Source organism: Melospiza melodia, chromosome 1 (genome assembly GCF_035770615.1).
Source record: "Melospiza melodia melodia isolate bMelMel2 chromosome 1, bMelMel2.pri, whole genome shotgun sequence".
Taxonomy (NCBI): Eukaryota; Metazoa; Chordata; class Aves; order Passeriformes; family Passerellidae; genus Melospiza; species Melospiza melodia.
The window spans coordinates 69,772,458-69,844,219 of NC_086194.1; positions in this window are offsets into that span (position 1 = coordinate 69,772,458).

Sequence of the window (71,762 nt, forward strand, 5' to 3'; positions counted from 1 at the left end):
ATCTTAGCAAAACGCTTTTCCACTATGTCTGGCTAGTAAAAACTGTGCCAGCACAGAAAACATCTCCCATCGTGTTCTAGAAGTTGCACGGATGTCTGCCAAGTGTTTGGCAGGAAGAAAAGAAAAGTTGTCCAAAACAGCTTCCAATCGAATGTTCCTGTGATTGGAAAAGTCAGGAGAGTGCAAAGGTACTGTTTTCTATCAGTTGGCAAGGTGCGCACACAATCCCAGTGTTGTACAGCTTGCTTCTTCACCTTCCCGAAGCTGCCGCTCTCGCCGGCTGCCGGAGCCCAAGAAGCGGCTTCTTCGCGCAAAGACGATTGTGCCGCTCACAGTGCTCTCCTTAGCGCGGCTTCTGCCGAAAGACGCCCGGCAGCGGCTCTTACCTCCGGAGAGCATCCTACCTTCGTCTTTCGCGTCTTTTGTAGTCTACATCTTAGCAAAACGCTTTTCCACTATGTCTGGCTAGGAAAAACTGTGCCAGCACAGAAAACATCTCCCATCGTGTTCTAGAAGTTGCACGGATGTCTGCCAAGTGTTTGGCAGGAAGAAAAGAAAAGTTGTCCAAAACAGCTTCCAATCGAATGTTCCTGTGATTGGAAAAGTCAGGAGAGTGCAAAGGTACTGTTTTCTATCAGTTGGCAAGGTGCGCACACAATCCCAGTGTTGTACAGCTTGCTTCTTCACCTTCCCGAAGCTGCCGCTCTCGCCGGCTGCCGGAGCCCAAGAAGCGGCTTCTTCGCGCAAAGACGATTGTGCCGCTCACAGTGCTCTCCTTAGCGCGGCTTCTGCCGAAAGACGCCCGGCAGCGGCTCTTACCTCCGGAGAGCATCCTACCTTCGTCTTTCGCGTCTTTTGTAGTCTACATCTTAGCAAAACGCTTTTCCACTATGTCTGGCTAGGAAAACCCGTGCCAGCACAGAAAACATCTCCCATCGTTTTCTAGAAGTTGCACGGATGTCTGCCAAGTGTTTGGCAGGAAGAAAAGAAAAGTTGTCCAAAACAGCTTCCAATCGAATGTTCCTGTGATTGGAAAAGTCAGGAGAGTGCAAAGGTACTGTTTTCTATCAGTTGGCAAGGTGCGCACACAATCCCAGTGTTGTACAGCTTGCTTCTTCACCTTCCCGAAGCTGCCACTCTCAGGAGGTAAGAGCCGCTGCCGGGCGTCTTTCGGCAGAAGCTGCGCTAAGGAGAGCACTGTGAGCGGCACAATCGTCTTTGCGCGAAGAAGCCGCTTCTTGGGCTCCGGCAGCCGGCGAGAGCGGCAGCTTCGGGAAGGTGAAGAAGCAAGCTGTACAACACTGGGATTGTGTGCGCACCTTGCCAATTGATAGAAAACAGTACCTTTGCACTCTCCTGACTTTTCCAATCACAGGAACATTCGATTGGAAGCTGTTTTGGACAACTTTTCTTTTCTTCCTGCCAAACACTTGGCAGACATCCGTGCAACTTCTAGAACACGATGGGAGATGTTTTCTGTGCTGGCACAGTTTTTCCTAGCCAGACATAGTGGAAAAGCGTTTTGCTAAGATGTAGACTACAAAAGACGCGAAAGACGAAGGTAGGATGCTCTCCGGAGGTAAGAGCCGCTGCCGGGCGTCTTTCGGCAGAAGCCGCGCTAAGGAGAGCCCTGTGAGCGGCACAATTGTCTTTGCGCGAAGAAGCCGCTTCTTGGGCTCCGGCAGCCGGCGAGAGCGGCAGCTTCGGGAAGGTGAAGAAGCAAGCTGTACAACACTGGGATTGTGTGCGCACCTTGCCAACTGATAGAAAACAGTACCTTTGCACTCTCCTGACTTTTCCAATCACAGGAACATTCGATTGGAAGCTGTTTTGGACAACTTTTCTTTTCTTCCTGCCAAACACTTGGCAGACATCCGTGCAACTTCTAGAACACGATGGGAGATGTTTTCTGTGCTGGCACAGTTTTTCCTAGCCAGACATAGTGGAAAAGCGTTTTGCTAAGATGTAGACTACAAAAGACGCGAAAGACGAAGGTAGGATGCTCTCCGGAGGTAAGAGCCGCTGCCGGGCGTCTTTCGGCAGAAGCCGCGCTAAGGAGAGCACTGTGAGCGGCACAATCGTCTTTGCGCGAAGAAGCCGCTTCTTGGGCTCCGGCAGCCGGCGAGAGCGGCAGCTTCGGGAAGGTGAAGAAGCAAGCTGTACAACACTGGGATTGTGTGCGCACCTTGCCAACTGATAGAAAACAGTACCTTTGCACTCTCCTGACTTTTCCAATCACAGGAACATTCGATTGGAAGCTGTTTTGGACAACTTTTCTTTTCTTCCTGCCAAACACTTGGCAGACATCCGTGCAACTTCTAGAACACGATGGGAGATGTTTTCTGTGCTGGCACAGTTTTTCCTAGCCAGACATAGTGGAAAAGCGTTTTGCTAAGATGTAGACTACAAAAGACGAGAAAGACGAAGGTAGGATGCTCTCCGGAGGTAAGAGCCGCTGCCGGGCGTCTTTCGGCAGAAGCCGCGCTAAGGAGAGCACTGTGAGCGGCACAATCGTCTTTGCGCGAAGAAGCCGCTTCTTGGGCTCCGGCAGCCGGCGAGAGCGGCAGCTTCGGGAAGGTGAAGAAGCAAGCTGTACAACACTGGGATTGTGTGCGCACCTTGCCAACTGATAGAAAATAGTACCTTTGCACTCTCCTGACTTTTCCAATCACAGGAACATTCGATTGGAAGCTGTTTTGGACAACTTTTCTTTTCTTCCTGCCAAACACTTGGCAGACATCCGTGCAACTTCTAGAACACGATGGGAGATGTTTTCTGTGCTGGCACAGTTTTTCCTAGCCAGACATAGTGGAAAAGCGTTTTGCTAAGATGTAGACTACAAAAGACGCGAAAGACGAAGGTAGGATGCTCTCCGGAGGTAAGAGCCGCTGCCGGGCGTCTTTCGGCAGAAGCCGCGCTAAGGAGAGCCCTGTGAGCGGCACAATCGTCTTTGCGCGAAGAAGCCGCTTCTTGGGCTCCGGCAGCCGGCGAGAGCGGCAGCTTCGGGAAGGTGAAGAAGCAAGCTGTACAACACTGGGATTGTGTGCGCACCTTGCCAACTGATAGAAAACAGTACCTTTGCACTCTCCTGACTTTTCCAATCACAGGAACATTCGATTGGAAGCTGTTTTGGACAACTTTTCTTTTCTTCCTGCCAAACACTTGGCAGACATCCGTGCAACTTCTAGAACACGATGGGAGATGTTTTCTGTGCTGGCACAGTTTTTCCTAGCCAGACATAGTGGAAAAGCGTTTTGCTAAGATGTAGACTACAAAAGACGCGAAAGACGAAGGTAGGATGCTCTCCGGAGGTAAGAGCCGCTGCCGGGCGTCTTTCGGCAGAAGCCGCGCTAAGGAGAGCCCTGTGAGCGGCACAATCGTCTTTGCGCGAAGAAGCCGCTTCTTGGGCTCCGGCAGCCGGCGAGAGCGGCAGCTTCGGGAAGGTGAAGAAGCAAGCTGTACAACACTGGGATTGTGTGCGCACCTTGCCAACTGATAGAAAACAGTATCTTTGCACTCTCCTGACTTTTCCAATCACAGGAACATTCGATTGGAAGCTGTTTTGGACAACTTTTCTTTTCTTCCTGCCAAACACTTGGCAGACATCCGTGCAACTTCTAGAACACGATGGGAGATGTTTTCTGTGCTGGCACAGTTTTTCCTAGCCAGACATAGTGGAAAAGCGTTTTGCTAAGATGTAGACTACAAAAGACGCGAAAGACGAAGGTAGGATGCTCTCCGGAGGTAAGAGCCGCTGCCGGGCGTCTTTCGGCAGAAGCCGCGCTAAGGTGAGCACTGTGAGCGGCACAATCGTCTTTGCGCGAAGAAGCCGCTTCTTGGGCTCCGGCAGCCGGCGAGAGCGGCAGCTTCGGGAAGGTGAAGAAGCAAGCTGTACAACACTGGGATTGTGTGCGCACCTTGCCAACTGATAGAAAACAGTACCTTTGCACTCTCCTGACTTTTCCAATCACAGGAACATTCGATTGGAAGCTGTTTTGGACAACTTTTCTTTTCTTCCTGCCAAACACTTGGCAGACATCCGTGCAACTTCTAGAACACGATGGGAGATGTTTTCTGTGCTGGCACAGTTTTTCCTAGCCAGACATAGTGGAAAAGCTTTTTGCCGAGGTGTAGATGAGAAGAGGAGCTAAAGACGAAGGTAGGATGCTCTCCGGAGGTAAGAGCCGCTGCCGGGCGTCTTTCGGCAGAAGCCGCGCTAAGGAGAGCACTGTGAGCGGCACAATCGTCTTTGCGCGAAGAAGCCGCTTCTTGGGCTCCGGCAGCCGGCGAGAGCGGCAGCTTCGGGAAGGTGAAGAAGCAAGCTGTACAACACTGGGATTGTGTGCGCACCTTGCCAACTGATAGAAAACAGTACCTTTGCACTCTCCTGACTTTTCCAATCACAGGAACATTCGATTGGAAGCTGTTTTGGACAACTTTTCTTTTCTTCCTGCCAAACACTTGGCAGACATCCGTGCAACTTCTAGAACACGATGGGAGATGTTTTCTGTGCTGGCACAGTTTTTCCTAGCCAGACATAGTGGAAAAGCGTTTTGCTAAGATGTAGACGACAAGAGAGGCTAAAGAGTGGATGTTAGCAAATGACACCCATCTTCAAAAAAGGCAATTAAGAGGACTCGCCATAGTACAAACCAGCCAGCCTCTTTTTTATCCCCAGGAAGTTGATGAAGCAGCTCTTCCTGGAAATCCTTGCCAGGCACATGACAGATGACCAAATAATGTAGTTAGCATGATTTTTCAGGGGAATTTCATGCTGAACATCACTTTAAACTCCTCTGATGAATCAACTTGACTGGTAGATGAAGGGAATATTATCTGCCTGGGCTTCAGGGAGGTTTTTGACATACCTCTACATGGCATCACACATACATATGGAAGCAATAGTGCAAAGGGGAGGGAATCAGTGTCTTTTCAGTGATGCTGAGGGAAAAGACAAGAGGCAGTGGGCACACACTGAAATACAGGAGATTGCCTTTGAACATCAGTAAATGTTTCTTTACTGTCAGGGTGACTGAACCACGGCACAGACTGCCCAGAAAGATTGTGGAGCCTGGATCTTTGAAGACATTAAAAGTACACCCAGATAGAATCCTGGGCAAGAGGCTCTAGGTATCCTGGTTTAGGCAGGGGGGTTGGGCCTGGTTAGCCCCACCAACCCCTTCCACTCTCTTTCATTCTGTGCTAGTGAATTCTCTTCAAGATGCATTTCAAAGCACTGGCATGACAAAGTTCTGTGCAGACAGAGATCCAAATGGACATGGCATCTAAGTTCCTTAAGCAGTGTTCAAGAAGAATGTAAAACTCTGGCACAAGTGTCTCTTCCCTAACTGAATCCCTTTCATGGGAAAATTCCCAGCTCTAGAAAGATCTTCTGATACGCATGCTTAAGACTGACACTGGCTGAGCAAATTTCTCCCTATGTATATCTAAGACCAGTTAGGATCTTCACCCAAAGTGCTGTCAACATAGTCACAGAATGCCTATTGTTAAGAAGTGACAGCTTCCATCAGAATGGCAGCTATTGGTCCACAAAATGGATTAATGGATGGGAATTATCTACGTGGGTTAAAAACAAAAATAAAGAGTTGGTCTTTATTTATCAATTTCATGGCAATATTGATAAGGGAAGAAAAAGATCTAAGTCCTTGACTTTCTGGACTCGAGGAAAGATTTTAAAAATTCCTTGTAAAAATGTATGATCACAATCAGACTATTGAAACCATTTTAGTTGGGAACAAAGTTCCAAAATTGTCTAGATAGTGGCAAAGAAGCCAAGAAAATAGGAAAGAAACAAAAAGAGAGCAAAAGAGTCAGCTTCAGTGTACAAGCTCGTTCTAGAAGTAGTCTGCTGGGAAAAGGAACCCCCAGCTAAATTTCCAATGTATTCCTGCGCTTGATTCAGTAACTGGTCAATGTAAAAACCAATCCTTTTGTACAACTTCTTCCAGCAACAAAAACTCCAACAGGTTGACACTACCATCATGCCTGTTCCAGACATATTTAAAAGAGAAATGATGATTTTCTTGAAAACCTACTTACATAAAAGTTGCAAGATGGTGGAGGGATTCCCACATCCTCCTTCCTCCATCTGGCTTGAAAGTATATTTGATAAAATATGCAACAAAGCACATGATTTATAAGGGAGAGTCAAATGGATGATTTGGGAATCGATCTCTTGTTGATAGTAAACTTCATATCCACTCGGTGTGACCTTTTTAAAACAAAATGTGGAGCTGAGGCATGAATCTGCCACAACAATTGTAAAGCAAACATACACACTCCCCTTCATATGCCCCCCCCTCCACACACACCTAGGCACACACAGAGATCAGCATAGCAGATCATGAACACCTTGGAAAAGACTGAAATGCTAAATGCCTCTCTTGATGGGCAAAAGAGCTGGTGCAGTAATTCAAATGCCTGGTACAAAAATTCTGTTTAATATTTAGCTCCTATTTAAAACACAGCTTTTCATTTCATTCTATTTACAGAATATTTTCATTTCATTTGTTTCTTTAAAATTACTTAGTTCTCACCTGTTGTATGTCTAGGAATATTTTCTTCCAAAAATAGAAAAAAATAGATGATATCTTTTCAGCAGAAAACATTGGTTGATACAATTTTAAACCATCATGATATGGAAGAATTCTTCTGTCCCTCTCGAAGGTGGAAGAAGCATTTGGATCACAGATCATCTACAATGAAATACTTGACATGTTTAAGATGCTTTCAATCAATTTTGATTGTCAATTGCTTATTTGTTGTAAACAGTAATTTTTCAGTGAAGGGAAAGTGTGTGTGGTATATCTACATGATATGTTCAAAGGCAGTTCCTACTAATGGCCAGGCTGAATTCCAGTAAATAATGTCCCGAATGATATTTTGCCGCCTTCTTTGGCACTTCATGAAATCTTACCCCGATGAAGTGCTGAAACACAGAGATTTTCTCTTAGAGAGTGTCTCATGTTGTAACCTATCCCATGGATTTTATGCTGTAATTCTTATCTCTTTTAAAATTTACTATCTTCTGTACAGTTTTCATGAAACTTTCTGTTACAGTAGTGAATAGCACAGATAAATGTCATTTTGTACAACTTTGAATTTACCCCAAGAGCTGAGAGAAAACTTGATCCTATACTTCAATCCGAGTTTCTTCTATAGTCCAACTTTGTTTCTCTACCATCAAGCTTCTCCTTTGTTGCTGCTCCAAGCCCCGTCCAGGGTGACCTTGAATACTTTCAGGGATGGGACACCCACAACTTCTCTGGGCAACCTGTTCCAGTGTTCCAGCACTCCCACAGTAAAAAAGGCCTTCCTTTCATCTAATATGTGTAGGAAATCATAAATCTAGGCATAGAAGCTTGGAGTGCAAATTTGAAATTCTTTGGATTTGAAGCACATTTTATATGAATACTGACTTACAGATGACTAAAAGATGTTGATGGGCATTTGAGCTGACAAGTTTTGAAAAAGTGCACGGAAATTAAAATTGAAACCACTAAAATTAAAAACTCCTTGCCATTTTCTTTTTCCTCTCCTATTCAAAATTGCATATGTCAGATATCAGTGCTTCATGCAAACCTCTCAGATGCTCTCAGAGAAAAAGCTTTTCTTTCAGACTAAGTTGCGGTTGACGTAGAACACTAGCAGGAGTGAAAGATTTTCTGGGCATCGGGGCAGCCCGTTCTCCTTGGATTTGTGTGCAGAATGCATTTTATCCAAACTGGAAAATAGATCCCAGCTCTGTTCTATTCATCATCCTTACTTCATCAGGCCAGAAGATTCTGTGAAAAGTAGCCTGTGGACCTTGAAGACAGCGCATGTGAACCAGATGAGAGGTGATAGAGAAATTGAGGGAGAGAAGAAAGAGCATGAGGCTGAAACCAGAAAGTATTTCTCCACGTGATCATGGAAGATTGCAGGAGCCACTTGGTACTATCAAACCAGCCCAACTTGGCACTTGTGCCACCTTGGGTCTGGGAGCCATGTTGCATATCGTGCATTTTAAGGAGCCAGCTGGCCACACCCAGCCATATGCCCCCAAACACAAACCAAGGCCCTTTTCTCTGCAAACAAAACTCAGCTGCCCTGCTTCTGGATGGCAGATTGCAGGAACCACTTGGTACTATCAAACCAGCCCAACTTGGCACTGGTGCCACCATGGGTCTGGTCACCATCCTGCCTATTGTAGCTTTTCAGGAGCCAGCCGGTCACTCTCAGCCATAGGCCCCCAAACACAAACCTCGGCCCGTTTCCCTGGCAAACAAAAGTAAGCTGCCCCGCTTCTGGATGGCAGATTGCAGGAGCTACTTAGTACTATCAAATCAGCCCGACTTGGCACAGGTGCCACCTTGGATCTGGGAACCATCCTGTGTATCGTGGATTTTCAGGGGCCAGCCGGCCACTCTCAGCCATATGCCCCCAAAAACAAACCACGGACCTTTCCTCTGGCAAACAAAAATCAGCTGCCCCGCTTCTGGATGGCAGATTGCAGGAGCCACTTGGGACTATCACACCAGCACAACATGGCACTGCTGCCACCTTGGATCTGGGAACAATCCTGCGTATCGTACATATTCAGGAACCAGCCGAACACTCCCAGCCACAGGCCCCCAAACACAAACAACGGCCCTTTTCTCTGGCAAACAAAACTCAACTGCCCCTCTTCTGGATGGCAAATTGCAGGACGCACTTGGTACTACAAAAAGAGCCCGACTTGGCAGTGGTGCCACCTTGGCTCTGGGAACCATCCTGCGTATCGAGCATTTTAAGGAGCCAGCCGGCAATTCCCAGCCGTATGCCCCAAAAAGAAACCATGGACCTTTTCTCTGGCAAAAAAAACTCAGCTGTCCCGCTTCTGGATGGCAGATTGCAGGAGTTACTTTGAACCATACAACCAGCCTTACTTGGCACAGGTGCCACCTTGGATCTGGGAACCATCCTGCCTATCGTTGATTTTCAGGGGCCAGCCGGCCACTCTCAGCCATAGGCCCCCAAACACAAACCACAGCCCTTTTCTCTAGCAAACAAAATTCAACTGCCCCGCTTCTGGATGGCAAATTGCAGGAGCCACTGGGTAGTACAAAAACAGCCTGACTTGGCACTGGTGCCACCTTGCGCCTGGTTACCATGCGGCGTATCGTGCATTTTAAGGAGCCAGGTGGCCACTCCCAGCCATATGCCCCCAAACACAACCCACGGCCCTTTTCTCTGGCAAACAAAACTCAGCTGCCCCGCTTCTGGATGGCAGATTGCAGGAGACACTTGGTACTATCAAACCAGCCCGACTTGGCACTGGTGCCACCTTGGGTCTGGGAACCATCCTGCGTATTGTGGATTGTCAGGAGACAGCCGACCACTCTCGGCCACAGAGCCCAATCAAAAACAAAGGTCCGTTTCCCTGGCAAAAAAAACTCAGCTGCCCCGCTTCTGGATGGGAGATTGCAGGAGGCACTTGACACTGTCAAACGAGCCCCACTTGGCACTGGTGCCACCTTGGGTCTGGGAACCATGCTGCGTATCGTGGATTTTCAGGAGCCAGCCGGCCACTGCCAGCCACAGGCCCCCAAACACAAACCACAGCCTTTTTCTCTGGCAAACAAAACTCAGCTGCCCCGCTTCTGGATGGCAGATTGCAGGAGCCACTTGGTACTATCAAACCAGCCCGACTTGGCACTGGTGCCACCTTGGGTCTGGGAACCATCCTGCCTATCGTGGATTTTAAGGAGCCAGCCGGCTACTCCCAGCCACAGGCCCCCAACAAAAACCACGGCCCTTTTTTCTCGCAAACAAAACTTAGCTGCCTCACTTCTGGATGGCAGATTGCAGGAGCCACTTGGTGTAATCAAACCAGCCCGACTTGGCACTGGTGCCACCTTGGGTCTGGGAACCATCCTGCGTATCGTGGATTCTAAGGAGCCACCCGGCCACTCCTAGCCACAGGCCCCCAAACAAAATCAACGGCGCTGTTCCCTGGAAAACAAAACACGCCTGCCAACTTTTTGATGGAGTTTGCAGGAGCCACTTGGTACTATCAAACCAGCCCGACTTGGCACTGGTGCCACCTTGGGTCTGGGAAACATCCTGCGTATCGTGGATTCTTAGGAGCCAGCCGGCCACTCCTAGCCACAGGCCCCCAAACAAAAACCTAGGCCTATTTCTCTGGCAAACAAAAGTAAGCTGCCCTGCTTCTGGATGGCAGATTGCAGGAGACACTTGGTACTATCAAACCAGCCCAACTTGGCACTGGTGCCACCTTGGGTCTGGGAACCATCCTGCGTATCGTGGATTCTAAGGAGCCAGCTGGCCACTCCCAGCCACAGGCCCCCAAACACAAACAACGGCGCTTTTCCCTGGAAAACAAAACTCGCCTGCCAACTTTTTGATGGCAGATTGCAGGAGCCACTTGGTACTATCAAATCAGCCCAACTTGGCACTGGTGCCACCATGGGTCTGGTCACCATCCTGCCTATCGTAGCTTTTCAGGAGCCAGCCGGTCACTCCCAGCCATAGGCCCCCAGACAAAAACCTCGGCCCGTTTCCCTGGCAAACAAAAGTAAGCTGCCCCGCTTCTGGATGGCAGATTGCAGTACGCACTTGGTACTATCAAACCAGCCCAACTTGGAAATGGTGCCACCTTGGGTCTGGGAACCATCCTGCGTATCGTGGATTCTAAGGAGCCAGCGGGCCACTCCCAGCCACAGGCCCCCAAATACAAACAACGGCGCTTTTCCCTGGAAAACAAAACTCGCCTGCCAAATTTTTGATGGCAGATTGCAGGAGCCACTTGGTACTATCAAATCAGCCCAACTTGGCACTGGTGCCACCATGGATCTGGTCATCATCCTGCCTATCGTAGCTTTTCAGGTGCCAGCCGGTCACTCCCAGCCATAGGAACCCAGACACAAACCTCGGCCCGTTTCCCTGGCAAACAAAAGTAAGCTGCCCCGCTTCTGGATGGCAGATTGCAGGAGCCACTTTGCACCATCAAACTGGCCCGACTTGTCACTGGTGCCACCTCAGGTCTGGGAACCCTCCTGCGTATCGTGGATTCCAATTAGCAAGACGGCCACTCCCAGCCACAGGCCCCCAAACACAAACAACGGCGTTTTTCCCTGGAAAACAAAACTCGCCTGCCAACTTTTTGATGGCAGATTGCAGGAGCCACTTGGTACTATCAAACCAGCCCAACTTGGCACTGGTGCCACCATGGGTCTGGTCACCATCCTGCCTATCGTAGCTTTTCAGGAGCCAGCCGGTCACTCCCAGCCATAGGCCCCCAGACACAAAGCTCGGCCCGTTTCCCTGGCAAACAAAAGTAAGCTGCCCCGCTTCTGGATGGCAGATTTCAGGATCCACTTGTTATTATCAAACCAGCCCGACTTGGTACTGGTGCCACCTCTGGTCTGGGAACCATCCTGCGTATCTTGGATTCTAAGGAGCCAGCCGGCCACTCCCAGCCACAGGCCCCCAAAAAAAAACATCGGCGCTTTTCCCTGGAAAACAAAACTCGCCTGCCAACATTTTGATTGCAGATTGCAGGAACCACTTGGTACTATCAAACCAGCCCAACTTGGCACTGGTGCCAACTTGGGTCTGGGAACCATCCGGCGTATCGTGTGTTTAAAGGAGCCAGCCGGCCACTCCAGCCACAGGCCCGCAGACACAAACAACGGCGCTTTTCCCTGGAAAACAAAACTCGCCTGCCAACTTTTGATGGCAGATTGCAGGAGCCACTTGGTACTATCAAACCAGCCCAACTTGGCACTGGTGCCACCATGGGTCTGGTCACCATCCTGCCTATCGTAGCTTTTCACGAGCCAGCCGGTCACTCCCAGCCATAGGCCCCCAGACACAAACCTCGGCCCGTTTCCGTGGCAAACAAAACTAAGCGGCGCCGCTTGTGGATGGCAGATTGCAGGACGCACTTGGCACTATCAAACCAGCTCGACTTGGCACTGGTGCTACCTCAGGTCTGGGAACCATCCTGCGTATCGTGGATTCTAAGGAGCCAGCCGGCCACTCCCAGCCACAGGCCCCCAAACACAAACATCGGCGCTTTTCCCTGGAAAACAAAACTCGCCTGCCAACTTTTTGATGGCAGATTGCCGGAGCCACTTGGTACTATCAAACCAGCCCAACTTGGCACTGGTGCCACCATGGGTCTGGTCACCATCCTGCCTATCGTAGCTTTTCAGGAGCCAGCCGGTCACTCCCAGCCATAGACCCCAGACACAAACCTCGGCCCGTTTCCCTGGCAAAAAAAAGTAAGCTGCCCCGCTTCTGGATGGCAGATTGCAGGAGCCACTTTGCACCATCAAACTAGCCCGACTTGGCACTGGTGCCACCTCAGGTCTGGGAACCATCCTGCGTATCGTGGATTCTAAGGAGCCAGCCGGACACTCCCAGCCACAGGCCCTCAAACACAAACAGCGGCGCTTTTCCCTGGAAAACAAAACTCGCCTGCCAAATTTTGATGGCAGATTGCCGGAGCAACTTGGTACTATCAAACCAGCCCAACTTGGCACTGGTGCCACCATGGGTCTGGTCACCATCCTGCCTATCGTAGATTTTCAGGACCTAGCCGGTCACTCCCAGCCATAGGCCCCCAGACACAAACCTCGGCCCGTTTCCGTGGCAAACAAAACTAAGCGGCGCCGCTTGTGGATGGCAGATTGCAGGACGCACTTGGTACTATCAAACCAGCCCGACTTGGCACTGGTGCCACCTCTGGTCTGGGAACCATCCTGCGTATCGTGGATTCCAATTAGCAAGCTGGCCACTCCCAGCCACAGGCCCCCAAACACAAACAACGGCGCTTTTCCCTGGAAAACAAAACTCGCCTGCCAACATTTTGATGGCAGATTGCAGGAGCCACTTGGTACTATCAAATCAGCCCAACATGGCACTGGTGCCACCATGGGTCTTGGAACCATCCTGCCTATCGTAGCTGTTCAGGCGCCAGCCGGTCACTCCCAGCCATAGGCCCCCAGAGAAAAACCTCGGCCCTTTTCCCTGGAAAACAAAAGTAAGCTGCCCCGCTTCTGGATGGCAGATTGCAGGAGCCACTTTGCACCATCAAACTGGCCCGACTTGTCACTGGTGCCACCTCAGGTCTGGGAACCATCCGGCGTATCGTGGATTCCAATTAGAAGCTGGCCACTCTCAGCCACAGGCACCCAAACACAAACAACGGCGCTTTTCCCTGGAAAACAAAACTCGCCTGCCAACATTTTGATGGCAGATTGCAGGAGCCACTTGGTACTATCAAACCAGCCCAACTTGGCACTGGTGCCACCATGGGTCTGGTCACCATCCTGCCTATCGTAGCTTTTCAGGACCTAGACGGTCACTCCCAGCCATAGGCCCCCAGACACAAAGCTCTGCCCGTTTCCCTGGCAAACAAAAGTAAGCTGTCCCGCTTCTGGATGGCAGATTGCAGGATCCACTTGGTAGTATCAAACCAGCCCGACTTGGCACTGGTGCCACCTCTGGTCTGGGAACCATCCTGCGTATCGTGGATTCTAAGCAGCCAGCCGGCCACTCCCAGCCACAGGCCCCCAAACACAAACAACGGCGCTTTTCCCTGGAAAACAAAACTCGCCTGTCAACTTTTTGATGGCAGATTGCAGGAGCCACTTGGTACTATCAAACCAGCCCAACTTGGCACTGGTGCCACCATGGGTCTGGTCACCATCCTGCCTATCGTAGCTTTTCAGGAGCCAGCCGGTCACTCCCAGCCATAGGCCCCCAGACACAAACCTCGGCCCGTTTCCCTGGCAAACAAAAGTAAGCTGCCCCGCTTCTGGATGGCAGATTGCAGGAGCCACTTTGCACCATCAAACTAGCCCGACTTGGCACTGGTGCCACCTCATGTCTGGGAACCATGCTGCGTATCGTGGATTCTAATTAGCCAGCCGGTCACTCCTAGCCCTAGGCCCCCAGTCATAAACCTCGGCCCGTTTCCCTGGCACACAAAGGTAAGCTAACCCGCTTCAGGATGGCAGATTGCAGGAACCACTTGGCACCATCAAACCAGCCCGACGTGGCACTGGTGCCACCTTGGGTCTGGGAACCATCCTGCGTATCGTGTGTTCTAAGGAGCCAGCCGGCCACTCCCACCCACAGTCCCCCAAACACAAACAACGGCGCTTTTCCCTGGAAAACAAAACTCGCCTGCCAACTTTTTGATGGCAGATTGCAGGAGCCACTTGGTACTATCAAACCAGCCCAACTTGGCACTGGTGCCACCATGGGTCTGGTCACCATCCTGCCTATCGTAGCTTTTCAGGAGCCAGGCGGTCACTCCCAGCCATAGGCCCCCAGACACAAACCTCGGCCCGTTTCCCTGGAAAACAAAAGTAAGCTGCCCCGCTTCTGCATGGCAGATTGCAGGTGCTATTTAGTACTATCAAACCAGCCCGACCTGGCACTGGTGCCACCTCAGGTCTGGGAACCATCCTGCCCATCGTGGATTTTCAGGGGCCAGACGGCCACTATCAGCCATATGCCCCCAAAAACAAACCACGGCCCTTTTCTCTGGTAAACAAAACTCAACTGCCCCTCTTCTGGATGGCAAATTTTAGGACGCACTTTGTACTACGAAAACCGCCCGACTTGGCACTGGTGCCACCTTGGGTCAGGGAACCATCCTGCCTATCGTAGCTTTTTAAGGAGCCAGCAGGCCACGCCCAGCCATATACCCCCAAAAACAAACCACGGACCATTTCTCTTGGAAACAAAAATCCGCTGCCCCGCGTCAGGATGGCAGATTGCAGGAGCCACTTTGCACCATCAAACCACCCCGACTTGGCACTGGTGCCATCTTGGATCTGGGAACCATCCTGCGTAACGTGGATTCTAAGCAGCCACCCGGCCTCTCTGAGCCACAGGCCCCCAAACACAAACAACGGCGCTTTTCCCTGGAAAACAAAACTCGCCTGCCAACTTTTTGATGGCAGATTGCAGGAGCCACTTGGTACTATCAAACCAGCCCAACTTGGCACTGGTGCCACCTCTGGTCTGGGAACCATCCTGCCTATCGTAGCTTTTCAGGAGCCAGCCGGTCACTCCCAGCCATAGACCCCCAGACACAAACCTCGGCCCGTTTCCCTGGAAAACAAAAGTAAGTTACCCCGATTCTGGATGGCAGATTGCAGGAGCCACTTGGTACTATCAAATCAGCCCAACTTGGCACTGGTGCCACCATGGGACTGGTAAACATCCTGCCTATCGTAGCTTTTCAGGAGCCAGCCGGTCACTCCCTGCCATAGGCCCCCGGACACAAACCTCTGCCCGTTTCCCTGGCAAACAAAAGTAAGCTGCCCCGCTTCTGGATGGCAGATTGCAGTACGCACTTGGTACTTACAAACCAGCCCGACTTGGCCCTGGTGCCACCTTGGCTCTGGGAACCATGCTGGGTAACGTAGATTCTACGAGGACAGGCGGCCACTCCCAGCCACAGGCCTCTAAATAAAAACAACGGCGCTTTTCCCTGGAAAACAAAACTCGCCTGCCAACTTCTTGATGGCAGATTGCAGGAGCCACTTGGTACTATCAAACCAGCCCAACTTGGCACTGGTGCCACCATGGGTCTGGTCACCATCCTGCCTATCGTAGCTTTTCAGGAGCCAGCCGCTCACTCCCAGCCATCGGCCCCCAGACAAATACCTCGGCACGTTTCCCTGGCAAACAAAAGTAGGCTGCCCCGCTTCTGGATGGCAAATTGCAGGACGCACTTGGTACTACGAAAACAGCCCGACTTGGCACTGATGCCACCTTGGGTCAGGGAACAATCCTGCGTATAGAGCTTTTTAAGGAGCCAGCCGGCCACGTCCAGTCATATACCCCCAAAAAAAAACCACGGAACTTTTCTCCAGCAAACAAAAATCCGCTGCCCCGCGTCTGGATGGCAGATTGCAGGAGCTATTTAGTATTATCAAACCAGCCCGACTTGGCACTGGTGGCACCATGAGTCTGGTAACCATCCTGCCTATCGTAGCTTTTCAGTAGTCAGCCGGTCACTCCCAGCCATAGGCCCCCAGACAAATACCTCGGCCCGTTTCCCTGGGAAACAAAAGTAAGCTGTCCCGCTTCTGGATGGCAGATTGCAGGAGCCACTTGGTACTATCAAACCAGCCCAACTTGTTCCCAGACCCAAGGTGGCACCAGTGCCAAGTGGGGCTGGTTTGATGGTGCAACGTGGCTCCTGCAATCTGCCATCCAAAAGCGGGGCAGCTTACTTTTGTTTGCCAGGGAAACGGGCCGAGGTTTGTGTCTGGGGGTCTATGGCTGGGAGTGACCGGCTGGCTCCTGAAAAGCTACGATAGGCAGGATGGTTCCCAGACAAGAGGTGCCACCAGTGCCAAGTTGGGCTGGTTTGATAGTACCAAGTGGCTCCTGCAATCTGCCATCAAAAAGTTGGCAGGCGAGTTTTGTTTTCCAGGGAAAAGCGCCGTAGTTTTTGTTTGGGGGCCTGTGGCTCAGAGTGGCCGGGTGGCTTCTTAGAATCCACGATACGCAGGATGGTTCCTAGACCCAAGGTGGCACCAGTGCCAAGTCGGGCTGGTTTGACACAACCAAGTGGCTCCTGCAATCTGCCATCCAGAATCGGGGCAGCTTAATTTTGTTTGCCAGGGAAACGGTCCGAGGTTTGTGTCTGGGAGCCTATGGCTGGGAGTGACCGGCTGGCTCCTGAAATGCTACAATAGGCAGGATGGTTCCCAGACCCATAGTGGCACCAGTGCCAAGTTGGGATGATTTGATAGTACCAAGTGGCTCCTGCAATCTGCCATCAAATAGTTGGCAGGCGAATTTTGTTTTCCAGGGAAAAGCGCCGTTGTTTGTGTTTGGGGGCCTGTGGCTGGGAGTGGCCGGCTGGCTCCTTAGAATCCACGATATGCAGGATTGTTCCCAGACCCAAGGTGGCACCAGTGCCAAGTCGGGCTGGTTTGATGGTGCAAAGTGGCTCCGGCAATCTGCCATCCAGACGCGGGGCAGCGGATTTTTGTTTCCAAGAGAAATGGTCCGTGGTTTGTTTTTGGGGGTTTATGGCTGGGCGTGGCCGGCTGGCTCCTTAAAAAGCTCGATATGCAGGATGGTTCCCTGACACAAGGTGGCACCAGTGCCACGTCGGGCGGTTTTCGTAGTACAAAGTGCGTCCTAAAATTTGCCATCCAGAAGAGGGGCAGTTGAGTTTTGTTTGCCAGAGAAAAGGGCCGTGGTTTGTTTTTGGGGGCATATGGCTGAGAGTGGCCGGCTGGCTCCTGAAAAGCTACGATAGGCAGGATGTTTACCAGACCCATGGTGGCACCAGTGCCAAGTTGGGCTGATTTGATAGTACCAAGTGGCTCCTGCAATCTGCCATCCAGAATCGGAGTAGCTTACTTTTGTTTTCCAGGGAAACGGGCCGAGGTTTGTGTCTGGGGGTCTATGGTTGGGAGTGGCCGGCTGGCTCCTTAGAAACCACGATACGCAGCATGGTTCCCAGACAAGAGGTGCCACCAGTGCCAAGTTGGGCTGGTTTGATACTACCAAGTGGCTGCTGCAATCTGCCATCCAGAAGCGGGGCAGCTTACTTTTGTTTGCCAGGGAAACGGACCGTTGTTTGTGTTTGGGGGCCTATGGCTGGGAATGACCGGCTGGCTCCATAAAATCCACGATACGCAGGATGGTTCCCAGACCAGAGGTGGCACCAGTGCCAAGTCGGGCTGGTTTGATAGTACCAAGTGGCTCCTGCAATCTGCCATCAAAATGTTGGCAGGCGAGTTTTGTTTGCCAGAGAAAAGGGCCGTGGTTTGTTTTTGGGGGCATATGGCTGGGAGTGGCCGGCTGGCTCCTGAAAAGCTACGATAGGCAGGATGTTTACCAGACCCATGGTGGCACCAGTGCCAAGTTGGGCTGGTTTGATAGTAACAAGTGGTTCCTGCAATCTGCCATCAAAATGTTGGCAGGCGAGTTTTGTTTTCCAGGGAAAAGCGCCGTTGTTTTTGTTTGGGGGCCTGTGGCTGGGAGTGGCCGGCTGGCTGCTTGGAATCCACGATACGCAGGATGGTTCCCAGACCAGAGGTCGCACCACTGCCAAGTCGGGCTGGTTTGATACTACGTAGTGGATCCTGCAATCTGCCATCCAGAAGCGGGACAGCTTACTTTTTTTTGTCAGGGAAACCGGCTGAGCTTTGTGTCACGGGGCCTATTGCTGGGAGTGACCGTCTAGATCCTGAAAAGCTACGATAGGCAGGATGGTGACCAGACCCATGGTGGCACCAGTGCCAAGTTGGGCTGGTTTGATAGTACCAAGTGGCTCCTGCAATCTGCCATCAAAAAGTTGGCAGGCGAGTTTGTTATCCAGGGAAAAGCGCCGTTGTTTGTGTTTGGGGGCCTGTGGCTGGGAGTGGCCGGCTGGCTCCTTAGAATCCACGATCGGGAGGATGGTTCCCAGACCTGAGGTGGCACCAGTGCCAAGTCGGGCTAGTTTGATGGTGCAAAGTGGCTCCTGCAATCTGCCATCCAGAAGCGGGGCAGCTTACTTTTGTTTGCCAGGGAAACGGGCCGAGGTTTGTGTCTGGGGGCCTATGGCTGGGAGTGACCGGCTGGCTCCTGAAAAGCTACGATAGGCAGGATGGTGACCAGACCCATGGTGGCACCAGTGCCAAGTTGGGCTGGTTTGATAGTACCAAGTGGCTCCTGCAATCTGCCATCAAAAAGTTGGCAGGCGAGTTTTGTTTTCCAGGGAAAACGCCGTTGTTTTTGTTTGGGGGCCTGTGGCTGGGAGTGGCCGGCTGGCTCCTTAGAATCCACGATACGCAGGATGGTTCCCAGACCAGAGGTGGCACCAGTGCCAAGTCGGGCTGGTTTGATAGTACCAAGTGCGTACTGCAATCTGCCATCCAGAAGCGGGGCAGCTTACTTTTGTTTGCCAGGGAAACGGGCCGAGCTTTGTGTCTGGGGGCCTATGGCTGGGAGTGACCGGCTGGCTCCTGAAAAGCTACGATAGGCAGGATGGTGACCAGACCCATGGTGGCACCAGTGCCAAGTTGGGCTGGTTTGATAGTACCAAGTGGCTCCTGCAATCTGCCATCAAAAATTTGGCAGGCGAGTTTTGTTTTCCAGTGAATAGCGACCTTGTTTTTGTTTGGGGGCCTATGGCAGGGAGTGACCGGCTGGCTAATTAGAATCCATGATACGCAGCATGGTTCCCAAACCTGAGGTGGCACCAGTGCCAAGTCGGGCTAGTTTGATGGTGCAAAGTGGCTCCTGCAATCTGCCATCCAGAAGCGGGGCAGCTTACTTTTGTTTGCCAGGGAAACGGGCCGAGGTTTGGGTCTGGGGGCCTATGGCTGGGAGTGACCGGCTGGCTCCTGAAAAGCTACGATAGGCAGGATGGTGACCAGACCCATGGCGGCACCAGTGCCAAGTTGGGCTGGTTTGATAGTACCAAGTGGCTCCTGCAATCTGCCATCAAAAAGTTGGCAGGCGAGTTTTGTTTTCCAGGGAAAAGCGCCGTTGTTTTTGTTTGGGGGCCTGTGGCTGGGAGTGGCCGGCTGGCTCCTTAGAATCCACGATACGCAGGATGGTTCCCAGACCAGAGGTGGCACCAGTGCCAAGTCGGGCTGGTTTGATAGTACCAAGTGCGTACTGCAATCTGCCATCCAGAAGCGGGGCAGCTTACTTTTGTTTGCCAGGGAAACGGGCCGAGGTTTGTGTCTGGGGGCCTATGGCTGGGAGTGACCGGCTGGCTCCTGAAAAGCTACGATAGGCAGGATGGTGACCAGACCCATGGTGGCACCAGTGCCAAGTTGGGCTGGTTTGATAGTACCAAGTGGCTCCGGCAATCTGCCATCAAAATGTTGGCAGGCGAGTTTTGTTTTCCAGCGAATAGCGCCCTTGTTTGTGTTTGGGGGGCCTATGGCAGGGAGTGACCGGCTGGCTAATTAGAATCCACGATACGCAGCATGGTTCCCAGACCTGAGGTGGCACCAGTGCCAAGTCGGGCTAGTTTGATGGTGCAAAGTGGCTCCTGCAATCTGCCATCCAGAAGCGGGGCAGCTTACTTTTGTTTGCCAGGGAAACGGGCCGAGGTTTGTGTCTGGGGGCCTATGGCTGGGAGTGACCGGCTGGCTCCTGAAAAGCTACGATAGGCAGGATGGTGACCAGACCCATGGTGGCACCAGTGCCAAGTTGGGCTGGTTTGATAGTACCAAGTGGCTCCTGCAATCTGCCATCAAAAAGTTGGCAGGCGAGTTTTGTTTTCCAGGGAAAAGCGCCGTTGTTTGTGTTTGGGGGCCTGTGGCTGGGAGTGGCCGGCTGGCTGCTTAGAATCCACGATACGCAGGATGGTTCCCAGACCAGAGGTGGCACCAGTGCCAAGTCGGGCTGGTTTGATACTACCGAGTGGATCCTGCAATCTGCCATCCAGAAGCGGGACAGCTTACTTTTGTTTGCCAGGGAAACGGGCAGAGCTTTGTGTCTGGGGGCCTATGACTGGGAGTGACCGTCTAGGTCCTGAAAAGCTACGATAGGCAGGATGGTGACCAGACCCATGGTGGCACCAGTGCCAAGTTGGGCTGGTTTGATAGTACCAAGTGGCTCCTGCAATCTGCCATCAAAAAGTTGGCAGGCGAGTTTTGTTTTCCAGGGAAAAGCGCCGTTGTTTTTGTTTGGGGGCCTGTGGCTGGGAGTGGCCGGCTGGCTCCTTAGAATCCACGATACGCAGGATGGTTCCCAGACCAGACGTTGCACCAGTGCCAAGTCGGGCTGGTTTGATAGTACCAAGTGCGTACTGCAATCTGCCATCCAGAAGCGGGGCAGCTTACTTTTGTTTGCCAGGGAAACGGGCCGAGGTTTGTGTCTGGGGGCCTATGGCTGGGAGTGACCGGCTGGCTCCTGAAAAGCTACGATAGGCAGGATGGTGACCAGACCCATGGTGGCACCAGTGCCAAGTTGGGCTGGTTTGATAGTACCAAGTGGCTCCGGCAATCTGCCATCAAAATGTTGGCAGGCGAGTTTTGTTTTCTAGCGAATAGCGCCCTTGTTTGTGTTTGGGGGCCTATGGCAGGGAGTGACCGGCTGGCTAATTAGAATCCACGATACGCAGCATGGTTCCCAGACATGAGGTGGCACCAGTGCCAAGTCGGGCTAGTTTGATGGTGCAAAGTGGCTCCTGCAATCTGCCATCCAGAAGCGGGGCAGCTTACTTTTGTTTGCCAGGGAAACGGGCCGAGGTTTGTGTCTGGGGGCCTATGGCTGGGAGTGACCGGCTGGCTCCTGAAAAGCTACGATAGGCAGGATGGTGACCAGACCCATGGTGGCACCAGTGCCAAGTTGGGCTGGTTTGATAGTACCAAGTGGCTCCTGCAATCTGCCATCAAAAAGTTGACAGGCGAGTTTTGTTTTCCAGGGAAAAGCGCCGTTGTTTGTGTTTGGGGGCCTGTGGCTGGGAGTGGCCGGCTGGCTCCTTAGAATCCACGATACGCAGGATGGTTCCCAGACCAGAGGTGGCACCAGTGCCAAGTCGGGCTGGTTTGATAGTACCAAGTGCGTACTGCAATCTGCCATCCAGAAGCGGGGCAGCTTACTTTTGTTTGCCAGGGAAACGGGCAGAGCTTTGTGTCTGGGGGCCTATGGCTGGGAGTGACCGTCTAGGTCCTGAAAAGCTACGATAGGCAGGATGGTGACCAGACCCATGGTGGCACCAGTGCCAAGTTGGGCTGGTTTGATAGTACCAAGTGGCTCCTGCAATCTGCCATCAAAATGTTGGCAGGCGAGTTTTGTTTTCCAGGGAAAAGCGCCGTTGTTTGTGTTTGGGTGCCTGTGGCTGGGAGTGGCCAGCTTCTAATTGGAATCCACGATACGCCGGATGGTTCCCAGACCTGAGGTGGCACCAGTGACAAGTCGGGCCAGTTTGATGGTGCAAAGTGGCTCCTGCAATCTGCCATCCAGAAGCGGGGCAGCTTACTTTTGTTTTCCAGGGAAAAGGGCCGCGGTTTTTCTCTGGGGGCCTATGGTTGGGAGTGACCGGCTGGCGCCTGAACAGCTACGATAGGCAGGATGGTTCCAAGACCCATGGTGGCACCAGTGCCATGTTGGGCTGATTTGATAGTACCAAGTGGCTCCTGCAATCTGCCATAAAAATGTTGGCAGGCAAGTTTTGTTTTCCAGGGAAAAGCGCCGTTGTTTGTGTTTGGGGGCCTGTGGCTGGGAGTGGCCAGCTTGCTAATTGGAGTCCACAATACGCAGGATGGTTCCCAGACCAGAGGTGGCACCAGTGCCAAGTCGGGCTGGTTTGATAGTACCAAGTGCGTCCTGCAATCTGCCATCCACAAGCGGCGCCGCTTAGTTTTGTTTGCCACGGAAACGGGCCGAGGTTTGTGTCTGGGGGCCTATGGCTGGGAGTGACCGGCTAGGTCCTGAAAATCTACGATAGGCAGGATGGTGACCAGACCCATGGTGGCACCAGTGCCAAGTTGGGCTGGTTTGATAGTACCAAGTTGCTCCGGCAATCTGCCATCAAAATTTGGCAGGCGAGTTTTGTTTTCCAGGGAAAAGCGCAGCTGTTTGTGTTTGAGGGCCTGTGGCTGGGAGTGTCCGGCTGGCTCCTTAGAATCCACGATACGCAGGATGGTTCCCAGACCTGAGGTGGCACCAGTGCCAAGTCGGGCTAGTTTGATGGTGCAAAGTGGCTCCTGCAATCTGCCATCCAGAAGCGGGGCAGCTTACTTTTTTTTGCCAGGGAAACGGGCCGAGGTTTGTGTCTGGGGTCTATGGCTGGGAGTGACCGGCTGGCTCCTGAAAAGCTACGATAGGCAGGATGGTGACCAGACCCATGGTGGCACCAGTGCCAAGTTGGGCTGGTTTGATAGTACCAAGTGGCTCCGGCAATCTGCCATCAAAAAGTTGGCAGGCGAGTTTTGTTTTCCAGGGAAAAGCGCCGATGTTTGTGTTTGGGGGCCTGTGGCTGGGAGTGGCCGGCTGGCTCCTTAGAATCCACGATACGCAGGATGGTTCCCAGACCTGAGGTAGCACCAGTGCCAAGTCGGGCTGGTTTGATAGTACCAAGTGCGTCCTGCAATCTGCCATCCAGAAGCGGGGCAGATTACTTTTGTTTGCCAGGGAAACGGGCCGAGGTTTGTGTCTGGGGGCCTATGGCTGGGAGTGACCGGCTGGCTCCTGAAAAGCTACGATAGGCAGGATGGTGACCAGACCCATGGTGGCACCAGTGCCAAGTTGGGCTGGTTTGATAGTACCAAGTGGCTCCTGCAATCTGCCATCAAAAGTTGGCAGGCGAGTTTTGTTTTCCAGGGAAAAGCGCCGTTGTTTGTGTCTGCGGGCCTGTGGCTGGAGTGGCCGGCTGGCTCCTTTAAACACACGATACGCCGGATGGTTCCCAGACCCAAGTTGGCACCAGTGCCAAGTTGGGCTGGTTTGATAGTACCAAGTGGTTCCTGCAATCTGCAATCAAAATGTTGGCAGGGGAGTTTTGTTTTCCAGGGAAAAGCGCCGATGTTTTTTTTTGGGGGCCTGTGGCTGGGAGTGGCCGGCTGGCTCCTTAGAATCCAAGATACGCAGGATGGTTCCCAGACCAGAGGTGGCACCAGTACCAAGTCGGGCTGGTTTGATAATAACAAGTGGATCCTGAAATCTGCCATCCAGAAGCGGGGCAGCTTACTTTTGTTTGCCAGGGAAACGGGCCGAGCTTTGTGTCTGGGGGCCTATGGCTGGGAGTGACCGGCTGGCTCCTGAAAAGCTACGATAGGCAGGATGGTGACCAGACCCATGGTGTCAGCAGTGCCAAGTTGGGCTGGTTTGATAGTACCAAGTGGCTCCTGCAATCTGCCATCAAAAAGTTGGCAGGCGAGTTTTGTTTTCCAGGGAAAAGCGCCGTTGTTTGTGTTTGGGGGCCTGTGGCTGGGAGTGGCCGTCTTGCTAATTGGAATCCACGATACGCAGGAGGGTTCCCAGACCTGAGGTGGCACCAGTGACAAGTCGGGCCAGTTTGATGGTGCAAAGTGGCTCCTGCAATCTGCCATCCAGAAGCGGGGCAGCTTACTTTTGTTTGCCAGGGAAACGGGCCGAGGTTTGTGTCTGGGGGCCTATGGCTGGGAGTGACCGGCTGGCTCCTGAAAAGCTACGATAGGCAGGATGGTGACCAGATCCATGGTGGCACCAGTGCCAAGTTGGGCTGATTTGATAGTACCAAGTGGCTCCTGCAATCTGCCATCAAAAATTTGGCAGGCGAGTTTTGTTTTCCAGGGAAAAGCGCTGTTGTTTGTATTTGGGGGCCTGTGGCTGGGAGTGGCCCGCTGGCTCCTTAGAATCCACGATACGCAGGATGGTTCCCAGACCCAAGGTGGCACCATTTCCAAGTTGGGCTGGTTTGATAGTACCAAGTGCGTACTGCAATCTGCCATCCAGAAGCGGGGCAGCTTACTTTTGTTTGCCAGGGAAACGGGCCGAGGTTTGTGTCTGGGGGCCTATGGCTGGGAGTGACCGGCTGGCTCCTGAAAAGCTACGATAGGCAGGATGGTGACCAGACCCATGGTGGCACCAGTGCCAAGTTGGGCTGATTTGATAGTACCAAGTGGCTCCTGCAATCTGCCATCAAAAAGTTGGCAGGCGAGTTTTGTTTTCCAGGGAAAAGCGCCGTTGTTTGTGTTTGGGGGCCTGTGGCTGGGAGTGGCCAGCTGGCTCCTTAGAATCCACGATACGCAGGATGGTTCCCAGATCCAAGGTGGCACCAGTGCCAAGTTGGGCTGGTTTGATAGTACCAAGTGTCTCCTGCAATCTGCCATCCAGAAGCAGGGCAGCTTACTTTTGTTTGCCAGAGAAATAGGCCTAGGTTTTTGTTTGGGGGCCTGTGGCTAGGAGTGGCCGGCTGGCTCCTAAGAATCCACGATACGCAGGATGTTTCCCAGACCCAAGGTGGCACCAGTGCCAAGTCGGGCTGGTTTGATAGTACCAAGTGGCTCCTGCAAACTCCATCAAAAAGTTGGCAGGCGTGTTTTGTTTTCCAGGGAACAGCGCCGTTGATTTTGTTTGGGGGCCTGTGGCTCAGAGTGGCCGGGTGGCTCCTTAGAATCCACGATACGCAGGATGGTTCCCAGACCCAAGGTGGCACCAGTGCCAAGTCGGGCTGGTTTGATTACACCAAGTGGCTCCTGCAATCTGCCATCCAGAAGTGAGGCAGCTAAGTTTTGTTTGCGAGAAAAAAGGGCCGTGGTTTTTGTTGGGGGCCTGTGGCTGGGAGTAGCCGGCTGGCTCCTTAAAATCCACGATAGGCAGGATGGTTCCCAGACCCAAGGTGGCACCAGTGCCAAGTCGGGCTGGTTTGATAGTACCAAGTGGCTCCTGCAATCTGCCATCCAGAAGCGGGGCAGCTGAGTTTTGTTTGCCAGAGAAAAAGGCTGTGGTTTGTGTTTGGGGGCCTGTGGCTGGCAGTGGCCGGCTGGCTCCTGAAAATCCACGATACGCAGCATGGTTCCCAGACCCAAGGTGGCACCAGTGCCAAGTGGGGCTCGTTTGACAGTGTCAAGTGCCTCCTGCAATCTCCCATCCAGAAGCGGGGCAGCTGAGTTTTTTTTGCCAGGGAAACGGACCTTTGTTTTTGATTGGGCTCTGTGGCCGAGAGTGGTCGGCTGTCTCCTGACAATCCACAATACGCAGGATGGTTCCCAGACCCAAGGTGGCACCAGTGCCAAGTCGGGCTGGTTTGATAGTACCAAGTGTCTCCTGCAATCTGCCATCCAGAAGCGGGGCAGCTGAGTTTTGTTTGCCAGAGAAAAGGGCCGTGGGTTGTGTTTGGGGGCATATGGCTGGGAGTGGCCACCTGGCTCCTTAAAATGCACGATACGCCGCATGGTAACCAGGCGCAAGGTGGCACCAGTGCCAAGTCAGGCTGTTTTTGTAGTACCCAGTGGCTCCTGCAATTTGCCATCCAGAAGCGGGGCAGTTGAATTTTGTTTGCTAGAGAAAAGGGCTGTGGTTTGTGTTTGGGGGCCTATGGCTGAGAGTGGCCGGCTGGCCCCTGAAAATCAACGATAGGCAGGATGGTTCCCAGATCCAAGGTGGCACCAGTGCCAAGTAAGGCTGGTTGTATGGTTCAAAGTAACTCCTGCAATCTGCCATCCAGAAGCGGGACAGCTGAGTTTTTTTTGCCAGAGAAAAGGTCCATGGTTTCTTTTTGGGGCATACGGCTGGGAATTGCCGGCTGGCTCCTTAAAATGCACGATACGCAGGATGGTTCCCAGAGCCAAGGTGGCACCACTGCCAAGTCGGGCTCTTTTTGTAGTACCAAGTGCGTCCTGCAATTTGCCATCCAGAAGAGGGGCAGTTGAGTTTTGTTTGCCAGAGAAAAGGGCCGTTGTTTGTGTTTGGGGGCCTGTGGCTGGGAGTGTTCGGCTGGTTCCTGAATATGTACGATACGCAGGATTGTTCCCAGATCCAAGGTGGCAGCAGTGCCATGTTGTGCTGGTGTGATAGTCCCAAGTGGCTCCTGCAATCTGCCATCCAGAAGTGGGGCAGCTGATTTTTGTTTGCCAGAGAAAAGGTCCGTGGTTTGTTTTTGGGGGCATATGGCTGAGAGTGGCCGGCTGGCCCCTGAAAATCCACGATACACAGGATGGTTCCCAGATCCAAGGTGGCACCTGTGCCAAGTCGGGCTGATTTGATAGTACTAAGTAGCTCCTGCAATCTGCCATGCAGAAGCGGGGCAGCTTACTTTTGTTTGCCAGGGAAACGGGCCGAGGTTTGTGTTTGGGGGCCTATGGCTGAGAGTGACCGGCTGGCTCCTGAAAAGCTACAATAGGCAGGATGGTGACCAGACCCATGGTGGCACCAGTGCCAAGTTGGGCTGGTTTGATAGTACCAAGTGGTTCCTGCAATCTGCCATCCAGAAGCAGGGCAGCTGAGTTTTGTTTGCCAGAGAAAAGGGCCTTGGTTTGTGTTTGGGGGCATATGGCTGGGTGTGGCCAGCTGGCTCCTTAAAATGCACGATATGCAACATGGCTCCCAGACCCAAGGTGGCACAAGTGCCAAGTTGGGCTGGTTTGATAGTACCAAGTGGCTCCTGCAATCTTCCATGATCACGTGGAGAAATACTTTCTGGTTTCAGCCTCATGCTCTTTCTTCTCTCCCTCAACTTCTCTATCACCTCTCATCTGGTTCACATGCGCTGTCTTCAAGGTCCACAGGCTACTTTTCACAGAATCTTCTGGCCTGATGAAGTAAGGATGATGAATAGAACAGAGCTGGGATCTATTTTCCAGTTTGGATAAAATGCATTCTGCACACAAATCCAAGGAGAACGGGCTGCCCCGATGCCCAGAAAATCTTTCACTCCTGCTAGTGTTCTACGTCAACCGCAACTTAGTCTGAAAGAAAAGCTTTTTCTCTGAGAGCATCTGAGAGGTTTGCATGAAGCACTGATATCTGACATATGCAATTTTGAATAGGAGAGGAAAAAGAAAATGGCAAGGAGTTTTTAATTTTAGTGGTTTCAATTTTAATTTCCGTGCACTTTTTCAAAACTTGTCAGCTCAAATGCCCATCAACATCTTTTAGTCATCTGTAAGTCAGTATTCATATAAAATGTGCTTCAAATCCAAAGAATTTCAAATTTGCACTCCAAGCTTCTATGCCTAGATTTATGATTTCCTACACATATTAGATGAAAGGAAGGCCTTTTTTACTGTGGGAGTGCTGGAACACTGGAACAGGTTGCCCAGAGAAGTTGTGGGTGTCCCATCCCTGAAAGTATTCAAGGTCACCCTGGACGGGGCTTGGAGCAGCAACAAAGGAGAAGCTTGATGGTAGAGAAACAAAGTTGGACTATAGAAGAAACTCGGATTGAAGTATAGGATCAAGTTTTCTCTCAGCTCTTGGGGTAAATTCAAAGTTGTACAAAATGACATTTATCTGTGCTATTCACTACTGTAACAGAAAGTTTCATGAAAACTGTACAGAAGATAGTAAATTTTAAAAGAGATCAGAATTACAGCATAAAATCCATGGGATAGGTTACAACATGAGACACTCTCTAAGAGAAAATCTCTGTGTTTCAGCACTTCATCGGGGTAAGATTTCATGAAGTGCCAAAGAAGGCGGCAAAATATCATTCGGGACATTATTTACTGGAATTCAGCCTGGCCATTAGTAGGAACTGCCTTTGAACATATCATGTAGATATACCACACACACTTTCCCTTCACTGAAAAATTACTGTTTACAACAAATAAGCAATTGACAATCAAAATTGATTGAAAGCATCTTAAACATGTCAAGTATTTCATTGTAGATGATCTGTGATCCAAATGCTTCTTCCACCTTCGAGAGGGACAGAAGAATTCTTCCATATCATGATGGTTTAAAATTGTATCAACCAATGTTTTCTGCTGAAAAGATATCATCTATTTTTTTCTATTTTTGGAAGAAAATATTCCTAGACATACAACAGGTGAGAACTAAGTAATTTTAAAGAAACAAATGAAATGAAAATATTCTGTAAATAGAATGAAATGAAAAGCTGTGTTTTAAATAGGAGCTAAATATTAAACAGAATTTTTGTACCAGGCATTTGAATTACTGCACCAGCTCTTTTGCCCATCAAGAGAGGCATTTAGCATTTCAGTCTTTTCCAAGGTGTTCATGATCTGCTATGCTGATCTCTGTGTGTGCCTAGGTGTGTGTGGAGGGGGGGGCATATGAAGGGGAGTGTGTATGTTTGCTTTACAATTGTTGTGGCAGATTCATGCCTCAGCTCCACATTTTGTTTTAAAAAGGTCACACCGAGTGGATATGAAGTTTACTATCAACAAGAGATCGATTCCCAAATCATCCATTTGACTCTCCCTTATAAATCATGTGCTTTGTTGCATATTTTATCAAATATACTTTCAAGCCAGATGGAGGAAGGAGGATGTGGGAATCCCTCCACCATCTTGCAACTTTTATGTAAGTAGGTTTTCAAGAAAATCATCATTTCTCTTTTAAATATGTCTGGAACAGGCATGATGGTAGTGTCAACCTGTTGGAGTTTTTGTTGCTGGAAGAAGTTGTACAAAAGGATTGGTTTTTACATTGACCAGTTACTGAATCAAGCGCAGGAATACATTGGAAATTTAGCTGGGGGTTCCTTTTCCCAGCAGACTACTTCTAGAACGAGCTTGTACACTGAAGCTGACTCTTTTGCTCTCTTTTTGTTTCTTTCCTATTTTCTTGGCTTCTTTGCCACTATCTAGACAATTTTGGAACTTTGTTCCCAACTAAAATGGTTTCAATAGTCTGATTGTGATCATACATTTTTACAAGGAATTTTTAAAATCTTTCCTCGAGTCCAGAAAGTCAAGGACTTAGATCTTTTTCTTCCCTTATCAATATTGCCATGAAATTGATAAATAAAGACCAACTCTTTATTTTTGTTTTTAACCCACGTAGATAATTCCCATCCATTAATCCATTTTGTGGACCAATAGCTGCCATTCTGATGGAAGCTGTCACTTCTTAACAATAGGCATTCTGTGACTATGTTGACAGCACTTTGGGTGAAGATCCTAACTGGTCTTAGATATACATAGGGAGAAATTTGCTCAGCCAGTGTCAGTCTTAAGCATGCGTATCAGAAGATCTTTCTAGAGCTGGGAATTTTCCCATGAAAGGGATTCAGTTAGGGAAGAGACACTTGTGCCAGAGTTTTACATTCTTCTTGAACACTGCTTAAGGAACTTAGATGCCATGTCCATTTGGATCTCTGTCTGCACAGAACTTTGTCATGCCAGTGCTTTGAAATGCATCTTGAAGAGAATTCACTAGCACAGAATGAAAGAGAGTGGAAGGGGTTGGTGGGGCTAACCAGGCCCAACCCCCCTGCCTAAACCAGGATACCTAGAGCCTCTTGCCCAGGATTCTATCTGGGTGTACTTTTAATGTCTTCAAAGATCCAGGCTCCACAATCTTTCTGGGCAGTCTGTGCCGTGGTTCAGTCACCCTGACAGTAAAGAAACATTTACTGATGTTCAAAGGCAATCTCCTGTATTTCAGTGTGTGCCCACTGCCTCTTGTCTTTTCCCTCAGCATCACTGAAAAGACACTGATTCCCTCCCCTTTGCACTATTGCTTCCATATGTATGTGTGATGCCATGTAGAGGTATGTCAAAAACCTCCCTGAAGCCCAGGCAGAAAATATTCCCTTCATCTACCAGTCAAGTTGATTCATCAGAGGAGTTTAAAGTGATGTTCAGCATGAAATTCCCCTGAAAAATCATGCTAACTACATTATTTGGTCATCTGTCATGTGCCTGGCAAGGATTTCCAGGAAGAGCTGCTTCATCAACTTCCTGGGGATAAAAAAGAGGCTGGCTGGTTTGTACTATGGCGAGTCCTCTTAATTGCCTTTTTTGAAGATGGGTGTCATTTGCTAACATCCACTCTTTAGCCTCTCTTGTCGTCTACATCTTAGCAAAACGCTTTTCCACTATGTCTGGCTAGGAAAAACTGTGCCAGCACAGAAAACATCTCCCATCGTGTTCTAGAAGTTGCACGGATGTCTGCCAAGTGTTTGGCAGGAAGAAAAGAAAAGTTGTCCAAAACAGCTTCCAATCGAATGTTCCTGTGATTGGAAAAGTCAGGAGAGTGCAAAGTACTGTTTTCTATCAGTTGGCAAGGTGCGCACACAATCCCAGTGTTGTACAGCTTGCTTCTTCACCTTCCCGAAGCTGCCGCTCTCGCCGGCTGCCGGAGCCCAAGAAGCGGCTTCTTCGCGCAAAGACGATTGTGCCGCTCACAGGGCTCTCCTTAGCGCGGCTTCTGCCGAAAGACGCCCGGCAGCGGCTCTTACCTCCGGAGAGCATCCTACCTTCGTCTTTAGCTCCTCTTCTCATCTACACCTCGGCAAAAAGCTTTTCCACTATGTCTGGCTAGGAAAAACTGTGCCAGCACAGAAAACATCTCCCATCGTGTTCTAGAAGTTGCACGGATGTCTGCCAAGTGTTTGGCAGGAAGAAAAGAAAAGTTGTCCAAAACAGCTTCCAATCGAATGTTCCTGTGATTGGAAAAGTCAGGAGAGTGCAAAGGTACTGTTTTCTATCAGTTGGCAAGGTGCGCACACAATCCCAGTGTTGTACAGCTTGCTTCTTCACCTTCCCGAAGCTGCCGCTCTCGCCGGCTGCCGGAGCCCAAGAAGCGGCTTCTTCGCGCAAAGACGATTGTGCCGCTCACAGGGCTCTCCTTAGCGCGGCTTCTGCCGAAAGACGCCCGGCAGCGGCTCTTACCTCCGGAGAGCATCCTACCTTCGTCTTTCGCGTCTTTTGTAGTCTACATCTTAGCAAAACGCTTTTCCACTATGTCTGGCTAGGAAAAACCGTGCCAGCACAGAAAACATCTCCCATCGTTTTCTAGAAGTTGCACGGATGTCTGCCAAGTGTTTGGGAGGAAGAAAAGAAAAGTTGTCCAAAACAGCTTCCAATCGAATGTTCATGTGATTGGAAAAGTCAGGAGTGCAAAGGTACTGTTTTCTATCAGTTGGCAAGGTGCGCACACAATCCCAGTGTTGTACAGCTTGCTTCTTCACCTTCCCGAAGCTGCCACTCTCAGGAGGTAAGAGCCGCTGCCGGGCGTCTTTCGGCAGAAGCCGCGCTAAGGAGAGCACTGTGAGCGGCACAATCGTCTTTGCGCGAAGAAGCCGCTTCTTGGGCTCCGGCAGCCGGCGAGAGCGGCAGCTTCGGGAAGGTGAAGAAGCAAGCTGTACAACACTGGGATTGTGTGCGCACCTTGCCAACTGATAGAAAACAGTACCTTTGCACTCTCCTGACTTTTCCAATCACAGGAACATTTGTTTGGAAGCGTTTTGGACAATTTTCTTTTCTTCCTGCCAAACACTTGGCAGACATCCGTGCAACTTCTAGAACACGATGGGAGATGTTTTCTGTGCTGGCACAGTTTTTCCTAGCCAGACATAGTGGAAAAGCGTTTTGCTAAGATGTAGACTACAAAAGACGCGAAAGACGAAGGTAGGATGCTCTCCGGAGGTAAGAGCCGCTGCCGGGTGTCTTTCGGCAGAAGCCGCGCTAAGGAGAGCCCTGTGAGCGGCACAATCGTCTTTGCGCGAAGAAGCCGCTTCTTGGGCTCCGGCAGCCGGCGAGAGCGGCAGCTTCGGGAAGGTGAAGAAGCAAGCTGTACAACACTGGGATTGTGTGCGCACCTTGCCAACTGATAGAAAACAGTACCTTTGCACTCTCCTGACTTTTCCAATCACAGGAACATTCGATTGGAAGCTGTTTTGGACAACTTTTCTTTTCTTCCTGCCAAACACTTGGCAGACATCCGTGCAACTTCTAGAACACGATGGGAGATGTTTTCTGTGCTGGCACAGTTTTTCCTAGCCAGACATAGTGGAAAAGCGTTTTGCTAAGACGTAGACTACAAAAGACGCGAAAGACGAAGGTAGGATGCTCTCCGGAGGTAAGAGCCGCTGCCGGGCGTCTTTCGGCAGAAGCCGCGCTAAGGAGAGCCCTGTGAGCGGCACAATCGTCTTTGCGCGAAGAAGCCGCTTCTTGGGCTCCGGCAGCCGGCGAGAGCGGCAGCTTCGGGAAGGTGAAGAAGCAAGCTGTACAACACTGGGATTGTGTGCGCACCTTGCCAACTGATAGAAAACAGTACCTTTGCACTCTCCTGACTTTTCCAATCACAGGAACATTCGATTGGAAGCTGTTTTGGACAACTTTTCTTTTCTTCCTGCCAAACACTTGGCAGACATCCGTGCAACTTCTAGAACACGATGGGAGATGTTTTCTGTGCTGGCACAGTTTTTCCTAGCCAGACATAGTGGAAAAGCGTTTTGCTAAGATGTAGACTACAAAAGACGCGAAAGACGAAGGTAGGATGCTCTCCGGAGGTAAGAGCCGCTGCCGGGTGTCTTTCGGCAGAAGCCGCGCTAAGGAGAGCCCTGTGAGCGGCACAATCGTCTTTGCGCGAAGAAGCCGCTTCTTCGGCTCCGGCACCCGGCGAGAGCGGCAGCTTCGGGAAGGTGAAGAAGCAAGCTGTACAACACTGGGATTGTGTGCGCACCTTGCCAACTGATAGAAAACAGTACCTTTGCACTCTCCTGACTTTTCCAATCACAGGAACATTCGATTGGAAGCTGTTTTGGACAACTTTTCTTTTCTTCCTGCCAAACACTTGGCAGACATCCGTGCAACTTCTAGAACACGATGGGAGATGTTTTCTGTGCTGGCACAGTTTTTCCTAGCCAGACATAGTGGAAAAGCTTTTTGCCGAGGTGTAGATGAGAAGAGGAGCTAAAGACGAAGGTAGGATGCTCTCCGGAGGTAAGAGCCGCTGCCGGGCGTCTTTCGGCAGAAGCCGCGCTAAGGAGAGCCCTGTGAGAGGCACAATCGTCTTTGCGCGAAGAAGCCGCTTCTTGGGCTCCGGCAGCCGGCGAGAGCGGCAGCTTCGGGAAGGTGAAGAAGCAAGCTGTACAACACTGGGATTGTGTGCGCACCTTGCCAACTGATAGAAAACAGTACCTTTGCACTCTCCTGACTTTTCCAATCACAGGAACATTCGATTGGAAGCTGTTTTGGACAACTTTTCTTTTCTTCCTGCCAAACACTTGGCAGACATCCGTGCAACGTCTAGAACACGATGGGAGATGTTTTCTGTGCTGGCACAGTTTTTCCTAGCCAGACATAGTGGAAAAGCTTTTTGCCGAGGTGTAGATGAGAAGAGGAGCTAAAGACGAAGGTAGGATGCTCTCCGGAGGTAAGAGCCGCTGCCGGGCGTCTTTCGGCAGAAGCCGCGCTAAGGAGAGCACTGTGAGCGGCACAATCGTCTTTGCGCGAAGAAGCCGCTTCTTGGGCTCCGGCAGCAGGCGAGAGCGGCAGCTTCGGGAAGGTGAAGAAGCAAGCTGTACAACACTGGGATTGTGTGCGCACCTTGCCAACTGATAGAAAACAGTACTTTGCACTCTCCTGACTTTTCCAATCACAGGAACATTCGATTGGAAGCTGTTTTGGACAACTTTTCTTTTCTTCCTGCCAAACACTTGGCAGACATCCGTGCAACTTCTAGAACACGATGGGAGATGTTTTCTGTGCTGGCACAGTTTTTCCTAGCCAGACATAGTGGAAAAGCGTTTTGCTAAGATGTAGACGACAAGAGAGGCTAAAGAGTGGATGTTAGCAAATGACACCCATCTTCAAAAAAGGCAATTAAGAGGACTCGCCATAGTACAAACCAGCCAGCCTCTTTTTTATCCCCAGGAAGTTGATGAAGCAGCTCTTCCTGGAAATCCTTGCCAGGCACATGACAGATGACCAAATAATGTAGTTAGCATGATTTTTCAGGGGAATTTCATGCTGAACATCACTTTAAACTCCTCTGATGAATCAACTTGACTGGTAGATGAAGGGAATATTATCTGCCTGGGCTTCAGGGAGGTTTTTGACATACCTCTACATGGCATCACACATACATATGGAAGCAATAGTGCAAAGGGGAGGGAATCAGTGTCTTTTCAGTGATGCTGAGGGAAAAGACAAGAGGCAGTGGGCACACACTGAAATACAGGAGATTGCCTTTGAACATCAGTAAATGTTTCTTTACTGTCAGGGTGACTGAACCACGGCACAGACTGCCCAGAAAGATTGTGGAGCCTGGATCTTTGAAGACATTAAAAGTACACCCAGATAGAATCCTGGGCAAGAGGCTCTAGGTATCCTGGTTTAGGCAGGGGGGTTGGGCCTGGTTAGCCCCACCAACCCCTTCCACTCTCTTTCATTCTGTGCTAGTGAATTCTCTTCAAGATGCATTTCAAAGCGCTGGCATGACAAAGTTCTGTGCAGACAGAGATCCAAATGGACATGGCATCTAAGTTCCTTAAGCAGTGTTCAAGAAGAATGTAAAACTCTGGCACAAGTGTCTCTTCCCTAACTGAATCCCTTTCATGGGAAAATTCCCAGCTCTAGAAAGATCTTCTGATACGCATGCTTAAGACTGACACTGGCTGAGCAAATTTCTCCCTATGTATATCTAAGACCAGTTAGGATCTTCACCCAAAGTGCTGTCAACATAGTCACAGAATGCCTATTGTTAAGAAGTGACAGCTTCCATCAGAATGGCAGCTATTGGTCCACAAAATGGATTAATGGATGGGAATTATCTACGTGGGTTAAAAACAAAAATAAAGAGTTGGTCTTTATTTATCAATTTCATGGCAATATTGATAAGGGAAGAAAAAGATCTAAGTCCTTGACTTTCTGGACTCGAGGAAAGATTTTAAAAATTCCTTGTAAAAATGTATGATCACAATCAGACTATTGAAACCATTTTAGTTGGGAACAAAGTTCCAAAATTGTCTAGATAGTGGCAAAGAAGCCAAGAAAATAGGAAAGAAACAAAAAGAGAGCAAAAGAGTCAGCTTCAGTGTACAAGCTCGTTCTAGAAGTAGTCTGCTGGGAAAAGGAACCCCCAGCTAAATTTCCAATGTATTCCTGCGCTTGATTCAGTAACTGGTCAATGTAAAAACCAATCCTTTTGTACAACTTCTTCCAGCAACAAAAACTCCAACAGGTTGACACTACCATCATGCCTGTTCCAGACATATTTAAAAGAGAAATGATGATTTTCTTGAAAACCTACTTACATAAAAGTTGCAAGATGGTGGAGGGATTCCCACATCCTCCTTCCTCCATCTGGCTTGAAAGTATATTTGATAAAATATGCAACAAAGCACATGATTTATAAGGGAGAGTCAAATGGATGATTTGGGAATCGATCTCTTGTTGATAGTAAACTTCATATCCACTCGGTGTGACCTTTTTAAAACAAAATGTGGAGCTGAGGCATGAATCTGCCACAACAATTGTAAAGCAAACATACACACTCCCCTTCATATGCCCCCCCCTCCACACACACCTAGGCACACACAGAGATCAGCATAGCAGATCATGAACACCTTGGAAAAGACTGAAATGCTAAATGCCTCTCTTGATGGGCAAAAGAGCTGGTGCAGTAATTCAAATGCCTGGTACAAAAATTCTGTTTAATATTTAGCTCCTATTTAAAACACAGCTTTTCATTTCATTCTATTTACAGAATATTTTCATTTCATTTGTTTCTTTAAAATTACTTAGTTCTCACCTGTTGTATGTCTAGGAATATTTTCTTCCAAAAATAGAAAAAAATAGATGATATCTTTTCAGCAGAAAACATTGGTTGATACAATTTTAAACCATCATGATATGGAAGAATTCTTCTGTCCCTCTCGAAGGTGGAAGAAGCATTTGGATCACAGATCATCTACAATGAAATACTTGACATGTTTAAGATGCTTTCAATCAATTTTGATTGTCAATTGCTTATTTGTTGTAAACAGTAATTTTTCAGTGAAGGGAAAGTGTGTGTGGTATATCTACATGATATGTTCAAAGGCAGTTCCTACTAATGGCCAGGCTGAATTCCAGTAAATAATGTCCCGAATGATATTTTGCCGCCTTCTTTGGCACTTCATGAAATCTTACCCCGATGAAGTGCTGAAACACAGAGATTTTCTCTTAGAGAGTGTCTCATGTTGTAACCTATCCCATGGATTTTATGCTGTAATTCTTATCTCTTTTAAAATTTACTATCTTCTGTACAGTTTTCATGAAACTTTCTGTTACAGTAGTGAATAGCACAGATAAATGTCATTTTGTACAACTTTGAATTTACCCCAAGAGCTGAGAGAAAACTTGATCCTATACTTCAATCCGAGTTTCTTCTATAGTCCAACTTTGTTTCTCTACCATCAAGCTTCTCCTTTGTTGCTGCTCCAAGCCCCGTCCAGGGTGACCTTGAATACTTTCAGGGATGGGACACCCACAACTTCTCTGGGCAACCTGTTCCAGTGTTCCAGCACTCCCACAGTAAAAAAGGCCTTCCTTTCATCTAATATGTGTAGGAAATCATAAATCTAGGCATAGAAGCTTGGAGTGCAAATTTGAAATTCTTTGGATTTGAAGCACATTTTATATGAATACTGACTTACAGATGACTAAAAGATGTTGATGGGCATTTGAGCTGACAAGTTTTGAAAAAGTGCACGGAAATTAAAATTGAAACCACTAAAATTAAAAACTCCTTGCCATTTTCTTTTTCCTCTCCTATTCAAAATTGCATATGTCAGATATCAGTGCTTCATGCAAACCTCTCAGATGCTCTCAGAGAAAAAGCTTTTCTTTCAGACTAAGTTGCGGTTGACGTAGAACACTAGCAGGAGTGAAAGATTTTCTGGGCATCGGGGCAGCCCGTTCTCCTTGGATTTGTGTGCAGAATGCATTTTATCCAAACTGGAAAATAGATCCCAGCTCTGTTCTATTCATCATCCTTACTTCATCAGGCCAGAAGATTCTGTGAAAAGTAGCCTGTGGACCTTGAAGACAGCGCATGTGAACCAGATGAGAGGTGATAGAGAAGTTGAGGGAGAGAAGAAAGAGCATGAGGCTGAAACCAGAAAGTATTTCTCCACGTGATCATGGAAGATTGCAGGAGCCACTTGGTACTATCAAACCAGCCCAACTTGGCACTTGTGCCACCTTGGGTCTGGGAGCCATGTTGCATATCGTGCATTTTAAGGAGCCAGCTGGCCACACCCAGCCATATGCCCCCAAACACAAACCAAGGCCCTTTTCTCTGGCAAACAAAACTCAGCTGCCCTGCTTCTGGATGGCAGATTGCAGGAACCACTTGGTACTATCAAACCAGCCCAACTTGGCACTGGTGCCACCATGGGTCTGGTCACCATCCTGCCTATTGTAGCTTTTCAGGAGCCAGCCGGTCACTCTCAGCCATAGGCCCCCAAACACAAACCTCGGCCCGTTTCCCTGGCAAACAAAAGTAAGCTGCCCCGCTTCTGCATGGCAGATTGCAGGAGCTACTTAGTACTATCAAATCAGCCCGACTTGGCACAGGTGCCACCTTGGATCTGGGAACCATCCTGTGTATCGTGGATTTTCAGGGGCCAGCCGGCCACTCTCAGCCATATGCCCCCAAAAACAAACCACGGACCTTTTCTCTGGCAAACAAAAATCAGCTGCCCCACTTCTGGATGGCAGATTGCAGGAGCCACTTGGGACTATCACACCAGCACAACATGGCACTGCTGCCACCTTGGATCTGGGAACAATCCTGCGTATCGTACATATTCAGGAACCAGCCGAACACTCCCAGCCACAGGCCCCCAAACACAAACAACGGCCCTTTTCTCTGGCAAACAAAACTCAACTGCCCCTCTTCTGGATGGCAAATTGCAGGATGCACTTGGTACTACAAAAAGAGCCCGACTTGGCAGTGGTGCCACCTTGGCTCTGGGAACCATCCTGTGTATCGAGCATTTTAAGGAGCCAGCCGGCAATTCCCAGCCGTATGCCCCAAAAAGAAACCATGGACCTTTTCTCTGGCAAAAAAAACTCAGCTGTCCCGCTTCTGGATGGCAGATTGCAGGAGTTACTTTGAACCATACAACCAGCCTTACTTGGCACTGGTGCCACCTTGGATCTGGGAACCATCCTGCCTATCGTTGATTTTCAGGGGCCAGCCGGCCACTCTCAGCCATAGGCCCCCAAACACAAACCACAGCCCTTTTCTCTAGCAAACAAAATTCAACTGCCCCGCTTCTGGATGGCAAATTGCAGGAGCCACTGGGTACTACAAAAACAGCCTGACTTGGCACTGGTGCCACCTTGCGCCTGGTTACCATGCGGCGTATCGTGCATTTTAAGGAGCCAGGTGGCCACTCCCAGCCATATGCCCCCAAACACAACCCACGGCCCTTTTCTCTGGCAAACAAAACTCAGCTGCCCCGCTTCTGGATGGCAGATTGCAGGAGACACTTGGTACTATCAAACCAGCCCGACTTGGCACTGGTGCCACCTTGGGTCTGGGAACCATCCTGCGTATTGTGGATTGTCAGGAGACAGCCGACCACTCTCGGCCACAGAGCCCAATCAAAAACAAAGGTCCGTTTCCCTGGCAAAAAAAACTCAGCTGCCCCGCTTCTGGATGGGAGATTGCAGGAGGCACTTGACACTGTCAAACGAGCCCCACTTGGCACTGGTGCCACCTTGGGTCTGGGAACCATGCTGCGTATTGTGGATTTTCAGGAGCCAGCCGGCCACTGCCAGCCACAGGCCCCCAAACACAAACCACAGCCTTTTTCTCTGGCAAACAAAACTCAGCTGCCCCGCTTCTGGATGGCAGATTGCAGGAGCCACTTGGTGTAATCAAACCAGCCCGACTTGGCACTGGTGCCACCTTGGGTCTGGGAACCATCCTGCGTATCGTGGATTCTAAGGAGCCAGCCGGCCACTCCCAGCCACAGGCCCCCAAACAAAATAAACGGCGCTGTTCCCTGGAAAACAAAACACGCCTGCCAAGTTTTTGATGGAGTTTGCAGGAGCCACTTGGTACTATCAAACCAGCCCGACTTGGCACTGGTGCCACTTTGGGTCTGGGAAACATCCTGCGTATCGTGGATTCTTAGGAGCCAGCCGGCCACTCCTAGCCACAGGCCCCCAAACAAAAACCTAGGCCTATTTCTCTGGCAAACAAAAGTAAGCTGCCCTGCTTCTGGATGGCAGATTGCAGGAGACACTTGGTACTATCAAACCAGCCCAACTTGGCACTGGTGCCACCTTGGGTCTGGGAACCATCCTGCGTATCGTGGATTCTAAGGAGCCAGCTGGCCATTCCCAGCCACAGGCCCCCAAACACAAACAACGGCGCTTTTCCCTGGAAAACAAAACTCGCCTGCCAACTTTTTGATGGCAGATTGCAGGAGACACTTGGTACTATCAAATCAGCCCAACTTGGCACTGGTGCCACCATGGGTCTGGTCACCATCCTGCCTATCGTAGCTTTTCAGGAGCCAGCCGGTCACTCCCAGCCATAGGCCCCCAGACAAAAACCTCGGCCCGTTTCCCTGGCAAACAAAAGTAAGCTGCCCCGCTTCTGGATGGCAGATTGCAGGACGCACTTGGTACTATCAAACCAGCCCAACTTGGAAATGGTGCCACCTTGGGTCTGGGAACCATCCTGCGTATCGTGGATTCTAAGGAGCCAGCGGGCCACTCCCAGCCACAGGCCCCCAAATACAAACAACGGCGCTTTTCCCTGGAAAACAAAACTCGCCTGCCAAATTTTTGATGGCAGATTGCAGGAGCCACTTGGTACTATCAAATCAGCCCAACTTGGCACTGGTGCCACCATGGATCTGGTCACCATCCTGCCTATCGTAGCTGTTCAGGTGCCAGCCGGTCACTCCCAGCCATAGGCCCCCGGACACAAACCTCGGCCCGTTTCCCTGGCAAACAAAAGTAAGCTGCCCCGCTTCTGGATGGCAGATTGCAGGAGCCACTTTGCACCATCAAACTGGCCCGACTTGTCACTGGTGCCACCTCAGGTCTGGGAACCCTCCTGCGTATCGTGGATTCCAATTAGCAAGACGGCCACTCCCAGCACAGGCCCCCAAACACAAACAACGGCGCTTTTCCCTGGAAAACAAAACTCGCCTGCCAACTTTTTGATGGCAGATTGCAGGAGCCACTTGGTACTATCAAACCAGCCCAACTTGGCACTGCTGACACCATGGGTCTGGTCACCTTCCTGCCTATCGTAGCTTTTCAGGAGCCAGCCGGTCACTCCCAGCCATAGGCCCCCAGACACAAAGCTCGGCCCGTTTCCCTGGCAAACAAAAGTAAGCTGCCCCGCTTCTGGATGGCAGATTTCAGGATCCACTTGTTATTATCAAACCAGCCCGACTTGGTACTGGTGCCACCTCTGGTCTGGGAACCATCCTGCGTATCGTGGATTCTAAGGAGCCAGCCGGCCACTCCCAGCCACAGGCCCCCAAAAAAAAACACCGGCGCTTTTCCCTGGAAAACAAAACTCGCCTGCCAACATTTTGATGGCAGATTGCAGGAACCACTTGGTACTATCAAACCAGCCCAACTTGGCACTGGTGCCACCTTGGGTCTGGGAACCATCCGGCGTATCGTGTGTTTAAAGGAGCCAGCCGGCCACTCCAGCCACAGGCCCGCAGACACAAACAACGGCGCTTTTCCCTGGAAAACAAAGCTTGCCTGCTGACTTTTGATGGCAGATTGCAGGAGCCACTTTGTACTTTGAAATCAGCCGAACATGGCTCTGGTGCCACCATGGGTCTGGTCACCATCCTGCCTATCGTAGCTTTTCAGGAGCCAGCCGGTCACTCCCAGCCATAGGCCCCCAGACACAAACCTCGGCCCGTTTCCCTGGCAAACAAAAGTAAGCTACCCCGCTTCTGGATGGCAGATTGCAGGACGCACTTGGTACTATCAAACCAGCCCAACTTATCACTGGTGCCACCTCAGGTCAGGGAACCATCCTGCGTATTGTGGATTCTAAGGAGCCAGCCGGCCACTCCCAGCCACAGGCCCCCAAACACAAACAACGGCGCTTTTCCCTGGAAAACAAAACTCGCCTGCCAACTTTTTGATGGCAGATTGCAGGAGCCACTTGGTACTATCAAACCAGCCCAACTTGGCACTGGTGCCACCATGGGTCTGGTCACCATCCTGCCTATCGTAGCTTTTCAGGAGCCAGGCGGTCACTCCAAGCCATAGGCCCCCAGACACAAACCTTGGCCCGTTTCCCTGGCAAACAAAAGTAAGCTGCCCCGCTTCTGGATGGCAGATTGCAGGACGCACTTGGTACTATCAAACCAGCCCGACTTGGCACTGGTGCTACCTCAGGTCTGGGAACCATACTGCGTATCGTGGAGTCTAAGGAGCCAGCCGGCCACTCCCAGCCTCAGGCCCCCAAACACAAACATCGGCGCTTTTCCCTGGAAAACAAAACTCGCCTGCCAACTTTTTGATGGCAGTTTGCCGGAGCCACTTGGTACTATCAAACCAGCCCAACTTGGCACTGGTGCCACCATGGGTCTGGTCACCATCCTGCCTATCGTAGCTTTTCAGGAGCCAGCCGGTCACTCCCAGCCATAGACCCCAGACACAAACCTCGGCCCGTTTCCCTGGCAAAAAAAAGTAAGCTGCCCCGCTTCTGGATGACAGATTGCAGGAGCCACTTTGCACCATCAAACTAGCCCGACTTGGCACTGGTGCCACCTCAGGTCTGGGAACCATCCTGCGTATCGTGGATTCTAAGGAGCCAGCCGGACACTCCCAGCCACAGGCCCTCAAACACAAACAGCGGCGCTTTTCCCTGGAAAACAAAACTCGCCTGCCAAATTTTGATGGCAGATTGCCGGAGCAACTTGGTACTATCAAACCAGCCCAACTTGGCACTGGTGCCACCATGGGTCTGGTCACCATCCTGCCTATCGTAGCTTTTCAGGAGCCAGCCGGTCACTCCAAGCCATAGGCCCCCAGACAAAACCTCGGCCATTTTCCCTGGCAAACAAAAGTAAGCCACCCCGCTTCTGGATGGCTGATTGCAGGAGCCACTTTGCAGCATCCAACTAGCCCGACTTGGCACTGGTGCCACGTCAGGTCTGGGAACCATCCTGCGTATCGTGGATTCCAATTATAAAGCCGGCCACTCCCAGCCACAGGCCCCCAAACACAAACAACGGCGCTTTCCCCTGGAAATCAAAACTCGCCTGCCAAATTTTTGATGGCAGATTGCAGGAGCCACTTGGTACTATCAAACCAGCCCAACTTGGCACTGGTGCCACCATGGGTCTGGTCACCATCCTGCCTATCGTAGCTTTTCAGGACCTAGACGGTCACTCGCAGCCATAGGCCCCCAGACACAAAGCTCGGCCCGTTTCCCTGGCAAACGAGTAAGCTGCCCCGCTTCTGGATGGCAGATTGCAGGAACCACTTGGTACTATCAAACCAGCCCAACTTGGCACTGGTGCCACCTCAGGTCTGGGAACCATCCTGCCTATCGTGGATTCGAAGGAGCCATCCGGCCACTCCCACCCACAGGCCCCCAAACAAAAACAACGGCGCTTTTCCCTGGAAAACAAAACTCGCCTGCCAACTTTTTGATGGCGGATTGCAGGAGCCACTTGGTACTATCAAACCAGTCCAACTTGGCACTGGTGCCACCATGGATATGGTCACCATCCTGCCTATCGTAGCTTTTCAGGACCTAGCAGGTCACTCCCAGCCATAGGCCCCCAGACACAAAGCTCTGCCCGTTTTCCTGGCAAACAAAAGTAAGCTGTCCCGCTTCTGGATGGCAGATTGCAGGATCCACTAGGTATTATCAAACCTGCCCGACTTGGCACTGGTGCCACCTCTGGTCTGGGAACCATGCTGCGTATCGTGGATTCTAAAGAGCCAGCCGGCCACTCCCACCCACAGGCGCCCAAACACAAACAACGGCGCTTTCCCCTGGAAAACAAAACTCGCCTGCCATCTTTTTGATGGCAGATTGCAGGAGCCACTTGGTACTATCAAACCAGCCCAACTTGGCACTGGTGCCACCATGGGTCTGGTCACCATCCTGCCTATCGTAGCTTTTCAGGAGCCAGCCTGTCACTCCAAGCCATAGGCCCCCAGACAAAAACCTCGGCCCGTTTCCCTGGCAAACAAAAGTAAGCTGCCCCGCTTCTGGATGGAAGATTGCAGGAGCCACTTGGTACTATAAAACCAGCCCTACTTGGCACTGGTGCCACCTCTGGTCTGGGAACCATGCTGCGTATCGTGGATTCTAAGGAGCCAGCCGGCCACTCCCAGCCACAGGCCCCCAAACACAAACAACGGCGCTTTTCCCTGGAAAACAAAACTCGCCTGCCAACTTTTTGATGGCAGATTGCAGGAGCCACTTGGTACTATCAAACCAGCCCAACTTGGCACTGATGCCACCTTGGGTCTGGTCACCATCCTGCCTATCGTAGCTTTTCAGGAGCCAGCCGGTCACTCCCAGCCATAGGCCCCCAGACACAAACCTCGGCCCGTTTCCCTGGCAAACAAAAGTAAGCTGCCCCGCTTCTGGACGGCAGATTGCAGGAAGAACTTGGTACTATGAAACCAGCCCAACTTGGCACTGGTGCCACCTTGGGTCTGGGAACCATCCTGCGTATCGTGGATTCTAAGGAGCCAGCCGGTCACTCCCAGCCACAGGCCCCCAAACACAAACAACGGCGCTTTTCCCTGGAAAACAAAACTGGCCTGCCAATATTTTGATGGCAGATTGCAGGAGCCACTTGGTACTATCAAATCAGCCCAACTTGGCACTGGTGCCACCATGGGTCTGGTCACCATCCTGCCTATCGTAGCTTTTCAGGAGCCAGCCGGTCCCTCCCTGCCATAGGCCCCCAGAGAAAAACCTCGGCCCGTTTCCCTGGCAAACAAAAGTAAGCTGCCCCGCTTCTGGATGGCAGATTGCAGGAGCCACTTTGCACCATCAAACTAGCCCGACTTGGCACTGGTGCCACCTCTGGTCTGGGAACCATGCTGCGTATCGTGGAGTCTAAGGAACCAGACGGCCACTCCAGCCACAGGCCCCCAGACACAAACAACGGCGCTTTTCCCTGGAAAACAAAACTCGCCTGCCAAGTTTTTGATGGCAGATTGCAGGAGCCACTTGGTACTATCAAACCAGCCCAACTTGGCACTGGTGCCACCATGGGTCTGGTCACCATCCTGCCTATCGTAGCTTTTCAGGAGCCAGCCGGTCACTCCCAGCCATAGGCCCCCAGACACAAAGCTCCGCCCGTTTCCCTGGCAAACAAAAGTAAGCTACCCCGCTTCTGGATGGCAGATTGCAGGAGCCACTTTGCACCATCAAACTAGCCCGACTTGGCACTGGTGCCACCTCTGGTCTGGGAATGAGCCTGGGTATGGTGGATTCTAAGGAGCCAGCCGGCCACTCCCAGCCACAGGCCCCCAAACACAAACAACGGCGCTATCCCCTGGAATACAAAACTCGCCTGCCAACTTTTTGATGGCAGATTGCAGGAGCCACTTGGTACTATCAAACCAGCCCAACTTGGCACTGGTGCCACCATGGGTCTGGTCACCTTCCTGCCTATCGTAGCTTTTCAGGAGCCAGCCGGTCACTCCCAGCCATAGGCCCCCAGACACAAAGCTCGGCCCGTTTCCCTGGCAAACAAAAGTAAGCTGCCCCGCTTCTGGATGGCAGATTGCAGGAGCCACTTTACACCATCAAACTAGCCCGACTTGGCACTGGTGCCACCTCAGGTCTGGGAACCATGCTGCGTATCGTGGATTCTAATTAGCCAGCCGGTCAGTCCCTGCCATAGGCCCCCAAACACAAACAAGGGCGCTATTCACTGGAAAACAAAACTCGCCTGCCAAATTTTGATGGCAGATTGCCGGAGCCACTTGGTACTATCAAACCAGCCCAACTTGACAGTGGTGCCACCATGGGTCTGGTCACCATCCTGCCTATCGTAGCTTTTCAGGAGCCAGCCTGTCACTCCCAGCCATAGGCCCCCAGACAAAAACCTCGACCCGTTTCCCTGGCAAACAAAAGTAAGTTATCCCGCATGTGGATGGCAGATTTCAGGAGCCAGTTTTCTCCATCAAACCAGCAAAACTTGGCACTGGTACCACCACTGGTCTGGGAACCATCCTCCGTATCGTGGATTCTAAGGAGCCAGCCGGCCACTCCCAGCCACAGGCCCCCAAACACAAACAACGGCGCTTTTCCCTGGATAACAAACTCGCCTGCCAACTTTTTGATGGCAGATTGCAGGAGCCACTAGGTACTATCAAACCAGCCCAACTTGGCACTGGTGCCACCATGGGTCTGGTCACCATCCTGCCTATCGTAGCTTTTCAGGAGCCAACCGGTCACTCCCAGCCATAGGCCCTTAGACACAAACCTCGGCCCGTTTCCCTGGCAAACAAAAGTTAGCTGCCCCGCTTCTGGATGGCAGATTGCAGGACGCACTTGGTACTATCAAACCAGCCCGACTTGGCACTGGTGCCACGACAAGTCTGGGAACCATCCTGCGTATCGTGGATTCTAAGGAGCCAGCCGGCCACTCCCTGCCACAGGCACCCAAACACAAACAACGGCGCTTTTCCCTGGAAAACAAAACTCGCCTGCCAACTTTTTGATGGCGGATTGCAGGAGCCACTTGGTACTATCAAACCAGCCCAACTTGGCACTGGTGCCACCATGGATGTGGTCACCATCCTGCCTATCGTAGCTTTTCAGTACCTAGCAGGTCACTCCCAGCCATAGGCGCCCAGACACAAAGCTCGGCCCGTTTCCCTGGCAAACAAAATTAAGCTGCCCCGCTTCTGGATGGCAGATTGCAGGAGCCACTTCGCACCATCAAACTAGCCCGACTTGGCACTGGTGCCACCTCAGGTCTGGGAACCATGCTGCGTATCGTGGATTCTAATTAGCCATCCGGCCACTCCCACCCACAGGCCCCCAAACACAAACAACGGCGCTTTTCCCTGGAAAACAAAACTCGCCTGCCAAATTTTGATGGCAGATTGCCGGAGCCACTTGGTACTATCAAACCAGCCCAACTTGGCACTGGTGCCACCATGGGTCTGGTCACCCTCCTGCCTATCGTAGCTTTTCAGGAGCCAGCCGGCAACTCCCTGCCACAGGCCCCCAAACACAAACAACGGCGCTTTTCCCTGGATAACAAAATTCGCCTGCCAATTTTTTGATGGCAGATTGCAGGAGCCACTTGGTACTATCAAATCAGCCCAACTTGGCACTGGTGCCACCATGGGTCTGGTCACCATACTGCCTATCGTAGCTTTTCAGGAGCCAGCCGGTCACTCCCAGCCATAGGCCCCCAGACACAAACCTCGGCCCGTTTCCCTGGCAAACAAAAGTAAGCTGCCCCGCTTCTGGATGGCAGATTGCAGGAGCCACTTGGTACGATCAAACTAGCCCAACTTGGCACTGGTGCCACCTCTGGTCTGGGAACCATGCTGAGTATCGTGGATTCTAAGGAGCCATCCGGCCACTCCCAGCCACAGGCCCCCAAACACAAACAACGGCGCTTTTCCCTGGAAAACAAAACTCGCCTGCCAAGTTTTTGATGGCAGATTGCAGGAGCCACTTGGTACTATCAAACCAGCCCAACTTGGCACTGGTGCCACCATGGGTCTGGTCACCATCCTGCCTATCGTAGCTTTTCAGGAGCCAGCCGGTCACTCCCAGCCATAGGCCCCCAGACACAAAGCTCGGCCCGTTTCCCTGGCAAGGAAAAGTAAGCTGTCCCGCTTCTGGATGGCAGATTGCAGGAGCCACTTTGCACCATCAAACTAGCCCGACTTGGCACTGTTGCCACCTCAGGTCTGGGAATGAGCCTGGGTATCGTGGATTCTAAGGAGCCAGCCGGCCACGCCCAGCCACAGGCCCCCAAACACAAACAACGGCGCTTTTCCCTGGAAAACAAAACTCGCCTGCCAACTTTTTGATGGCAGATTGCAGGAGCCACTTGGTACTATCAAACCAACCCAACTTGGCACTGGTGCCACCTTGGGTCTGGTCACCATCCTGCCTATCGTAGCTTTTCAGGAGCCAGCCGGTCACTCCCAGCCATAGGCCCCAGACACAAACCTCGGCCCGTTTCCCTGGCAAACAAAAGCAAGCTGCCCCGCTTCTGGATGGCAGATTGCAGGAGCCACTTTGCACCATCAAACTAGCCCGACTTGGCACTGGTGCCACCTCAGGTCTGGGAACCATGCTGCGTATCGTGGATTCTAATTAGCCATCCGGCCACTCCCAGCCACAGGCCCCCAAACAAAAACAACGGCGCTTTTCCCTGGAAAACAAAACTCGCCTGCCAAATTTTGATGGCAGATTGCCGGAGCCACTTGGTACTATCAAACCAGCCCACCTTGACACTTGTGCCACCATGGGTCTGGTCACCATCCTGCCTATCGTAGCTTTTCAGGAGCCAGCCGGTCACTCCCAGCCATAGGCCCCCAGACACAAACCTCGGCCCGTTTCCCTGGCAAACAAAAGTAAGCTGCCCCGCTTCTGGATGGCAGATTGCAGGAGCCACTTTTCACCATCAAACCAGCCCAACTTGGCACTGGTGCCACCTTTGGTCTGGGAACCATGCTGAGCATCGTGGATTCTAAGGAGCCAGCCGGCCACTCCCAGCCACAGGCCCCCAAACCCAAACAACGGCGCTTTTCCCTGGAAAACAAAACTCGCCTGCCAACTTTTTGATGGCAGATTGCAGGAGCCACTTGGTACTATCAAACCAGCCCAACTTGGCACTGGTGCCGTCATGGGTCTGGTCACCATCCTGCCTATCGTAGCTTTTCACGAGCCAGCCGGTCACTTCCAGGCTTAGGACCCCAGACACAAACCTCGGACCGTTTCCCTGGCAAACAAAAGTAAGCTGCCCCGCTTCTGGATGGCAGATTGCAGGAACCACTTGGTACTATCAAACCAGCCCAACTTGGCACTGGTGCCACCATGGGTCTGGGAACCATCCTGTGTATCGTGGATTCTAATTAGCCATCCGTCCACTCCAGGCGATAGGGCCCCAGGCACAAACAACGGCGCTTTTCCCTGGATAACAAACTCGCCTGCCAACTTTTTGATGGCAGATTGCAGGAGCCACTTGGTACTATCAAACCAGCCCAACTTGGCACTGGTGCCACCATGGGTCTGGTCACCATCCTGCCTATCGTAGCTTTTCAGGAGCCAGCCGGTCACTCCCAGCCATATGCCCCGAGACACAAACCTCGGCCCGTTTCCCTGGCAAACAAAAGTAAGCTACCCCACTTCTGGATGGCAGATTGCAGGACGCACTTGGTACTATCAAACCAGCCCAACTTGGCACTGGTGCCACGTCAAGTCTAGGAACCATCCTGCGTATCGTGGATTCTAAGGAGCCAGCCGGCCACTCCCAGCCATAGGCCCCCAAACAAAAACAACGGCGCTTTTCCCTGGTAAAGAAAACTTGCCTGCCAACTTTTTGATGGCAGATTGCAGGAGCCACTTGGTACTATCAAACCAGCCCAACTTGGCACTGGTGCCACCATGGGTCTGGTCACCATCCTGCCTATCGTAGCTTTTCAGGAGCCAGCCGGTCACTCCCAGCCATAGGCCCCCAGACACAAAGCTCGGCCCGTTTCCCTGGCAAACAAAAGTAAGCTGCCCCGCTTCTGGATGGCAGATTGCAGGAGCCACTTGGTACTATCAAACCAGCCCGACTTGGCACTGGTGCCACCTCTGGTCTGGGAACCATCCTGCGTATCGTGGATTCTAAGGAGCCAGCCGACCACTCCCAGCCACAGGCCGCCAAACACAAACAACGGCGCTTTTCCCTGGAAAACAAAACTCGCCTGCCAACTTTTTGATGGCAGATTGCAGGAGCCACTTGCTACTATCAAACCAGCCCAACTTGGCACTGGTGCCGCCATGGGTCTGGTCACCATCCTGCCTATCGTAGCTTTTCACGAGCCAGCCGGTCACTCCCAGCCATAGGCCCCCAGACAAAAACCTCGGCCCGTTTCCCTGGCAAACAAAAGTAAGCTGCCCCGCTTCTGGATGGCAGATTGTAGGACGCACTTGTTACTATCTAACCCGCCCGACTTGGCACTGGTGCCACCACTGGTCTGGGAACCATCCTGCGTATCGTGGATTCTAAAGAGCCAGCCGGCCACTCCCAGCCACAGGCACCCAAACACAAACAACGGCGCTTTTCCCTGGTTAACAAAACTCGCCTGCCAACTTTTTGATGGCAGATTGCAGGAGCCACTTGGTACTATCAAACCAGCCCAACTTGGCACTGGTGCCACCATGGGTCTGGTCACCATCCTGCCTATCGTAGCTTTTCAGGAGCCAGCCGGTCACTCCCAGCCATAGGCCCCCAGACAAAAACCTCGGCCCGTTTCCCTGGCAAACAAAAGTAAGCTGCCCCGCTTCTGGATGGCAGATTGCAGGAACCACTTGGTAGTATCAAACCAGCCCAACTTGGCACTGGTGGCACCTCTTGTCTGGGAACCATGCTGCGTATCGTGGTTTCTAAGGAGCCAGCCGGCCACTCCCAACCATAGACCCCCAGACACAAACCTCGGCCCGTTTCCCTGGAAAACAAAAGTAAGCTACCCCGATTCTGGATGGCAGATTGCAGGAGCCACTTGGTACTATCAAATCAGCCCACCTTGGCACTGGTGCCACCATGGGTCTGGTAAACATCCTGCCTATCGTAGCTTTTCAGGAGCCAGCCGGCCACTCTCAGCCATATGCCCCCAAAAACAAACCACGGCCCTTTTCTCTGGCAAACAAAACTCAACTGCCCCTCTTCTGGATGGCAAATTTTAGGACGCACTTTGTACTACGAAAACCGCCCGACGTGGCACTGGTGCCACCTTGTGTCAGGGAACCATCCTGCATATCGAGCTTTTTAAGGAGCCAGCCGGCCACACCCAGCCATAAACCCCCAAAAACAAACCACGGACCATTTCTCTTGGAAACAAAAATCCGCTGCCCCGCGTCTGGATGGCAGATTGCAGGAGCCACTTTGCACCATCAAACCAGCCCAACTTGGCACTGGTGCAACCTTGGGTCTGGGAACAATCCTGCATATCGTGGATTCTAAGGAGCCAGCCGGCCACTCCCAGCCACAGGCCCCCAAACACAAACAACGGCGCTTTTCCCTGGAAAACAAAATTCGCCTGCCAACTTTTTGATGGCAGATTGCAGGAGCCACTTGGTACTATCAAATCATCCCAACTTGGCACTGGTGCCACTCTGGGTCTGGGAACCATCCTGCCTATTGTAGCATTTCAGGAGCCAGCCGGTCACTCCCAGCCATAGGCCCCCAGACACAAACCTCGGACCGTTTCCCTGGCAAACAAAATTAAGCTGCCCCGATTCTGGATGGCAGATTGCAGGAGCCACTTGGTTGTGTCAAACCAGCCCGACTTGGCACTGGTGCCACCTTGGGTCTGGGAACCATCCTGCGTATCGTGGATTCTAAGCAGCCACCCGGCCACTCTGAGCCACAGGCCCCCAAACAAAAACTACGGCGCTTTTCCCTGGAAAACAAAACTCGCCTGCCAACTTTTTGATGGCAGATTTCAGGAGCCACTTGGTACTATCAAACCAGCCCAACATTGGCACTGGTGCCACCACTGGTCTGGGAACCATCCTGCCTATCGTAGCTTTTCAGGAGCCAGCCGGTCACTCCCAGCCATAGACCCCCAGACACAAACCTCGGCCCGTTTCCCTGGCAAACAAAAGTAAGCTGCCCCGCTTTTGGATGGCAGATTGCAGGAGCCACGTTGCACCATCAAACCAGCCCCACTTGGCACTGGTGCCACCTTGGGTCTGGGAACAAGTTGGGCTGGTTTGATAGTACCAAGTGGCTCCTGCAATCTGCCATCCAGAAGCGGGACAGCTTACTTTTGTTTCCCAGGGAAACGGGCCGAGGTATTTGTCTGGGGGCCTATGGCTGGGAGTGACCGGCTGACTACTGAAAAGCTACGATAGGCAGGATGGTTACCAGACTCATGGTGCCACCAGTGCCAAGTCGGGCTGGTTTGATAATACTAAATAGCTCCTGCAATCTGCCATCCAGACGCGGGGCAGCGGATTTTTGTTTGCTGGAGGAAAGTTCCGTGGTTTTTTTTTTGGGGGTATATGACTGGACGTGGCCGGCTGGCTCCTTAAAAAGCTCTATACACAGGATTGTTCCCTGACCCAAGGTGGCATCAGTGCCAAGTCGGGCTGTTTTCGTAGTACCAAGTGCGTCCTGCAATTTGCCATCCAGAAGCGGGGCAGCCTACTTTTGTTTGCCAGGGAAACGTGCCGAGGTTTTTGTCTGGGGGCCTATGGCTGGGAGTGAGCGGCTGGCTCCTGAAAAGCTACGATAGGCAGGATGGTGACCAGACCCATGGTGGCACCAGTGCCAAGTTGGGCTGGTTTGATAGTACCAAGTGGCTCCTGCAATCTGCCATCAAGAAGTTGGCAGGCGAGTTTTGTTTTCCAGGGAAAAGCGCCGTTGTTTTTGTTTAGAGGCCTGTGGCTGGGAGTGGCCGCCTGTCCTCGTAGAATCTACGTTACGCAGCATGGTTCCCAGACCAGAGGTGGCACCAGGGCCAAGTCGGGCTGGTTTGTAAGTACCAACTGCATCCTGCAATCTGCCATCCAAAAGCGGGGCAGCTTACTTTTGTTTGCCAGGGAAACGGGCCGAGGTTTGTGTCCGGGGGCCTATGGCAGGGAGTGACCGGCTGGCTCCTGAAAAGCTACGATAGGCAGGATGTTTACCAGACCCATGGTGGCACCAGTGCCAAGTTGGGCTGATTTGATAGTACCAAGTGGCTCCTGCAATCTGCCATCCAGAATCGGGGTAACTTACTTTTGTTTTCCAGGGAAACGGGCCGAGGTTTGTGTCTGGGGGTCTATGGCTGGGAGTGACCGGCTGGCTCCTGAAAAGCTACGATAGGCAGGATGGTTCCCAGACCAGAGGTGGCACCAGTGCCAAGTTGGGCTGGTTTGATAGTACCAAGTGGCTCCTGCAATCTGCCATCAAAAAGTTGGCAGGCGAGTTTTGGTTTCCAGGGAAAAGCACCGTTGTTTGTGTTTGGGGGCCTGTGGCTCAGAGTGGCCGGGTGGCTGCTTAGAATCCACGTTACGCAGGATGGTTCCCAGACCCAAGGTGGCACCAGTTCCAAGTCGGGCTGGTTTGACACAACCAAGTGGCTCCTGCAATCTGCCATCCAGAATCGGGGCAGCTTAATTTTGTTTGCCAGGGAAACGGTCCGAGGTTTGTGTCTGGGGGCCTATGGCTGGGAGTGACCGGCTGGCTCCTGAAATGCTACAATAGGCAGGATGGTTCCCAGACCCATAGTGGCACCAGTGCCAAGTTGGGATGATTTGATAGTACCAAGTGGCTCCTGCAATCTGCCATCAAAATGCTGGCAGGCGAATTTTGTTTTCCAGGGAAAAGCGCCGTTGTTTTTGTTTGGGGTCCTAAGCCTGGAAGTGACCGGCTGGCTCCTTAGAATCCACGATATGCAGGATTGTTCCCAGACCCAAGGTGGCACCAGTGCCAAGTCGGGCTGGTTTGATGGTGCAAAGTGGCTCCTGCAATCTGCCATCCAGACGCGGGGCAGCGGATTTTTGTTTCCAAGAGAAATGGTCCGTGGTTTGTTTTTGGGGGTATATGGCTGGGCGTGGCCGGCTGGCTCCTTAAAAAGCTCGATATGCAGGATGGTTCCCTGACACAAGGTGGCACCAGTGCCACGTCGGGCGGTTTTCGTAGTACAAAGTGCGTCCTAAAATTTGCCATCCAGAAGAGGGGCAGTTGAGTTTTGTTTGCCAGAGAAAAGGGCCGTGGTTTGTTTTTGGGGGCATATGGCTGAGAGTGGCCGGCTGGCCCCTGAAAATCCACGATAGGCAGGATGGTTCCCAGACCAGAGGTGTCACCAGTGCCAAGTCGGGCTGGTTTGATAGTACTAAGTAGCTCCTGCAATCTGCCATGCAGAAGCGGGGCAGCTTACTTTTGTTTGCCAGGGAAACGGGCCGAGGTTTGTGTCTGGGGGCCTATGGCTGGGAGTGGCCGGCTGGCTCCTGAAAAGCTACGATAGGCAGGATGGTGACCAGACCCATGGTGGCACCAGTGCCAAGTTGGGCTGGTTTGATAGTACCAAGTGGCTCCTGCAATCTGCCATCAAAAAGTTGGCAGGCGAGTTTTGTTTTCCAGGGAAAAGCGCCGTTGTTTGTGTTTGGGGGCCTGTGGCTGGGAGTGGCCAGCTGGCTCCTTAGAACCCACGATAGGCAGGATGTTTCCCAGACCTGAGTTGGCACCAGTGCCAAGTTGGGCTGGTTTGATGGTACCAAGTGGCTCCTGCAATCTGCCATCCAGAAGCGGGGCAGCTTACTTTTGTTTGCCAGGGAAACGGGCCGAAATATTTGTCTGGGGGCCTCTGGCTGGGGGTGGCTGGCTGGCTCCTGAAAAGCTACGATAGGCAGGATGGTGACCAGACCCATGGTGGCACCAGTGCCAAGTTGGGCTGGTTTGATAATACCAAGTGGCTCCTGCAATCTGCCATCAAAAGTTTGGCAGGCGAGTTTTGTTTTCCAGGGAAAAGCACCGTTGTGTGTGTTTTGGGGCCTGTGGCTGGGAGTGGCCAGCTGGCTCCTTAGAATCCACGATACGCCGGATGGTTCCCAGACCCAAGGTGGCATCAGTGCCAAGTCGGGCTGGTTTGTTAGTACCAAGTGGTTCCTGCAATCTGCCATCCAGAAGCGGGGCAGCTGAATTTTGTTTGCCAGACAAAAAGGCTGTTGTTTGTGTTTCGGGGCCTGTGGCTGGCAGTGGCCGGCTGGCTCCTGAAAATCCATGATACGCAGCATGGTTCCCAGACCCAAGGTGGCATCAGTGCCAAGTAGGGCTGGTTTCATAGTACCCAGTGGCTCCTGCAATCTCCCATCCAGAAGCGGGGCAGCTGAGTTTTGTTTGCCTGTGAAACGGGCCGTTGTTTTTAATTGGGGTCTGTGGCCGAGAGTGTTCGGCTGGCTCCTGACAACCCACAATACGCAGGATGGTTCCCAGACCCAAGGTGGCACCAGTGCCAAGTCGGGCTGGTTTGATAGTACCAAGTGGCTCCTGCAATCTGCCATCCAGAAGCGGTGCAGTTGAGTTTTGTTTGCCAGAGAAAAGGGCCGTGGGTTGTGTTTGGGGGCATATGGCTGGGAGTGGCCGGCTGTCTCATTAAAAAGATCGATACGCAGGATGGTTCCCAGACCCAAGGGGGCACCAGTGCCAAGTCGGGCTGTTTTTATAGTACCAAGTGCGTCCTGCAATTTGCCATCCAGAAGAGGGGCAGTTGAGTTTTGTTTGCCAGAGAATAGCGCCGTTGTTTGTGTTTGGGGGCTTGTGGCTCGTAGTGGCCGACTGGCGCCTTAGAATCTGTGTTACGCAGCATGGTTCCCAGACCCAAGGTGGCACCAGTGCCAAGTTGGGCTGGTTTGATAGTACCAAGTGGTCCTGCAATCTGCCATCCAGAAGCGGGGTAGCTTACTTTTGTTTGCCAGGGAAACGGGCCGAGGTTTGTGACTGGGGACCTATGGCTGGGAGTGACCGGCTGGCTCCTGGAAAGCTACGATAGGCAGGATGGTTACCAGACCCATGGTGGCACCAGTGCCAAGTTGGGCTGGTTTGATAGTACCAAGTGGGTCCTGCAATCTGCCATCAAAAAGTTGGCAGGCGAGTTTTGTTTTCCAGGGAAAAGCGACATTGTTTGTATTTGGGGGCCTGTGGCTGGGAGTGACCGGCTGGCTCCTTAGACTCCACGATACGCAGGATGGTTCCCAGACCCAAGGTGGCACCAGTGCCAAGTCGGGCTGGTTTGATACTACCAAGTGCGTCCTGCAATCTGCCATCCAGAAGCGGGGCAGCTTAATTTTGTTTGCCAGGGAAACGGGCCGTGGGTTTTGTTTGGGGGCATATAGCTGAGAGTGGCCGGCTGGCTCCTGAAAATCCACGCTAGGCAGCATGGTTCCCAGATGCAATGTGGCACCAGTGCCAAGTCGGGCTGGTTTGATGGTGCAAAGTGGCTCCTGCAATCTGCCATCCAGAAGCGAGGCAGCTGATTTTTGTTTGCCAGAGGAAAATTCCGTGGATTGTTTTTGGGGGCATATTGCTGGGAGTGGCCGGCTGGCTCCTTAAAATGCTCGATACGCATGATGATTCCCAGGCCCAAGGTGTCACCACTACCAAGTCGGCCTGCGGTTTTAGTATCAAGTTCATCCTGCAATTTGCCATCCAGAAGAGGGGCAGTTGAGTTTTGTTTGCCAGAGAAACGGGCCGAGGTTTCTGTTTGGGGACATATGGCTGAGAGCGGCCGGCTGGCCCCTGAATATCCACGATACAGAGCATGGTTCCCAGATCCAAGGTGGCACCAGTGCCAAGTTGGGCTGGTTTGATAGTACCAAGTGTCTCCTGCAATCTGCCATCCAGAAGCAGGGCAGCTTACTTTTGTTTGCCAGAGAAATAGGCCTAGGTTTTTGTTTGGGGGCCTGTGGCTAGGAGTGGCCGGCTGGCTCCTTAGAATCCACGATACGCAGGATGGTTCCCAGACCCAAGGTGGCACCAGTGCCAAGTCGGGCTGGTTTGATAGTACCAAGTGGCTCCTGCAAACTCCATCAAAAAGTTGGCAGGCGTGTTTTGTTTTCCAGGGAACAGCGCCGTTGATTTTGTTTGGGGGCCTGTGGCTAGGAGTGGCCGGCTGGCTCCTTAGAATCCACGATACGCAGGATGGTTCCCAGACCCAAGGTGGCACCAGTGCCAAGTCGGGCTGGTTTGATTACACCAAGTGGCTCCTGCAATCTGCCATCCAGAAGTGAGGCAGCTAAGTTTTGTTTGCGAGAAAAAAGGGCCGTGGTTTTTGTTGGGGGCCTGTGGCTGGGAGTAGCCGGCTGGCTCCTTAAAATCCACGATAGGCAGGATGGTTCCCAGACCCAAGGTGGCACCAGTGCCAAGTCGGGCTGGTTTGATAGTACCAAGTGGCTCCTGCAATCTGCCATCCAGAAGCGGGGCAGCTGAGTTTTGTTTGCCAGAGAAAAAGGCTGTGGTTTGTGTTTGGGGGCCTGTGGCTGGCAGTGGCCGGCTGGCTCCTGAAAATCCACGATACGCAGCATGGTTCCCAGACCCAAGGTGGCACCAGTGCCAAGCGGGGCTCGTTTGACAGTGTCAAGTGCCTCCTGCAATCTCCCATCCAGAAGCGGGGCAGCTGAGTTTTTTTTGCCAGGGAAACGGACCTTTGTTTTTGATTGGGCTCTGTGGCCGAGAGTGGTCGGCTGTCTCCTGACAATCCACAATACGCAGGATGGTTCCCAGACCCAAGGTGGCACCAGTGCCAAGTCGGGCTGGTTTGATAGTACCAAGTGTCTCCTGCAATCTGCCATCCAGAAGCGGGGCAGCTGAGTTTTGTTTGCCAGAGAAAAGGGCCGTGGGTTGTGTTTGGGGGCATATGGCTGGGAGTGGCCACCTGGCTCCTTAAAATGCACGATACGCCGCATGGTAACCAGGCGCAAGGTGGCACCAGTGCCAAGTCAGGCTGTTTTTGTAGTACCCAGTGGCTCCTGCAATTTGCCATCCAGAAGCGGGGCAGTTGAATTTTGTTTGCTAGAGAAAAGGGCTGTGGTTTGTGTTTGGGGGCCTATGGCTGAGAGTGGCCGGCTGGCCCCTGAAAATCAACGATAGGCAGGATGGTTCCCAGATCCAAGGTGGCACCAGTGCCAAGTAAGGCTGGTTGTATGGTTCAAAGTAACTCCTGCAATCTGCCATCCAGAAGCGGGACAGCTGAGTTTTTTTTGCCAGAGAAAAGGTCCATGGTTTCTTTTTGGGGCATACGGCTGGGAATTGCCGGCTGGCTCCTTAAAATGCTCGATACGCAGGATGGTTCCCAGAGCCAAGGTGGCACCACTGCCAAGTCGGGCTCTTTTTGTAGTACCAAGTGCGTCCTGCAATTTGCCATCCAGAAGAGGGGCAGTTGAGTTTTGTTTGCCAGAGAAAAGGGCCGTTGTTTGTGTTTGGGGGCCTGTGGCTGGGAGTGTTCGGCTGGTTCCTGAATATGTACGATACGCAGGATTGTTCCCAGATCCAAGGTGGCAGCAGTGCCATGTTGTGCTGGTGTGATAGTCCCAAGTGGCTCCTGCAATCTGCCATCCAGAAGTGGGGCAGCTGATTTTTGTTTGCCAGAGAAAAGGTCCGTGGTTTGTTTTTGGGGGCATATGGCTGAGAGTGGCCGGCTGGCCCCTGAAAATCCACGATACACAGGATGGTTCCCAGATCCAAGGTGGCACCTGTGCCAAGTCGGGCTGATTTGATAGTACTAAGTAGCTCCTGCAATCTGCCATCCAGAAGCGGGGCAGCTTACTTTTGTTTGCCAGGGAAACGGGCCGAGGTTTGTGTTTGGGGGCCTATGGCTGAGAGTGACCGGCTGGCTCCTGAAAAGCTACGATAGGCAGGATGGTGACCAGACCCATGGTGGCACCAGTGCCAAGTTGGGCTGGTTTGATAGTACCAAGTGGTTCCTGCAATCTGCCATCCAGAAGCAGGGCAGCTGAGTTTTGTTTGCCAGAGAAAAGGGCCTTGGTTTGTGTTTGGGGGCATATGGCTGGGTGTGGCCAGCTGGCTCCTTAAAATGCACGATATGCAACATGGCTCCCAGACCCAAGGTGGCACAAGTGTCAAGTTGGGCTGGTTTGATAGTACCAAGTGGCTCCTGCAATCTTCCATGATCACGTGGAGAAATACTTTCTGGTTTCAGCCTCATGCTCTTTCTTCTCTCCCTCAACTTCTCTATCACCTCTCATCTGGTTCACATGCGCTGTCTTCAAGGTCCACAGGCTACTTTTCACAGAATCTTCTGGCCTGATGAAGTAAGGATGATGAATAGAACAGAGCTGGGATCTATTTTCCAGTTTGGATAAAATGCATTCTGCACACAAATCCAAGGAGAACGGGCTGCCCCGATGCCCAGAAAATCTTTCACTCCTGCTAGTGTTCTATGTCAACCGCAACTTAGTCTGAAAGAAAAGCTTTTTCTCTGAGAGCATCTGAGAGGTTTGCATGAAGCACTGATATCTGACATATGCAATTTTGAATAGGAGAGGAAAAAGAAAATGGCAAGGAGTTTTTAATTTTAGTGGTTTCAATTTTAATTTCCGTGCACTTTTTCAAAACTTGTCAGCTCAAATGCCCATCAACATCTTTTAGTCATCTGTAAGTCAGTATTCATATAAAATGTGCTTCAAATCCAAAGAATTTCAAATTTGCACTCCAAGCTTCTATGCCTAGATTTATGATTTCCTACACATATTAGATGAAAGGAAGGCCTTTTTTACTGTGGGAGTGCTGGAACACTGGAACAGGTTGCCCAGAGAAGTTGTGGGTGTCCCATCCCTGAAAGTATTCAAGGTCACCCTGGACGGGGCTTGGAGCAGCAACAAAGGAGAAGCTTGATGGTAGAGAAACAAAGTTGGACTATAGAAGAAACTCGGATTGAAGTATAGGATCAAGTTTTCTCTCAGCTCTTGGGGTAAATTCAAAGTTGTACAAAATGACATTTATCTGTGCTATTCACTACTGTAACAGAAAGTTTCATGAAAACTGTACAGAAGATAGTAAATTTTAAAAGAGATAAGAATTACAGCATAAAATCCATGGGATAGGTTACAACATGAGACACTCTCTAAGAGAAAATCTCTGTGTTTCAGCACTTCATCGGGGTAAGATTTCATGAAGTGCCAAAGAAGGCGGCAAAATATCATTCGGGACATTATTTACTGGAATTCAGCCTGGCCATTAGTAGGAACTGCCTTTGAACATATCATGTAGATATACCACACACACTTTCCCTTCACTGAAAAATTACTGTTTACAACAAATAAGCAATTGACAATCAAAATTGATTGAAAGCATCTTAAACATGTCAAGTATTTCATTGTAGATGATCTGTGATCCAAATGCTTCTTCCACCTTCGAGAGGGACAGAAGAATTCTTCCATATCATGATGGTTTAAAATTGTATCAACCAATGTTTTCTGCTGAAAAGATATCATCTATTTTTTTCTATTTTTGGAAGAAAATATTCCTAGACATACAACAGGTGAGAACTAAGTAATTTTAAAGAAACAAATGAAATGAAAATATTCTGTAAATAGAATGAAATGAAAAGCTGTGTTTTAAATAGGAGCTAAATATTAAACAGAATTTTTGTACCAGGCATTTGAATTACTGCACCAGCTCTTTTGCCCATCAAGAGAGGCATTTAGCATTTCAGTCTTTTCCAAGGTGTTCATGATCTGCTATACTGATCTCTGTGTGTGCCTAGGTGTGTGTGGAGGGGGGGGCATATGAAGGGGAGTGTGTATGTTTGCTTTACAATTGTTGTGGCAGATTCATGCCTCAGCTCCACATTTTGTTTTAAAAAGGTCACACCGAGTGGATATGAAGTTTACTATCAACAAGAGATCGATTCCCAAATCATCCATTTGACTCTCCCTTATAAATCATGTGCTTTGTTGCATATTTTATCAAATATACTTTCAAGCCAGATGGAGGAAGGAGGATGTGGGAATCCCTCCACCATCTTGCAACTTTTATGTAAGTAGGTTTTCAAGAAAATCATCATTTCTCTTTTAAATATGTCTGGAACAGGCATGATGGTAGTGTCAACCTGTTGGAGTTTTTGTTGCTGGAAGAAGTTGTACAAAAGGATTGGTTTTTACATTGACCAGTTACTGAATCAAGCGCAGGAATACATTGGAAATTTAGCTGGGGGTTCCTTTTCCCAGCAGACTACTTCTAGAACGAGCTTGTACACTGAAGCTGACTCTTTTGCTCTCTTTTTGTTTCTTTCCTATTTTCTTGGCTTCTTTGCCACTATCTAGACAATTTTGGAACTTTGTTCCCAACTAAAATGGTTTCAATAGTCTGATTGTGATCATACATTTTTACAAGGAATTTTTAAAATCTTTCCTCGAGTCCAGAAAGTCAAGGACTTAGATCTTTTTCTTCCCTTATCAATATTGCCATGAAATTGATAAATAAAGACCAACTCTTTATTTTTGTTTTTAACCCACGTAGATAATTCCCATCCATTAATCCATTTTGTGGACCAATAGCTGCCATTCTGATGGAAGCTGTCACTTCTTAACAATAGGCATTCTGTGACTATGTTGACAGCACTTTGGGTGAAGATCCTAACTGGTCTTAGATATACATAGGGAGAAATTTGCTCAGCCAGTGTCAGTCTTAAGCATGCGTATCAGAAGATCTTTCTAGAGCTGGGAATTTTCCCATGAAAGGGATTCAGTTAGGGAAGAGACACTTGTGCCAGAGTTTTACATTCTTCTTGAACACTGCTTAAGGAACTTAGATGCCATGTCCATTTGGATCTCTGTCTGCACAGAACTTTGTCATGCCAGTGCTTTGAAATGCATCTTGAAGAGAATTCACTAGCACAGAATGAAAGAGAGTGGAAGGGGTTGGTGGGGCTAACCAGGCCCAACCCCCCTGCCTAAACCAGGATACCTAGAGCCTCTTGCCCAGGATTCTATCTGGGTGTACTTTTAATGTCTTCAAAGATCCAGGCTCCACAATCTTTCTGGGCAGTCTGTGCCGTGGTTCAGTCACCCTGACAGTAAAGAAACATTTACTGATGTTCAAAGGCAATCTCCTGTATTTCAGTGTGTGCCCACTGCCTCTTGTCTTTTCCCTCAGCATCACTGAAAAGACACTGATTCCCTCCCCTTTGCACTATTGCTTCCATATGTATGTGTGATGCCATGTAGAGGTATGTCAAAAACCTCCCTGAAGCCCAGGCAGATAATATTCCCTTCATCTACCAGTCAAGTTGATTCATCAGAGGAGTTTAAAGTGATGTTCAGCATGAAATTCCCCTGAAAAATCATGCTAACTACATTATTTGGTCATCTGTCATGTGCCTGGCAAGGATTTCCAGGAAGAGCTGCTTCATCAACTTCCTGGGGATAAAAAAGAGGCTGGCTGGTTTGTACTATGGCGAGTCCTCTTAATTGCCTTTTTTGAAGATGGGTGTCATTTGCTAACATCCACTCTTTAGCCTCTCTTGTCGTCTACATCTTAGCAAAACGCTTTTCCACTATGTCTGGCTAGGAAAAACTGTGCCAGCACAGAAAACATCTCCCATCGTGTTCTAGAAGTTGCACGGATGTCTGCCAAGTGTTTGGCAGGAAGAAAAGAAAAGTTGTCCAAAACAGCTTCCAATCGAATGTTCCTGTGATTGGAAAAGTCAGGAGAGTGCAAAGGTACTGTTTTCTATCAGTTGGCAAGGTGCGCACACAATCCCAGTGTTGTACAGCTTGCTTCTTCACCTTCCCGAAGCTGCCGCTCTCGCCGGCTGCCGGAGCCCAAGAAGCGGCTTCTTCGCGCAAAGACGATTGTGCCGCTCACAGGGCTCTCCTTAGCGCGGCTTCTGCCGAAAGACGCCCGGCAGCGGCTCTTACCTCCGGAGAGCATCCTACCTTCGTCTTTAGCTCCTCTTCTCATCTACACCTCGGCAAAAAGCTTTTCCACTATGTCTGGCTAGGAAAAACTGTGCCAGCACAGAAAACATCTCCCATCGTGTTCTAGAAGTTGCACGGATGTCTGCCAAGTGTTTGGCAGGAAGAAAAGAAAAGTTGTCCAAAACAGCTTCCAATCGAATGTTCCTGTGATTGGAAAAGTCAGGAGAGTGCAAAGGTACTGTTTTCTATCAGTTGGCAAGGTGCGCACACAATCCCAGTGTTGTACAGCTTGCTTCTTCACCTTCCCGAAGCTGCCGCTCTCGCCGGCTGCCGGAGCCCAAGAAGCGGCTTCTTCGCGCAAAGACGATTGTGCCGCTCACAGTGCTCTCCTTAGCGCGGCTTCTGCCGAAAGACGCCCGGCAGCGGCTCTTACCTCCGGAGAGCATCCTACCTTCGTCTTTCGCGTCTTTTGTAGTCTACATCTTAGCAAAACGCTTTTCCACTATGTCTGGCTAGTAAAAACTGTGCCAGCACAGAAAACATCTCCCATCGTGTTCTAGAAGTTGCACGGATGTCTGCCAAGTGTTTGGCAGGAAGAAAAGAAAAGTTGTCCAAAACAGCTTCCAATCGAATGTTCCTGTGATTGGAAAAGTCAGGAGAGTGCAAAGGTACTGTTTTCTATCAGTTGGCAAGGTGCGCACACAATCCCAGTGTTGTACAGCTTGCTTCTTCACCTTCCCGAAGCTGCCGCTCTCGCCGGCTGCCGGAGCCCAAGAAGCGGCTTCTTCGCGCAAAGACGATTGTGCCGCTCACAGTGCTCTCCTTAGCGCGGCTTCTGCCGAAAGACGCCCGGCAGCGGCTCTTACCTCCGGAGAGCATCCTACCTTCGTCTTTCGCGTCTTTTGTAGTCTACATCTTAGCAAAACGCTTTTCCACTATGTCTGGCTAGTAAAAACTGTGCCAGCACAGAAAACATCTCCCATCGTGTTCTAGAAGTTGCACGGATGTCTGCCAAGTGTTTGGCAGGAAGAAAAGAAAAGTTGTCCAAAACAGCTTCCAATCGAATGTTCCTGTGATTGGAAAAGTCAGGAGAGTGCAAAGGTACTGTTTTCTATCAGTTGGCAAGGTGCGCACACAATCCCAGTGTTGTACAGCTTGCTTCTTCACCTTCCCGAAGCTGCCGCTCTCGCCGGCTGCCGGAGCCCAAGAAGCGGCTTCTTCGCGCAAAGACGATTGTGCCGCTCACAGTGCTCTCCTTAGCGCGGCTTCTGCCGAAAGACGCCCGGCAGCGGCTCTTACCTCCGGAGAGCATCCTAGCTTCGTCTTTCGCGTCTTTTGTAGTCTACATCTTAGCAAAACGCTTTTCCACTATGTCTGGCTAGGAAAACCCGTGCCAGCACAGAAAACATCTCCCATCGTTTTCTAGAAGTTGCACGGATGTCTGCCAAGTGTTTGGCAGGAAGAAAAGAAAAGTTGTCCAAAACAGCTTCCAATCGAATGTTCCTGTGATTGGAAAAGTCAGGAGAGTGCAAAGGTACTGTTTTCTATCAGTTGGCAAGGTGCGCACACAATCCCAGTGTTGTACAGCTTGCTTCTTCACCTTCCCGAAGCTGCCACTCTCAGGAGGTAAGAGCCGCTGCCGGGCGTCTTTCGGCAGAAGCTGCGCTAAGGAGAGCACTGTGAGCGGCACAATCGTCTTTGCGCGAAAAAGCCGCTTCTTGGGCTCCGGCAGCCGGCGAGAGCGGCAGCTTCGGGAAGGTGAAGAAGCAAGCTGTACAACACTGGGATTGTGTGCGCACCTTGCCAACTGATAGAAAACAGTACCTTTGCACTCTCCTGACTTTTCCAATCACAGGAACATTCGATTGGAAGCTGTTTTGGACAACTTTTCTTTTCTTCCTGCCAAACACTTGGCAGACATCCGTGCAACTTCTAGAACACGATGGGAGATGTTTTCTGTGCTGGCACAGTTTTTCCTAGCCAGACATAGTGGAAAAGCGTTTTGCTAAGATGTAGACTACAAAAGACGCGAAAGACGAAGGTAGGATGCTCTCCGGAGGTAAGAGCCGCTGCCGGGCGTCTTTCGGCAGAAGCCGCGCTAAGGAGAGCCCTGTGAGCGGCACAATCGTCTTTGCGCGAAGAAGCCGCTTCTTGGGCTCCGGCAGCCGGCGAGAGCGGCAGCTTCGGGAAGGTGAAGAAGCAAGCTGTACAACACTGGGATTGTGTGCGCACCTTGCCAACTGATAGAAAACAGTACCTTTGCACTCTCCTGACTTTTCCAATCACAGGAACATTCGATTGGAAGCTGTTTTGGACAACTTTTCTTTTCTTCCTGCCAAACACTTGGCAGACATCCGTGCAACTTCTAGAACACGATGGGAGATGTTTTCTGTGCTGGCACAGTTTTTCCTAGCCAGACATAGTGGAAAAGCGTTTTGCTAAGATGTAGACTACAAAAGACGCGAAAGACGAAGGTAGGATGCTCTCCGGAGGTAAGAGCCGCTGCCGGGCGTCTTTCGGCAGAAGCCGCGCTAAGGAGAGCACTGTGAGCGGCACAATCGTCTTTGCGCGAAGAAGCCGCTTCTTGGGCTCCGGCAGCCGGCGAGAGCGGCAGCTTCGGGAAGGTGAAGAAGCAAGCTGTACAACACTGGGATTGTGTGCGCACCTTGCCAACTGATAGAAAACAGTACCTTTGCACTCTCCTGACTTTTCCAATCACAGGAACATTCGATTGGAAGCTGTTTTGGACAACTTTTCTTTTCTTCCTGCCAAACACTTGGCAGACATCCGTGCAACTTCTAGAACACGATGGGAGATGTTTTCTGTGCTGGCACAGTTTTTCCTAGCCAGACATAGTGGAAAAGCGTTTTGCTAAGATGTAGACTACAAAAGACGCGAAAGACGAAGGTAGGATGCTCTCCGGAGGTAAGAGCCGCTGCCGGGCGTCTTTCGGCAGAAGCCGCGCTAAGGAGAGCACTGTGAGCGGCACAATCGTCTTTGCGCGAAGAAGCCGCTTCTTGGGCTCCGGCAGCCGGCGAGAGCGGCAGCTTCGGGAAGGTGAAGAAGCAAGCTGTACAACACTGGGATTGTGTGCGCACCTTGCCAACTGATAGAAAATAGTACCTTTGCACTCTCCTGACTTTTCCAATCACAGGAACATTCGATTGGAAGCTGTTTTGGACAACTTTTCTTTTCTTCCTGCCAAACACTTGGCAGACATCCGTGCAACTTCTAGAACACGATGGGAGATGTTTTCTGTGCTGGCACAGTTTTTCCTAGCCAGACATAGTGGAAAAGCGTTTTGCTAAGATGTAGACTACAAAAGACGCGAAAGACGAAGGTAGGATGCTCTCCGGAGGTAAGAGCCGCTGCCGGGCGTCTTTCGGCAGAAGCCGCGCTAAGGAGAGCCCTGTGAGCGGCACAATCGTCTTTGCGCGAAGAAGCCGCTTCTTGGGCTCCGGCAGCCGGCGAGAGCGGCAGCTTCGGGAAGGTGAAGAAGCAAGCTGTACAACACTGGGATTGTGTGCGCACCTTGCCAACTGATAGAAAACAGTACCTTTGCACTCTCCTGACTTTTCCAATCACAGGAACATTCGATTGGAAGCTGTTTTGGACAACTTTTCTTTTCTTCCTGCCAAACACTTGGCAGACATCCGTGCAACTTCTAGAACACGATGGGAGATGTTTTCTGTGCTGGCACAGTTTTTCCTAGCCAGACATAGTGGAAAAGCGTTTTGCTAAGATGTAGACTACAAAAGACGCGAAAGACGAAGGTAGGATGCTCTCCGGAGGTAAGAGCCGCTGCCGGGCGTCTTTCGGCAGAAGCCGCGCTAAGGAGAGCCCTGTGAGCGGCACAATCGTCTTTGCGCGAAGAAGCCGCTTCTTGGGCTCCGGCAGCCGGCGAGAGCGGCAGCTTCGGGAAGGTGAAGAAGCAAGCTGTACAACACTGGGATTGTGTGCGCACCTTGCCAACTGATAGAAAACAGTACCTTTGCACTCTCCTGACTTTTCCAATCACAGGAACATTCGATTGGAAGCTGTTTTGGACAACTTTTCTTTTCTTCCTGCCAAACACTTGGCAGACATCCGTGCAACTTCTAGAACACGATGGGAGATGTTTTCTGTGCTGGCACAGTTTTTCCTAGCCAGACATAGTGGAAAAGCGTTTTGCTAAGATGTAGACTACAAAAGACGCGAAAGACGAAGGTAGGATGCTCTCCGGAGGTAAGAGCCGCTGCCGGGCGTCTTTCGGCAGAAGCCGCGCTAAAGTGAGCACTGTGAGCGGCACAATCGTCTTTGCGCGAAGAAGCCGCTTCTTAGGCTCCGGCAGCCGGCGAGAGCGGCAGCTTCGGGAAGGTGAAGAAGCAAGCTGTACAACACTGGGATTGTGTGCGCACCTTGCCAACTGATAGAAAACAGTACCTTTGCACTCTCCTGACTTTTCCAATCACAGGAACATTCGATTGGAAGCTGTTTTGGACAACTTTTCTTTTCTTCCTGCCAAACACTTGGCAGACATCCGTGCAACTTCTAGAACACGATGGGAGATGTTTTCTGTGCTGGCACAGTTTTTCCTAGCCAGACATAGTGGAAAAGCTTTTTGCCGAGGTGTAGATGAGAAGAGGAGCTAAAGACGAAGGTAGGATGCTCTCCGGAGGTAAGAGCCGCTGCCGGGCGTCTTTCGGCAGAAGCCGCGCTAAGGAGAGCCCTGTGAGCGGCACAATCGTCTTTGCGCGAAGAAGCCGCTTCTTGGGCTCCGGCAGCCGGCGAGAGCGGCAGCTTCGGGAAGGTGAAGAAGCAAGCTGTACAACACTGGGATTGTGTGCGCACCTTGCCAACTGATAGAAAACAGTACCTTTGCACTCTCCTGACTTTTCCAATCACAGGAACATTCGATTGGAAGCTGTTTTGGACAACTTTTCTTTTCTTCCTGCCAAACACTTGGCAGACATCCGTGCAACTTCTAGAACACGATGGGAGATGTTTTCTGTGCTGGCACAGTTTTTCCTAGCCAGACATAGTGGAAAAGCGTTTTGCTAAGATGTAGACGACAAGAGAGGCTAAAGAGTGGATGTTAGCAAATGACACCCATCTTCAAAAAAGGCAATTAAGAGGACTCGCCATAGTACAAACCAGCCAGCCTCTTTTTTATCCCCAGGAAGTTGATGAAGCAGCTCTTCCTGGAAATCCTTGCCAGGCACATGACAGATGACCAAATAATGTAGTTAGCATGATTTTTCAGGGGAATTTCATGCTGAACATCACTTTAAACTCCTCTGATGAATCAACTTGACTGGTAGATGAAGGGAATATTATCTGCCTGGGCTTCAGGGAGGTTTTTGACATACCTCTACATGGCATCACACATACATATGGAAGCAATAGTGCAAAGGGGAGGGAATCAGTGTCTTTTCAGTGATGCTGAGGGAAAAGACAAGAGGCAGTGGGCACACACTGAAATACAGGAGATTGCCTTTGAACATCAGTAAATGTTTCTTTACTGTCAGGGTGACTGAACCACGGCACAGACTGCCCAGAAAGATTGTGGAGCCTGGATCTTTGAAGACATTAAAAGTACACCCAGATAGAATCCTGGGCAAGAGGCTCTAGGTATCCTGGTTTAGGCAGGGGGGTTGGGCCTGGTTAGCCCCACCAACCCCTTCCACTCTCTTTCATTCTGTGCTAGTGAATTCTCTTCAAGATGCATTTCAAAGCACTGGCATGACAAAGTTCTGTGCAGACAGAGATCCAAATGGACATGGCATCTAAGTTCCTTAAGCAGTGTTCAAGAAGAATGTAAAACTCTGGCACAAGTGTCTCTTCCCTAACTGAATCCCTTTCATGGGAAAATTCCCAGCTCTAGAAAGATCTTCTGATACGCATGCTTAAGACTGACACTGGCTGAGCAAATTTCTCCCTATGTATATCTAAGACCAGTTAGGATCTTCACCCAAAGTGCTGTCAACATAGTCACAGAATGCCTATTGTTAAGAAGTGACAGCTTCCATCAGAATGGCAGCTATTGGTCCACAAAATGGATTAATGGATGGGAATTATCTACGTGGGTTAAAAACAAAAATAAAGAGTTGGTCTTTATTTATCAATTTCATGGCAATATTGATAAGGGAAGAAAAAGATCTAAGTCCTTGACTTTCTGGACTCGAGGAAAGATTTTAAAAATTCCTTGTAAAAATGTATGATCACAATCAGACTATTGAAACCATTTTAGTTGGGAACAAAGTTCCAAAATTGTCTAGATAGTGGCAAAGAAGCCAAGAAAATAGGAAAGAAACAAAAAGAGAGCAAAAGAGTCAGCTTCAGTGTACAAGCTCGTTCTAGAAGTAGTCTGCTGGGAAAAGGAACCCCCAGCTAAATTTCCAATGTATTCCTGCGCTTGATTCAGTAACTGGTCAATGTAAAAACCAATCCTTTTGTACAACTTCTTCCAGCAACAAAAACTCCAACAGGTTGACACTACCATCATGCCTGTTCCAGACATATTTAAAAGAGAAATGATGATTTTCTTGAAAACCTACTTACATAAAAGTTGCAAGATGGTGGAGGGATTCCCACATCCTCCTTCCTCCATCTGGCTTGAAAGTATATTTGATAAAATATGCAACAAAGCACATGATTTATAAGGGAGAGTCAAATGGATGATTTGGGAATCGATCTCTTGTTGATAGTAAACTTCATATCCACTCGGTGTGACCTTTTTAAAACAAAATGTGGAGCTGAGGCATGAATCTGCCACAACAATTGTAAAGCAAACATACACACTCCCCTTCATATGCCCCCCCCTCCACACACACCTAGGCACACACAGAGATCAGCATAGCAGATCATGAACACCTTGGAAAAGACTGAAATGCTAAATGCCTCTCTTGATGGGCAAAAGAGCTGGTGCAGTAATTCAAATGCCTGGTACAAAAATTCTGTTTAATATTTAGCTCCTATTTAAAACACAGCTTTTCATTTCATTCTATTTACAGAATATTTTCATTTCATTTGTTTCTTTAAAATTACTTAGTTCTCACCTGTTGTATGTCTAGGAATATTTTCTTCCAAAAATAGAAAAAAATAGATGATATCTTTTCAGCAGAAAACATTGGTTGATACAATTTTAAACCATCATGATATGGAAGAATTCTTCTGTCCCTCTCGAAGGTGGAAGAAGCATTTGGATCACAGATCATCTACAATGAAATACTTGACATGTTTAAGATGCTTTCAATCAATTTTGATTGTCAATTGCTTATTTGTTGTAAACAGTAATTTTTCAGTGAAGGGAAAGTGTGTGTGGTATATCTACATGATATGTTCAAAGGCAGTTCCTACTAATGGCCAGGCTGAATTCCAGTAAATAATGTCCCGAATGATATTTTGCCGCCTTCTTTGGCACTTCATGAAATCTTACCCCGATGAAGTGCTGAAACACAGAGATTTTCTCTTAGAGAGTGTCTCATGTTGTAACCTATCCCATGGATTTTATGCTGTAATTCTTATCTCTTTTAAAATTTACTATCTTCTGTACAGTTTTCATGAAACTTTCTGTTACAGTAGTGAATAGCACAGATAAATGTCATTTTGTACAACTTTGAATTTACCCCAAGAGCTGAGAGAAAACTTGATCCTATACTTCAATCCGAGTTTCTTCTATAGTCCAACTTTGTTTCTCTACCATCAAGCTTCTCCTTTGTTGCTGCTCCAAGCCCCGTCCAGGGTGACCTTGAATACTTTCAGGGATGGGACACCCACAACTTCTCTGGGCAACCTGTTCCAGTGTTCCAGCACTCCCACAGTAAAAAAGGCCTTCCTTTCATCTAATATGTGTAGGAAATCATAAATCTAGGCATAGAAGCTTGGAGTGCAAATTTGAAATTCTTTGGATTTGAAGCACATTTTATATGAATACTGACTTACAGATGACTAAAAGATGTTGATGGGCATTTGAGCTGACAAGTTTTGAAAAAGTGCACGGAAATTAAAATTGAAACCACTAAAATTAAAAACTCCTTGCCATTTTCTTTTTCCTCTCCTATTCAAAATTGCATATGTCAGATATCAGTGCTTCATGCAAACCTCTCAGATGCTCTCAGAGAAAAAGCTTTTCTTTCAGACTAAGTTGCGGTTGACGTAGAACACTAGCAGGAGTGAAAGATTTTCTGGGCATCGGGGCAGCCCGTTCTCCTTGGATTTGTGTGCAGAATGCATTTTATCCAAACTGGAAAATAGATCCCAGCTCTGTTCTATTCATCATCCTTACTTCATCAGGCCAGAAGATTCTGTGAAAAGTAGCCTGTGGACCTTGAAGACAGCGCATGTGAACCAGATGAGAGGTGATAGAGAAGTTGAGGGAGAGAAGAAAGAGCATGAGGCTGAAACCAGAAAGTATTTCTCCACGTGATCATGGAAGATTGCAGGAGCCACTTGGTACTATCAAACCAGCCCAACTTGGCACTTGTGCCACCTTGGGTCTGGGAGCCATGTTGCATATCGTGCATTTTAAGGAGCCAGCTGGCCACACCCAGCCATATGCCCCCAAACACAAACCAAGGCCCTTTTCTCTGGCAAACAAAACTAAGCTGCCCTGCTTCTGGATGGCAGATTGCAGGAACCACTTGGTACTATCAAACCAGCCCAACTTGGCACTGGTGCCACCATGGGTCTGGTCACCATCCTGCCTATTGTAGCTTTTCAGGAGCCAGCCGGTCACTCTCAGCCATAGGCCCCCAAACACAAACCTCGGCCCGTTTCCCTGGCAAACAAAAGTAAGCTGCCCCGCTTCTGCATGGCAGATTGCAGGAGCTACTTAGTACTATCAAATCAGCCCGACTTGGCACAGGTGCCACCTTGGATCTGGGAACCATCCTGTGTATCGTGGATTTTCAGGGGCCAGCCGGCCACTCTCAGCCATATGCCCCCAAAAACAAACCACGGACCTTTCCTCTGGCAAACAAAAATCAGCTGCCCCACTTCTGGATGGCAGATTGCAGGAGCCACTTGGGACTATCACACCAGCACAACATGGCACTGCTGCCACCTTGGATCTGGGAACAATCCTGCGTATCGTACATATTCAGGAACCAGCCGAACACTCCCAGCCACAGGCCCCCAAACACAAACAACGGCCCTTTTCTCTGGCAAACAAAACTCAACTGCCCCTCTTCTGGATGGCAAATTGCAGGACGCACTTGGTACTACAAAAAGAGCCCGACTTGGCAGTGGTGCCACCTTGGCTCTGGGAACCATCCTGCGTATCGAGCATTTTAAGGAGCCAGCCGGCAATTCCCAGCCGTATGCCCCAAAAAGAAACCATGGACCTTTTCTCTGGCAAAAAAAACTCAGCTGTCCCGCTTCTGGATGGCAGATTGCAGGAGTTACTTTGAACCATACAACCAGCCTTACTTGGCACTGGTGCCACCTTGGATCTGGGAACCATCCTGCCTATCGTTGATTTTCAGGGGCCAGCCGGCCACTCTCAGCCATAGGCCCCCAAACACAAACCACAGCCCTTTTCTCTAGCAAACAAAATTCAACTGCCCCGCTTCTGGATGGCAAATTGCAGGAGCCACTGGGTACTACAAAAACAGCCTGACTTGGCACTGGTGCCACCTTGCGTCTGGTTACCATGCGGCGTATCGTGCATTTTAAGGAGCCAGGTGGCCACTCCCAGCCATATGCCCCCAAACACAACCCACGGCCCTTTTCTCTGGCAAACAAAACTCAGCTGCCCCGCTTCTGGATGGCAGATTGCAGGAGACACTTGGTACTATCAAACCAGCCCGACTTGGCACTGG